General features: G+C 39.1%; 1 protein-coding gene across 1 annotated transcript; it reads right to left on the reverse strand.

Moving 5' to 3' along the window:
- Positions 1-31,032: 31,032 nt before the first annotated feature.
- On the reverse strand, positions 31,033-54,046 carry MCHR2 (melanin concentrating hormone receptor 2). Its single transcript, XM_075089847.1, is given in 6 exon segments — positions 31,033-31,291; positions 31,293-31,355; positions 32,467-32,586; positions 34,498-34,692; positions 45,953-46,159; positions 53,850-54,046. Coding segments are annotated over 6 exon segments (1,026 nt in total). The 5' UTR covers positions 54,032-54,046.
- Positions 54,047-72,089: the final 18,043 nt, after the last annotated feature.

Raw genomic sequence — 72,089 nt, forward strand, 5'->3', positions numbered from 1 at the left:
GACCACATGAAGACTATGAACACAATTAATTCAGCCAGAGATTTTCACTTGTTGGATATAATTTTGGGGAGCTGGTGACAAGCTAGGTTAATTGTTCCTATAGTGGCATTATATTCTTTAGCTTCCTTGCTTCCCATTATTCCTCTCCCGTCATATTACTGTTATACATATGTAGAAGACATTTTGTAACGGCATAGTACATTTTCAAGCACCAGATTTACCATATGCATGCAGACTGCCTGCGATGCATAAGTACCAATACTTCTTTGCTGTGTGTGTGTATAATTAATCCATTATGACTGGGAAACACAGCATGTGCTGTATATGTACAGAATTGTTGTGTCATACTTCCGCGCTGATCTATTGTTTTTGGAAACCACTAGGTCTGCTGAGCAGTCATGGTGCATTTTTTTCTCAGCATGCACAATAAATGTGGTGGTCTTAGGAATAAGAAGACCCACCACTAGCAATCCCATTTTCTGAAAGCCAGTTATCATTTGAGGTACATTTTTGGTTCTCAAAACCCTTGAGGAAATAACTTTGATAACAGCCTGCAGCTTGCCCATTGACTGGTCAACTTTAAGTTAGGATGAGCTGCCCCACAGCACACGGCAGCAGAAGTCCTACAAGATATTCTCTGCATAGGATAGGAAGGTTGAGCAGTTCACCACAAATCCTTGCATATCATAGAAATACCAACAAAAACAATGTTTGACATATTTTGGCAAATCGGTGTTGACAGTGGAAGCAGGTTTACTGAGTTCTGGCTTGTGAATTACATGTCTGAAAGCTCAGATAGCTTGTGTGGACAGAGAAAATCAGTCAATACAAGCTATGGGTCACCATTCAATGATATCTGGGTAAATTTTTATAGTCAGTGATATGTAAGAGTTTAGACAAGAGCATCCAGTTGCTACTTCTGACCTTGAATCTAGCAGTAAATTACTAATTGGTATTCATAAACCTCAATCTGGAGGGCTTTCTCTGGCGGCTGGATGTTTAGAGTTTCTCTCCAGTTGATCATCAGCCTCACTGCTGGCAGGACCAACAAGGGAACTGCTTTGTACCAAATTTCAAAATGATTGTGAGCACCTGGGCAATCACAGAAATAGGGCCAACACCATTAAATATTTTCAACTTTTCAGTAGATTGCAATTTAGCTTCTCTCACTTGTTTTCATCAAGTTTTTTATTTCACAGCAAAACAGCATACTTTTGTTTCTTCTATTACAAACATTTAAAAAACCCTGAAGTTTTCAGCAACATGAAGACTAACTTTACTCTTGGATTCTGTTTTGCCTAAGAACTACAACACTTTGACCTCATGTGGTGTGCAATCTTCTGTCCATTCCTGAGTCTACTGAATACAGATTCAGCATGATATCTTACTGGCAAAAATTTGCTCCCTCTTTCTATTTTGGTGTTTAAGTGCCAAAGTAATAAATATATATAAAAAAAGGTGTAAGTTAAACAGAACAGAAGTGACAAGAGAACTCTGGATTGGTAGCCTTGGGAACCTAACCGTGTCCTTCCAAATTCTGCTATTGATCTAATGCACATACACACGCCCACATATGTATGTATATATATAAACACCACTTGGGGAGATCAGTGTGACACATCGTCTCTCTCTCTCTCTCTCTCACACACACACACACACACAGAGGGACATACACATATACCCTCTATTATCTGTAACGAGCCAGCATGTCTTCCAGTCTTGCCTGAGGGCTCTTGGTGTTTCTCTAACACCAGTGTAATGTAATCAGAGCTATATGAAGAAAGGTTCTCATAAAGGATTTAGGTACTTTGACATTTTGTTTCATTGTGGTTCTGAGAGCTCCTAATGCTCCAGAAGAGCAAGCTGATGAAGGTTGAGCTAGGTACATGCCTGTTTCAACACATAGAGAAACACAGCACAGCTTGTTTTCCTTCACACTTTCTAGTCCACAAGACTTATGGCAAAATAATAAATTCTTGTTCTCAGCAATAGCAGAGCGTATATGCATGCTTACAAAAAGTTATTACTAGTCTAATGGTAGATATGATTGTTCTTATTTTCCATGTAGCTGTCTGCAGAAGAAAATAGATACCTTCATTGCTGTTCACATAATGGTAAAAAAGTGTTTATGTGAAGTTGTTGACAGGATGATTCACATTGAACTGGTGGGCAAAATTACCACTTTCAGCTAAACTCTACTGACTCTGCTAATAAAATGGTCTCTGATCTGTTTGACTTATCATGCAAGGCTGTAAACTCCAGCAGTTCGGAAGAGTGTCAGTAGTTCAGGCAGTTGGAAGGAGATGCACAACAGAATGGACTAAGCTTGCCAGCTATCCCCCACGGATTGGAAAACAAAACTCATTTGTTCTCTCCATCAGTGCTTAAATGATAGGGAACATTTATCTCCATTTAAATAAATCAGATTTAAATATATCAGATAAAATAATTTTTTCTGATTTTTAAAGAAGTTCAAATAGTCTGTAAATGGTAATAGTTTAGTTAAAATGACAGATTTATGCTGAAGCATAGTTATTGGTCTTTCATGGAGCAAGATGTTTTGTAAGGTTTCAGCAGTCAATAGGCACAGGATGAGACTGAGACTATTTAAGCATCAGCGTTCAGGGCATAATGAGAGTTGTCAGGCTGAAATCAGTGGGATTACTTGTGTTTTTTAAGTGAACAGCTAGTGAGGAGTTTGTCTGAGAGTCTATTAAAATTCAGGGTGAGCATTTCATTGATTTTTTAATAAGTCTTTAAGCGCTTTGCTAAACAGGACGGCTCAGTACCTATCACCTGGTCTGCAACTCAGGAATAACTACTTGCTGCTATTAGATTCTTACTTGTCACCATGTTCCACCATTGATAACTCATTGGGAGATCATTATCAACATTCCATACCTATTTTTTCCCCATCTTGTTCATGCTTTGCAAATATTCATCTGAATTGTGATTTTCCTATTGCATCTGCAGTCCAACTCACTTTATTGAGCAGTGAGCCTTGCCAAAAGCTTGTCTGTACATGAAAAATTGCTTCCATAAAGTCTGAAATAATTACCAGCTGTGTCTTCTGAAATTCACACAGGCCACTATTCATCATTATTCAAACTGGACTTTGGATTCTTGTACTTTGTGTTTTTATACCAAACTTACCTATTTTTCTAACTCTTTAAAAGTTTGGCTTCTTTCACAAATAATTCAATTTTATGAAAATGATGAAACTCAAATGATCTTTTTGAAGTGAGTTTAATTTATTTGAGTCTCTTAATCAAAAACTACTGGTCTGGATACATACTTGTGGCATACAAATTTGTTTAAACTTCTTGTATCCTCAAGTTACAGAACACAGGAGGGAACATTCTCCAATTTTCAGCAGAAAACTTCTAATATAACATTATTTTTACATATGTCTTAAAAGCTACGCAGACTGCATATGAAATGAAGCAGCTAGCTTGCTTCATTTATGCATGTCAATGTGTGCACAATGCTAAATATAAACAATGCTTATAGTGTTTACTAGATAATCTTAAATGAATTGGACAAAAATTTCTCAGCCATTCATGTTAGGATAGCTCCTTCAAGTTTCTGAATCATCAGCAGATACTCCCTCCCCAGACAGCACGCACTTCCAACCTTTTAAGAACACATTTGCTCTAAGTCACGGCTCAATGGTTTATAGACATACCTACATATATAAACATACATATATAGATATATAACCTCCCCCAGATAATAAGCAGAAAACAAATGTGGAAATAATCAAAAGCTGTAAGTTATGAAATGCAGAAAATTGATAAGGGGAACTGCAGAGCTCAGGAAACGTATGTAGTCGGCAGGGTTCCTGGGAGTGAAAGGGTGGGGATATGAGTTGAAAGGGCCATGAAAGGTGGAACAAAATTCTGCGGTTCATTAGAGGAGATAAGGCGCACTTGACTACAGGGGGAAAAACTGCTGCTGAGAGTGCTTAAGAGCAGAGATCTTGATTACTGCAGATTCTCTTTAATTTTGTAGAAAACGAAAATCTCTACATTTGCCATTGTCTTTGCAATACGGTTCCTCCTCTTTGTTCTTAATGTTAGGCTTAAAAAGTCTTTAATCAGATCTAGCCCTCTATCCACCACTCCCAGAGGGGAAAGCCACCCATTTCTGACATGACACAGACACCCAGGTATAAAAAGCAGCATCAATCTACAAGTTCTGTAACAGGCTTGAAGGAGGCTCCCAGGGGACCTGAAGACAGGTGAGAGTATACTACATGAAGAAGACACTTCATGTCAAAAAGCTTGAACTATTAATTCAGGGAAGTGCAATTTTGTTTTCCACGAATTCACAGGGACACTGATGGATTAATACAGTTTGTAATCATTATCATCATCATATAATAAAAATGGCAAGTATAGCAAAAGGGACCCGTGGGTAACTCACAATATTAAGGGGATGACACAAATTATATGGGATTTATTTTTCTCCTCTTCAGATACTTTTGTAAAGATAGCAGGAAAGGAACTGCATGAATTGGCTCTGAAGTTTTTTGGAGCTGTATAAGCACAGATACATAAAGTGCATCTCAGTTACTAGCAACAACTGCCTGAAAAACAGAGGGATTATTTTTTCTCGTAACTAGCTTTGGAGTATTGGAAAATAACAGCATATCCAGCTTTGCATCCTTTTGCTTATATGCTGTGTTCTTCACCTCTTTCTGCTTTTTCCTTTAAAATCTTGACTAGAAACCAGTTACCAAATGGAGATTTCTCTACCCCACAGCAGCATTATGACTGCAAGTATATTAAAAATGGGGGAGGTGTTCCAGTGCCCTTGAAGTATAGATATGAGCAAAAACCTAAGATGGAAAGCCTTTAGCATGGATCTGAATATCTGAGATAAGTTTGTCTCGTTAAAAATAACTGAAGACATAATTAAAGAGGGATGCTTGCAGCAGATGTCTGCATTTCAGATGCCACTGGGGACACTATGAAATAGATGGTCAAAACCTTTTTTTTTTGGTTTCAAGCGAAGAGCTGCTAGCTTTTCAGTCAACCTTTTCCAGTTCTCCCCTGGCCCTTTTCTGTTTTCTGTGTATGAAACCAGCTGGGTATTTCTATCTATTCTTTTGAAAGCTGAAAATTATTTAAGATGTTTTTGTTTAAAAATCTTCCTTTCTTCTTCCTGCAGAAAGTGATAATAATAGAGATTTTTTTTGTCTAAAAAGTTACAAAAATTTCCCACAGATGTTTGATGAAGAAAATTTTGTACTGAAAGACATCAAAACAGAAAAGTTTCCACCACTTCTGTATTATAAAATAACAGTAGAACTAATTTGCTTGTATAAGACTAAACCAAGACAAGACCTAAAAAAGTAGCTGTCCAGGGGACACAGATAGCTCTAAAATCTTACACTTGTTTCCTACTGCCAGAGAAAATCCTTACTCATTTGATTTTACCCAGCAGCATGCAGAACTGTAGGAGAGAATCACTACCATAAAATTGGAAAGCTTTTTCTCAGCTGTAGAACAAAGAATACAAGGTGTGTTCCACCTCTAATTCTCAGTCATAGAGATTTTAATCATATGAGGTTTAATTGTTTTGCCTTCCAGAAAAAAAGAGTTTTCAAATCTACTTAGATAAGGCTGCTATGCAGGCTTGTATAATAAATCCTTTTAATTTTCTGCATGGACCCAGGTCAGTGGTTTGCTCTTTGAAGCTGATGATGCCTTCAGTGCAGGTGTTCAAAAGAATTGTTCATATAGAGATGTCTGTTCTAGAGAAAACAGGATGGGCTCTTACTAGGTTTATGCTTTCTTGCAATACAAATTTGTGCAAATGTATGCTACCAATTTTTAAGCACATTGGAGGAGAAGCTGCAGCAGGTCCTGAAATTCCTTTAAGGGGACTCTTTTTCCTCAGCATTTCCTCAACATTAGCCTTTGGTATTTATTTAATCTAGGTCACAGTTTAATTGCTTTTGAAAATTGAAAGGATGCTGTCACATCTCTGTATGACGCACTGTTTTACCAGGTGAATGAGGCTTCCAGACAAACTGTCACAAGCGATTTAAGAAATAATGACCCTCTAGTTTGCTCCCCTTTGCAGTAAGTAGAAGCAGATATGTGCACATGCCTAATGCTCAATAGGTCTCAGCCTGACAGTGATGGGTGTTTAATGAACACTGGGAAGTGTGGCACTTGAGGAGCGAACACAGATCTGGTTTTGTTGATTCTGAAAGGGCTGAGGGAAAAACCTCTGGCAGAGGAGTAGTAGATACCACCTTGGAGTATATTCTTTAGTTACCCTGACTCATCAGGTGGCACTTGAAGTGTTTGAGCGGTTTTAACTGCCAAAGAAAATATCCAAAAATCAGGGTAAATAAAGACTGAAGTATCACAAGCAGAATCTCTCCTTTGGCCTCAGAGGTTTGGCACATGGACTTCCTACAGATTCCATGGAAGTAGAGCTGGTGGCTTCCATGGGAGGAAAAAAGCCCCAAGATGGTTATTGCTGTATGTATTTATGGATTATGTTCTCTCCAGGCAAGGTCACAATCCTGGATAGGAACAATTTTGATCTCTTTTGACTTTTAGAGATTGATTATTTTTTTAATTGTTTCATTGACTTATCAGAAAAGGAAAACAGGTATCACCTTGCTAACTTCCACTGTTTGTCCGGCATGTGATTGTAATAAGTTGTTTATGATATTTATGTTAATATATATCAGTCACATAATAAATTACTGTCTCACAGGGTCTGGTAGTTATTGCATGGATTATCAGCTCAACTTTTGATCTCATATGGATAAGAATCTTCAGACATAACGTTTTCCTCTTGGAAAATGCTGATTCAACCAAACTAATAAAGGATTTTGCAGGAACTTAATGATGGGATAGGTGATATCTCAGAAAAGCTTTTTAGATGTGCTGTTCCTGTTGGACAGAAATTGCAGCTCTCAGATGTTCCATTCCTGAGCAGAGGCCCTGATTTTCCTAAGATTATCTTTATGGCTTTTGGCAATTTACTTTGGCTAATGTTTCAACAAATTCAAGCAACTTTGCCCAATTTCAAATCATTAAATGAATTAGCTGTGGACAGCTAAAGTTTAAAACTGAAGCATGTTGAATCCAAAAAAGAGAGACAACAAGCTAAGTGGACCAGTTTTGAAAGTTAAATCATGAGTCTTTCTGTACATAAAAGTGGAATATGGACTTGGACATTTCAAAGAAATTATATATTTTTGAATGAGTACTGTTTTGTTTGCAAATGTTGTTAACTCAGTATTTTAAAATTATTTAGCTTAGGAGAAAAAGAAGAAAAAGCAATTTGGATTATTTCTTAGATACTGAAGTTTGGTCTTTTTATTGTGCCTCTGTGTGGCATGTATAAAACATTACATTAAAAACTGTGTATTTTAAAGGGAAGACTCTCCATGTTCAGAAGCTAGCTGAAGTCCTACAGGTCCTTCAGTCTTTGTTAGACTTTTAAATTTTTTAAATTAATTTTAAATTAATTTTAAAAATTTTTAAATTTTTAAATTTACTTTTAAATTTTATGTAGTTCTATGCTTTGCACAGCAATGAGTTTTACCACTCACAAGCAGTTTTATAGTAAAAAGAAAGTAATTTTACATTTGAAATCATAATATCTTCATAAATATGTGAATAAACATGGTGTATATTAAAATACAAGTGTAATATTAATTTACACCTAAACTTTGCATTCTTCCATGCAAAGTCAGAAAAACACACTCAGAGAAAATATTTTACCAATTTCTGTCCTCATATTCTTTCAAGAAGGACAGAGAAAGTTGGGATACAATTGTCATTCTGTTAAAGTCATTGGCAAAACCTTTGTTGCCATTATGGGGTTGACTTAAACCCACTTTGGTCTTAAAAACTATTTGTTCTGCTATGCATCCATCTGCCCTCTCATGTTGGTTTTGATCTTTCAGAGATTTTTAGCTATTTAGTACTGTTTTTCATACATAATTGCACTAATCTTCATAAAGGAGCTAAACTGGGCCCTGAAAGAGAAGATTCCTGCCCTTCTCTCTGCTCAATGCTTTAGAACTAGTTCTTACAGAAGATAAGAGTACAGCCCAGACTGGGATGCACCTGGCTGGAGAGCAGTTCTGTGGAAAGGGACCTGGGGGTTCTGGTGGACAGAAAGCTCAACATGAGCGAACAGTGTGCTGCTGCGGCCAAGAAGGCCAACAGGTTGCTGGGTTGCATCAAAAAGGGCATCGCCAGCAGAGGTAAAGAAGTCATTACCCCACTCTACTCAGCACTTGTCAGGCCACCCCTGGAGTACTGTGTGCAGTTCTGGTGCCCGCTGTACAAAAAGGATGTGGACAGGCTGGAAGGGGTCCAGAGAAGAGCCACCAAGATGATCAAAGGCCTGGGGCAGCCTGCCATATGAGGATAGGCTGGGAGAACTGGGCTTGTTCAGCCTTGACAAAAGGAGGCTCAGAGGGGATCTCATCACCATGTACCAGTACTTAAGGGGTAGCTACAAAGAAGATGGAGACTCCCTTTTTACACAGAGTCACATGGAGAGGACAAGGGGGAATGGACACAAGTTGCTCTTGGGGACATTTTGATTGGACACCAGAGGGAAATTTTTCACAGTGAGGACAGTCAACCATTGGAATAATCTCCCCAGAGAAGTGGTTGACTTGCACACTTTCAAGAGTCGTCCGGACAGGGTGCTGGGCCATCTTGTTTAGACTGTGCTCTTCCTAGAAAGGTTGGACTAGATGATCCCTGATGTCCCTTCCAACCTGGGATTCTGTGATTCTGTGAGGAAAAAGACAATGTTCTATTGTTATTTGTCCTTTTATCACCAGAAGTTCAGTATGATCCTTCATTTTATTTTCATTATTTTCAAACAATCTATTAAAACGCTCTAGACATTAAAAAAATATAATTGGGCTTTCAATTTTGACATTTGGGATTCAATTTAGGATATTTTTCTCAGTAATTTTTTTTCCAAAGTAATTTGTTTTTCTTTTTGTTAAACTATATTTTTATTATAATACACAGCAGATAGAATGTATTCTTAAGATAACAGGGTATTAAATGACTCTGCAATTTAACCATTTTTGAAACCCTTGTACACTTCTAAGATGAACATTTTAAACAATAAGAAATGTTTAAGACCAGTTTGCTATGTAAAGTCAGTCACAAGATTCTAGACTGTTTTTCACTTTGAGAAGCTTTTTATTTTAAAAAGTATTCTAAACAAACCTATGAGATTAAAAAATAAAGGATTTCTGAAGGCATTTTTTCCCCGTTTTTGTATAGAATACAGGACACTTGGATTTAAATCCTTCTTTTCTTCTTTCTCAGTCTCAATGAATTATATTGTTCCATCCTTTAGCAACTTTGGGGCAAGCTAAAGAAACTATTTCCCCCCAGATTTTAGCCATTCACTGTATTTTTTCTGGGGGGATGGTGTGGATGAGGGGGCAGGATGACTACAGGATGATAGCCCTTTGTAACTTCTTTTGTATGGTCACAGCTGTATGGTCCATGCTTCTGCTTGGTAGTTCAAGAAGCATTTATCACTAGACAAAAACAGTAGGTGATACCTGACTACACATGCACTTCGACTTATTAGACACCTATATGTGTTACTGTGCACTCATTTTAGAGCAAGTGAAAAAAACCCCACCCTGTTCAGAACAAGACTCATCTCACCCAAATTAGGTGTATGTAAGAATGATTACTGTAAAACTCATGGCTACTTTGGCTTTCCCCTGAAGATGCATCATACCTCAGACTTTCTCCCATTCAATAAATGGTTTATGGCTCTTTAATTGCTTTAAGTATCAAGTACTGATTGTTTCAACACCAGCAATGCCTGTAATCTCCATTTCTCTGAAGGCAATATATTAAAGAATGAGTAAAAGCTTTCATAGCTAGTTTCTGCTTCTTCCTGATACCTTGCAGCGTATAACTCTCTGTATTCATTGATATAGGGCCAAAAGGTATTTTAGGTCATATATTCTAACTTCTGTTATCTCACGTGTCATCCAGCCTCATCTAGTCACTCCTCTGTTGAATGTAGTAACTTGTATTTAATGTAAGGGTAACTCTGAAGAAAATCTTTGGGAAGGAATGTAGTTTTAATGAGGAGATAGACAACCCAGTGCTGCTACTCTCAGACAGTGCTTTTATTTACAGAGCGCGCTGTGCAGAGCAGAGCAGATCCTGTCTGCAGAGAGAAGGTCTCCCTTTTAGTCATTTGAGATAATATATAATCTTCTTACAAAAAAAAAAACCCCAACCTCCTAAAGCATGTTCTCATGAGAACTTCTTGTGCACATTTAAAGGCAAGGCCATGCAGGTGGCATAATTGCCAGTACTCAGTGGGAGCTTCCTGCAGGCTCCTCTGAATGAATGGCTGAGTTTATCCTGCAGCCAAGGACTTCGTGCAGCACAACACAGGCCTGAAAGCCATGCTATATGTGCAGTACAGCACAGGCTTGCGCTTATTCAGGCTAACTGTTATATGGAATGCTAATGCCTAAACATGCAATGGTTTCTTGGTCAGGATCAATACAGTCCCCGAATATTTAAAAACATTTAATGAAAGGATTAGCAGAACAAAGAAAACACTGAGCATTAAATCAGTGTAGCAATCTCAGCTCATCAAGATCAAAGCCAAATAGTTCCCTTCTATTTCCTCCCTGATATGTTCACTAGACAGAAGTTTGGAGAAATTGTCTGAAAAGGGACAAGATCTAATCCAATATAGAGTACTACGCTGATGCTGGATGATCAGCTACCCTGAAAGCATTGTCCTTTTGTTTATAAAATTAAAGCTTTTTTTTTTTTTTTTGGCTATATTACACTTACAGCCTTGATCACTGACTTGGGACACATGGGGTTATAGAGAAATCCAACAAAATACCTGGTTTTCCAATTGTACATCTTGCATAGATGTGGGGATGGAAATGGTGAAAGACTCTTGCTTCATCTCTCTCTACTTGTGGATATGGTGAAAGATCTTATTAATTTAGTAATTAATATCCCAGAAAAAAAGCAGGCTTATTTGTATAATAGTATAAGAAAATAATAATAAGAAAAATGCATCTTCTTCTCAAGGTGCACTCTAAAAAATCAAGATCAAAATACATATTTTCATAAATATACATTTTTTCATAAAAAGCTGACAGACTCTAGATACTGAAAGAATTATAAATTACTGTATTTAAATCCATTGTTCATTTTAACATTATGCACATACACAGCATTATTTAAGAGCTGTAGAAAGCCACTGCACTGAAGATATTAATGACACAAAGCTGTCATGCAAAGGTTAACATGGGTTTTCTGAGGGTGATAAATATCCTATGGCCCTCTCTGACCAGCTTCAGAAATGAGTATTAGAGAAAATGAAGTTTTATATACATGTTTTTCTCACCTTGGCCTATACTTACACAGCCTAAATTCTTCCTATACCCCCACACCTATAATTTCTTTTTGCTGCCTCAGCTCAGCTGGAATATAGACTGGAGCCTGAACTACTTTTTACAGCTCTTCTGCAGACATGATGGACTCTGGCATTTCACATCTAACCTTGCAAATTTTGTTACTTATTCCCTTCATTGCTGCTCACCTTGAACTTATTTAAATTGGACCTGTATGGATTTTACTCTGAGCACAGAACTGATGATTGCCAAATTCCTACTCTTGTTATCCAGACTTTCGGAACCTCTGTTCTCCTCTGGGTGTGCTGTTGGCCAAACATCCTGCAACTGGCATGAGTAACAGCTATAGCACAAGTAATTTATGATTTAACCCCTCCTAGACCTTTGTTAATAACCAGAAGAGTAGGTGCCATTATATGATTTAAGATTCCTTAAGCAAACAGGAGGAGATGAAGTGAGCTTGGGAAAGTGTTTTTGGAAAGGCATAAGAAGAAACGTAATAGCTAAGGCAGGTGAAGAAAAAGCTGAAAGAAGTGGTTTATCAATGCCAAAAAGAAAACTGGAAGGACTCTCAAAGATGACGAGAATAACAAAACTGATTGTGTGAAGACTGAGTGTAAAGTAGCTGAATAATCATGGGAAGATGAAATACAAAATTCTGAGGTTCCTAAGACTCCCAGCAAGCCAACATGTTCCCAAAATCTTGTGATATGGGGTAGTTCTGTATGTGTCCACTAATTTCGCCTGCTGGAACATGACCTCTTTTTATCTCAACTGCTAAGTCCTAACTCCTCATTGCAAAGGTCTATCACTTTGGAAACTGCATTATTTCATACTGGATCCCTGATTTTTCTCAGGGTCTATCCAGTTGTTTCTAGCCTGTATAGATAGAGTTGGGAGGGATGTCTAGAGATCATGTGGTCCATCACCCTCTGCTCAAGCAAGGCCACCTAGAGGATGTTGCCCCAGATCAAGTCCAGATGTTTTCTGAGTATATCCAAGGGTGAAAACTCCATAATCTCTCTAAGTAACCTGTGTCAGATGTTCAGATGGAGCTTCCAGTGTTTCAGTTTGTGCCCATTGTCTCTTGTGTTGTCACTGGGCACCACTGAAAAGAGCCTGGATCTGTCTTCTTTGCACCCTCCCTTCAGGTATTTATATACATTAATTGGATGCCCCCAAGCCTTTCCTTCTCTAGGCTAAACAGTCCAAGATCTTTCAGCCTCTCCAGTCCCTTAATTATCTTCATGATCCTTCACCGTAGCTCCATCTCTCTCTTGTACTGGGGAGCCCAGCTCTGGACACATACTCCAGGTGTGGCCTCAGCAGTGCTGAATAGAGGGGAAAGATTACATTCCTCAACCTGCTGGCAACACTGATAAAAATGACTATAGCAAACATTATTGTTTAAACCACTTGTGTACATAGGAAGAACAATTTAATCCTAATAAGAATCCAAGAGAGAGTATTGCAAGACCCATAATGTAAACTTTAACACAAAGTCAATCTGCCACTCTTGGTGGGAATGGTGACTCTTACAGATTAAAACTGAAACAGTGATGATTTTAAGGATAAGTACAAAAAAACCCTTTGCAGTGCTTCAGCGAACCATGTAATATATATTCACATTCTGAGAAGGTGTTGCTGTCATGAAAGCTCAGTCCTGCTCAGTGACCTGCATATTCCCAAAGTATATGCCAAATCCATGCTCTACTAATATTATGCTTTAAAAAGCAGGTGGGGAGATCTGTACCCCTATTCCTCTTCAAGACGAGGATTCTGGAAAGGACCCACATGAAATCACTTTATGTTGGCACTTGTCCTATGGGACCTTCCTGGTAAAGGTGGCATGTTTTTATCTCTGGAGAAGTATCATACAACTCATCCATAAAGCAGAATCCCTCTCAAATTCTCACTATGGTAAATGGTTCATTCCAGAATACAGTATGTCTCATTTACTAATATAAGCATTTCTCACTAATATGCTTACTAGACAGAAATCTTGGAGAAATTATCCGAAAAGTTACATGATCTTATCCAATAACGGGTATTACTTTGATTCTGGATGATCAGCTACCCATATTCAAGTTGGGGAACAGCTAGCTAGGCAGTAGCTCTTCCACAGTGATTGTGATGTAGGCCAAATAAGCATCAGCAACATATGCTGTAGAAGGCTGACATAATTTTCTTGTGTACAAACAAGAGTACAACTTGCGAGGCATCAGAAACAATTCTTTTGTTGCTCAGCACTGGAGACTGCACTCCAAGAAAAACTCAGAGCCAAATGGAAAGAGTCCTGAGGAAATCAGAACCAACAGAAGCCTAGAAAATGTAATTTTATGGTGTTCAGCCAAAGAAGAAAAGCCCAAGGGAGAACATGAGAGCAGTTTTAAATTATGTAACACTGCTGTAAAGATGTAGGGAATAATCTGTTTTCCATGTCTGAGAGGGAGGTGGCAAGAAATAACGGTTTTAAATTGAAGCAGATTAGATATGAGGAGTATGAACTAGTATATAAAGAAGTTTTGCTTGTAAGAAGGCCTTCCAAAATGGTAGGTGAGGGCTCAGTGTATGGCATGTGTTCCAGCACTGGTGAAGACCTTTGAAACAGAGGCATGATTTAACAGATAATGATTTGCACTTTGAGTGTAATGGCTGTCACCACATAGACCTGACTGAATCAGGTGGGGTAAAAAATGTCTACCCAAACTAGGTACACTGGTCCCAGCTAAAAGACTGGTTCCAACTGATGTAGCTACTAAAGTCCAAGTGGACTGGGAGGAGTTTGGAATAGTGTTGGTGTCAGGAAACTTGTAACCGGATCCAGCAGTGGTGCAACAGTCCTGGTAAAGAAGATAAATGCCATATAATTACATTATGTGCACAATGTGTATAAACCTGAGGTTTTATCTTCCGGAAGAACAAAATCGAAAACTAAAAATGTAAAGTTCCCTGTCCAGTTCTACTCATGTCAGTCTGGAACGTAAAGCTTATGTCACAGTTTGCTTATGGATAAACGCTGGGGCAGAGACACATCTAGCAAAAGCAACAACCTTTGGCTTGTTAAAAGGATAGTCATATCACTGCCATTTGCAGTAGTAATATGCTCATATGCTGTCAGCATGTGGTGGAGACACAACGATGGTTCAGTTCTAGCCATGGAGCAGTTCTGGTACATTTCTCATCATGCTAGTAACATATGCAGAAACAGTTCTGGTTGTGCAGATTCTGTTCCCACATGACTATTGGAGGGTTGGAAAAATTAATCAATGTACTTCTCATAGTGTGCTACTAAAACCAGAGTAACATTTAACCACACAATTGGGTTTTAGAAATGTTTCTTGGCCACAGTGTCAGAGACACAAATCACGGTTCTTTCTTCCAAGTGTTTGTTCCCCACTCCGATTTTTATAACAACTTCTGGAAGCATATAACTACTCTTATCAGTAGAAAAGAGGAATCTACTACCCGCTTCATCTTCCTATTAAGCTGTCGTTAGGAGAAATGGCTACTATTTTTTTTTAAAAGCCATTTTCATTTTCAAAACACATTTCCATATCTAAAATATTATGAGACTCTTAATGTTAACGTTAAGACATTAAACAACATCTTTCTGCCCTGGGGGTAGGACTATGAAGTAAATACACTGTTTTGCTGCTGTTGATTTCAGGGCAGTCATTCTAGGTTATGGCTACTCCGACATGTAGCCTGATCTATCTCTTTCCTCAGGCTGGCAAAAAACTCCTCTGTAACTTTGTCAAACTAAGCCGGAAGCAAACAGCTTAAGTATATATCACATAGCAAGAGTGTGCTTCTTTTGCTTTGTTTTGTTAACATTTTTCATTAAAATAATAATTTCAACTCTTCTAAAAAGGTTGACAAATTCTATTCAGACAGATTTTCAGTGTAAAACTCACACTTGGTAAGGTCTTGATATCAAACCTCCCCCTTTTAATATATTTATAGCCCTTCACAATGTATTTTTCTCACACTTGTCCTTCTGAAATGCTGATCTGCTCTGCAGAACAGTTTTTCAAAAAATTAGTTATTCCAGGAGAATTGATCATGATTAAGAAGTGTTAAGATCTACCACTTGTCACTAATCACAGGCAGCATTGTTTGGTTGAGGCTAAGGGATATTACAAATGTCATAAAACCGGGCTAGGTAATGTAATGCCAAGATTTCTGCATCCCAATTAAACTGTATTTGATCACTATGGGAATCCCTCATCATACATCTATAACCAGACAAGGTGAGATTTTGTTATGACCTTTCTTAAAAAATGGAAGTGCCAGCAAATTCTATTTCTACTGTAGAAGGTATTCTCAGAGGGACTATTTCTTCCCAAAAGATGTCTGCTCCTGTGCCTCTAGGCATAGAACAGGGAGTTGGGAATTGAAGTTTATTACAGAATTCCCTCAAAGGGAATGTCCTAACCATGAATTTGTAGACTGCTTTAGGTGGGCTTGGGTGTGAGGAGGAGAAAATCGAGCTTCAGAAGTAATAACATCAGAGATAAAGAGAAAATGAGCACAGGCACCAAATCTGGTGGCTTCAGAACAGCTTAGGGCTGATGTACTTCTAAATCTGTTTAATATAAAATACACTGAGAGTCCTAGAAACAGATGCAAGAATCTATGGTTCCTTTTCCAATACAGGTCCCTGAACACCTGGCCATACATTTGTTTTTGGCTGAGGGCAGCTTTAAGTGTTCCATGCAAGTGGAAGATCTCCAGTGGGAGTGATGGAGTCAGCCACTTCCTGGTCTCCCTTTTTCACATGGAATTTTACAGGTCTCTCTTCTGTGCATGCCCAGAAGTGCTTGATTCCTAAGCAATCTGAGCAGTGCAAAACTTGCCTGGTGCCCTATCTCCCCAGGGGAGTTCAGGGCACTTTTCCGGAGAGCCTGTGGTGACCCTGTCAATGGAATGTCCTTCAAGGGAAATTCAAAGAAAATTATATTCATCCAGGAGCTAAAGCACAGCCTGGGAAAGGGAAGCTATAGCTTAAGTTCCCTCAGACAGAGAGACCATGTTTTCCACTTCCTAGCAGGTGAGCACCTCGAAGAGTGTGCTATGTAATGAGTAATAGGGTCAGTATTTTAATAGGAGAGAATGTTCACTGATAAATATTATGTGAAAATCTGCAAATGTTTCCAAAATGAGATCCTCAGATATGATGCACAGAAATATGCCTAAAGATACTCATGCTGGTTGGACAAGAGCCAAGCATAAAAAAATTCTGGGCACGTGATTTTAGGAGTGTGGGGACTTCAGTGTAAAAAACAAAGGTGCTTATGCTGATCAGGCATACCCTGGTTCTGATAGCAACTGAGTGTGCATTTTCAAGAGGACACTTTTGAAGGTAAATGCCTGGATTCCCCCTAAATCCTACATTAGATCTCCTTATATCTCATTTTGAGTTGGTACTCTCAGCTCCGTGTTTTCACAAGAATGCTGAAAAAATAAATAAAGATGAGACAGGAAAAAAGCCATAAACCTACCTAAATGATGGAGGACACCTTTTACAGTGAGTGTTAAAAGATCTCTTTCACTGAGGTTATTCAAATAGTGTATGAAGAAGCAACTTGATTAAGTTTGCACATGCCCTCATGGACAGAAAATACCAGTTAGAGGTACTGGTTAGAGGGTTAGAGGGTCTCTGACAGTGTCACAGAAAGGTGACAAAGACCAATTGCCAGAATCTGGAATCAGATACATGCAAATGAAATATTTGGTACATATTTCTGACATGATTGATTGGACAATCTATGGAGGGAGTGTATTTGCATCTCTTGATATCTGCATATGAATGTTATCTACCTTTTGGAAAGCTAAGCTTACATTTTGTCAAACACAAGGTGCAGAAGTAACAGGAAGTCATTTAAAAAATGGTGTAATGGTCCATTCTAGTTTTAAATTTTAAGAATCTAATATCTTCCCTGTGTTTTCCTCATTCTGTGCTGAAAAAGCTCTGAAGCCATGCAAGACAGAGGACTAACAGTAATATAAATTCATTGGCGAAAGGCATGTATAGCAGTTTTGCACACCCATCAAATTGCTCTGAATTAAATCTCTTTCCACTCTGAAAGCATAATATTTAGTGAAGTGATACCCTGTCCCCAGTATCCCACTGACATTGCACTGAGTGTGGCTCCAGGGACTGGGAATTTAGGTTTACCCTCAACACGGCTCAGAGCACTGGGAAAATAAGAAAAAGTTTTTCCTCAGATTCTTAATCATATCTCATATATTTTTTATATATACAGGTTGTGCAGTCGTGAAGATGACACTGCAGTGCAGATTTCAAATTCAGTTTTCCAGTGCTGAACAATGATAACTTTAAATTGAGCAATGACAGCCGAGCAGATCAAATTTATTTGAAGAAGTGGGAGCTGCAATAAACCTTTGAATGCAGAGTAACTATCCTCAATACTAGAGTCTGGACTTGGCTATTATGAGCTAAATCCCGCAACTCTTACTCAAGACATTGATGGAGGTGGTTTGGGCTTTTAGTAGAGCAGCTGGTTTCCAAGACATGTGGGAAGAAACAGCCTCTGGAAAGCTGCTGCATATGCTTCTAGGCTCTTGGCTGTCCACACGTGGCAGGTGAATCCTTTCCTTTCTACTCGCCTGTTGGAAGTCCAGTGCCAGTCTCAGTGCCAATGCCTGGCCAGCTGCCATCCCTGCCCCCACTTCTGCATGCCCTGCTCTCAGAACCACTTTTGCTTGCTTGAACAATCCAAGTCTTCCTAAAACAAGACAGTCAGGTATCTTTGAGACCTCATTTATAAATCCACCCTCTCTTTCTCACCTTAATGATCGTATTTTGACGTATTAGTTGTTCTGGACTGGAGGTGAATCACTTGAACGAGTTAAGACCTGTCTTCCATTCATAATCTCTGTGGCCAGTCCACAGACCACTGGTGTGTCTGTAACAGTGTTGTCTTCATAGGAAGGCTCCTTAATAAGCTTGTGGTTTATACAGAAAACCAGACTTAATTTCCAGTACCTTTAACAGTGACTCCAAGCAGCGTAACCCAGGAGGGCAGAAAGACTTTATTACACCCGTAAATCATGTCCACATGGGGGTTTTGTCAGTTTAGTGGTATCACTAGTCCTGCTAGTCAAGCTGTGCAGTGGTGCCATGGGCAGTCATGTGCAATACTTGGTTCAGGGTGTCAGAAGTATTTACTCTTAAAAAGATGGTGTTAATCTACCCTTGCAGATTGGGGCATGCTTTAAATGTCTTGGCCTTGGGTTTTTACAGCATCCCATGGAATTTTTCTGATGTAAAAACATTTGCCCAGGCTGAATGATCAGGATGCAGGAGCAATTCTCTTGGCTTCAAATTGCAAAAACTTCCTTTGTTCCAGACTTACAGTTTTAGAGAGAAAGGATGCCCTGGCCATTTATCATCAAATGTCAAGTTAAAATACTCAGTTGTAACTGATTATTATGACAATCATGTTCTGTAGGTTTGGCTATAGATTTCACACAACATGATAGCAAATGGACATAATGAAAAATGGATATGGCAGAAAGTGGATATGGCAGACCAGGACAGTTAAAAAGGACAAGTCCAAAGCTGCTGTGCTTTGCCAGGGCATTCTGATAGCAGAAGGTATCCCCAGACCTGACCAGTTGTTTAGCGACTGGTCATTAAGTGGGATGAAATGTAGTAGTGTATGATCAAATGTGCAGTGTTCTTTGCAGCTGTGAGACAGGTGTCCCTGTCTTACAGGTTTATTGTTACAATCTGCTCAAATCTAAATGTTCATTTCATATGTCATTGAAATAATTACCAGCCTTTTCCAATATTTACTTTCCCATATTTTTAGGAACACTGAGGTAAGTCTTCTGATCCTCCACAGTACAGATTAGCTCTTATTCTGACAACACTTGTTCCATCTGTTGCTGAACATAGTTTGCTTTTCATAAGGTCTGAATTATTATTAGGATTTCTTTTCACTTCACCAGCTTACACTTTTCAACTGGTTGCATATATTAGCACAAATTAATTTTGTAAACTGTCTTTCTTTGGCTAATTTGTTTTACCTCGTAAATCTGTAATAGTACACCTCATTTGCCCCATGGTACAAACAGCTCAGCTGTCTTCACAGAAGTCTAAATGCTGTGACTGACCAGCCCCACCTGCTGAAGGAGGGAGCCCTGCAGAACCTGTGGGCTCTGAAGCACATTAAGCAGCTCCACTGAAGTCATATGTGTAACGGTAAGCATATGCTTAAATTACTTCTTGGAATTGTCCCAGAAAGTTCAGTACTTTGGAAGACCAAATCCAGAGCATTTTGGTTTACACCACACAGGTGAACAGGAACAGCTGTGGGGCTGCAGAATGCACAAGCATTTGCAGTGTTGATCTTAGCTCCTGGAGGCACTTACACTTTCTATAGGGAGCCTGGGTGAAAGATAGAAGGAGGGAGGGCAAGCCTTTTCCTTAACCTGGCTTCCAGGAACAGAAAATCAGAGAAACTGCTGTCATTGCCACCACTGCGGTCATAAGAAGGGACCCTAAACTGTGATCTGGCCCTTAAAATTACATCCTCCAGTTGACAGAGCTTCCTCTCCAATCTAGCTAATCAGTAAACTTAATGCTGGATCCCACTAAGTGTGGAAGAGGCCAAGATGTGCATATATTTTCTCTCAAAGAGCTGCAGAAAAGGTAATAGTAGATTTTTTTCCAACCAAATAAATATTTCAGTATTCAATGTAATATTTATAATGCTAACATGTTGTATTAGTCTGTTAACTCAAGACATTTTTATGGGCCAGGCAGAGGGAAGACTATCTCATATTCATTGATGTGATCGTGCAATGGGGAGGAGGCAAAGGCCAGAAGTGTTTGACTTTTGCAGGCTGGTTGTACCTAACATTGGACCTCCAGAAACTGTGGACTGATTTTCAGGTGTGTTATGCTGAAACTACTGCTTTCCATGCAATCTAATATTTTCTCATTAATCATGTATTTCTTAGTCTAGGCATAGCTAGGTTTTTTTCCTTTTTTTTCTTTTTTTTTTTCTTTTGAGTAGGTCCTGACCCACAGCAGAGTCTCTTAGAGATCATAATAAATAATAATAAATACCAGTGTAAATCATCAGCTATTAAAAATCAAGCTATTTTTACTTACCTAACCACTTAAAAAGTGCTTGCTTATTTCTAGGCGTCCAGGTGAAAAGGATTGGCATGTTTCTTCTCCTGTTACACTTCCATGCACCTAAATTCATCCATGCAAATGAAAATATATAAAAAAATATTTTGAATGTACTTCCTAAATTTGCATTTCATGCAATACATTTTGTCAGTTAAAAACAATTATTTTATGCTAGACAGTAGAGTAGTTCATTTGAACCACTGGATTTTTTGTTGAGTAGATTCTTCAAAGCTATTTACTTGATCTTTTTTATGTGCATGCTGAAATGCATTTCACAAAGTGGCACGCAATGTTATAAGATCTGCTTTCCCAAGCTTAATTCCAATCCCAGACTTCAAGGATCAAATGTTTCGAGCAGATAAGAAGTCAGTTTTTGTTTTGTTAACTAGAGTTTTTCAGGACCCAAAAATTTGCTTAAAAAAAGTTAAATCACTGTAGCCATTGTATGATCATGCCTGCATAATTAGTATAAATTCTCTCGCACTGTATTCTGTTCTATTCTGATTTCAGTGCCATCAAGATAGCATCTGAATGCTAATACTGCAGTAAATGGCATAATATTTAGTACATATGGGTAGTCTATACATGTTCTACTTACAAGTAGACATATCAGGCGTGATTCATCTAATTGAATGCTGTGTATGTGATGCATGTGTGTAATCTGAATGGGCCCCTTAGACTTTTATAATCAGTGGAAGAACAGTAACAGGGTATGATTCATCTCATTCTAATACAGATGTCTATAATAAATCATATTAATTGCCCCAGACATAGATTTTCCCCTCCTTAGCTCTAAAGGTCATCAGAAGGATGACAAAACCTTATTGCCCATTTCACCACAAATCTTCTACTGCACTATGTTAAATTATATGTTGGTGAGGCATGAAATAACAAATGGTGTCTTGGTTCAAAGTGCAGTGCTGCTTCTCTAGGAGCAAACAATATTTCCCAGTGTTACTGACTCTGAGTAGTAGTTTGAATAGACCTTTTAATACAAATAGGATCATTCCAGCAATACAGTATGAATTGACTTATGGCCAGGTATTATATCAGGTTACCTATAAAATATTGCTGAGCTGCAGCTGAGAATAAGCTAAACACTTGCATTCATTATTGCTGTTGGTCACCCTTTTATGGGGCACGACAGCCTGGTTCAAGTCTGCTGCGTAATGGTGGTCACAAGCTAAGGATGGCTTTCCCATACCCCTAGGGGAATGTTGGCATTGAATTACAAATTCAGGTCTCGTTGGGGAAAATTAAGTGTTTAAATAGTGTTTAAACATAAAGTAGAAGAGGCAGACTCCCTTCCTAAATCACTTGATCCCATCACAACAGATCTACATACTTGAAGATTGGGACTACACCAAGGTTTTTCAGAGATTACTGAGTGCTCATCACCAGACTGTTCATTAGTGTTGTTTGCAGCTTGCACCCACTGAAAATGTCATTGCAACTTGTTTCTTTTCCAAGAAACAGATGGTATTTTTCAACAGAAAATAATTCTCAACATTTTGGGAAATTCTTCTAGTAAAACAGAACAGTTCTTCAACCTACAGAACATTTTTACTTTATTGGAGTTTTGAACTGGATCCCTGAAAATACTCTAGTTTTTGAAACGTTTTCTTTCATGTTGATTATTGGAGAAAATGGCTGGTAACTTAGATAGGTGGCTGCACCGTGAGCTTTGCCTATGCAAAGGATCCTGCAATGCAGAAGATGAATGCTCAGAAACTTGTAATATCCGTCTCCCTTAAGATGTATAAACTGGGGGCTAAACTCACAAAAAATAGATCTGCAAAGAATTTCTAAAACTGTACTATGCTGCTTTTCTATTTATTTAGACGCAGCTCTGATAGGTGGCTAGTTATCTTATGAAAAGTGAATTAAATGTACTGCCACAGTGTTATATTTAAAAAAGCTCATATTTCAGAATTAAATATTGAAACTTAGAAGAAAGGTTACTAAGACACAGAATCGCAGAATGGTAGGAATGGGAAGGGACATCCAGAGATCACCGTGTCCAACCCCCCTGCTTCAGCAGGTACACCTACAGCAGAGGGCACAGGAACGCATCCAGGCGGGTTTTGAACATCTCCAGGGAAGGAGACTCCACAATCTCTCTGGGCAGCCTGTCCACTGCTCTGTCACCCTCACAGGAAAGAAGTTTTTCCTCATATTCAGGTGGAATTTTGTGTGTTCCAACTTGTGCCCATTGCCCCTTCTCCTGTCCTTTGGGCACCACTGAAGTGTCCGGCCCCATCCTCTTGACACCCACCCTTTAGATATTTACAAGCATTGATAAGATCCCCCCTCAGTCTTCTCTTCTCCAGGCTGAACAAACCCAGGTCTCTCAGCCTTTCCTCATAAGAGAGATGCTCCAGTCCCCTGGTCACCTTTGTAGCTCTCTGATGGACTCTCTCCAATAGTTCCCTGTCCTTAAACTGGGGAGCCCAGAACTGGATGCAGTACTCCAAATGTGGTCTCACTAGGGTGGAGTAGAGGGGCAGGATAACCTCTCTCGACCTGCTGGCCACACTCCTCTTAATGCATCCCAGGACACTGTTGGCCTTCTTGGTCACAAGGGCACATTGCTGGCTCAGGGTCAACCTGCTGTCCACCAGCACTCCCAGGTCCTTCTCAACAGAGCCACTTTCAAGCAGTTCAGCCCCCAGCCTGTACTGGTGCATGGGGTTGTTCCTCCCAGGTGCAGGACCTTGCACTTGCTTTTGTTGAATTTCATGAGGTTCCCCTCGGCCCAGCTCTCCGGCCTGTCCAGGTCTCACTGAATGGCAGCACAGCCTTCTGGTCACTCCTCCCAGTTTTGTACCATCAGCAAACTTGCTGTGGTTACACTCTGTCCCATCATCCAGGTCATTGACGAATATGTTGAACAGGACTGGACCCAGCACAGACCCCTGGGGAACACCACTAGTGACAGGCCTCCAACCAGACTCTGCTCCATTGATCATGACCCTCTGAGTTCTGTTGTTGAGCCAGTTATCAGTCCACCTCACTGTCCTCTCATCTAACCCACACTTCCTTAGCCTGCCTATGACATTTTCATTTGTGCTTTTTGCTGGAGGTAGTTGGGTAAATACACAAAGTTACATTATGCTGTAAAAATATAGTGAAAAGGAGGAGTTTCTGCTAGAACAGAAAAATAATATGAATTTCGCTCAATACGCTGTATCAGAGAGCTGGTTGTTAAAGTAGTGTAGAGACCAAAAAGCATAGTGAAAGTCTCCAATGAGCACAGTCTATGCTGCTACAGCTGGACTAGAGAGGGTACTTGTGTTAGTCCAGTTATACTTGTAACACATGCCAAGGTACAGGCAAACTCTAGTGAACATGGTGCTCACAAGGACGTGTGAGGAAATGCCAAGGAGTGTGTACATTTTTTCAAAACTTTTATTACAATTCAGCAATTAATTTTTTCTCCTCCAAAATCAGATGGAAAAATCGCAAGGTTAAGTGTTTCATTGATGCAATTGTAGATTTATAAGGATTAGGCCTTTAAGTCCAAATCCTTATGGGTTTCTTGTATGCAGAATCCTGAATGAGATGGAGAAAAGTAAACTTATTTTTCTTTCTGCTTGTATAGTTTTACTTCCAAAGCAGCAATATCACTATTTCGGTAGTTAAATTGCTTTTTTTTTTATCCACACAGATCAGAAGGCGTACAAAGCAGTACTGAAAAAACCAGGCCTTCCCCTCCTCTCATTTTCCTTTGTGGCACTAATGCTTACTGAATTTTTAGACTATACATATAAACTTTAGACAAAATGGCTTATGTCCCAGGAATGCAACTGTTAGTTCTCTCTCCAGCTGAAAGCAAGGATTTAATTTATTTTTTCTGGTTTGTGAGACTTAACCCCAATTTATTTAAATAGAGCAGATTATGAGACTATTCAAGTTACTTTTGTTCTCTCTTGCTGCTGGTCTAATGAATGGCAGCAGTTAAAAGCACCACTAATGAAAAAATTGGAAAAAACCCTCCTCAAGTTTAAATGAATACATTTGTTCTTAATTATTTTCTTTCTCTATTTTCCCTCTTCCTTAGTGAAAATGATTTCAAGGAGATGGTGTTCTTATTCTTCAAATACTGAAGAATTGCATCTTCCTCCTTGCTTTGTCTTATCTACTCTCTACTGTCCTCTGCCATGATTTCTGAATCACAGAAAAGGAGAGGGAGATGAATTTTGGGGGCTGAAACTAAGAAGGAGAGAGCTGAACTGGGTGAGAAGGCATTTCTTTACTCCCTTCCCAGACCCCAGGGAAGGGTGCCAGCCCCTGGCTCCTTCCCTGACCAGCCCTGCCAAATCCTGGTGCTTTTGCCCATCTCCAGCGCCCATCTCATATTCCCAGTTCAGAAACCCTTTGCCACTCCTTGATGGCTGGAAGATACACTAGGAAGGACTGTCTACCTGGGGTGTTTAATATTGTTTGTCCTCACTTGTGCTCCTCTCCCTACCCCTCAGTGACATTGCTTTTAACTTCTTGACAATATGGGCCCTATTTCAAAATGATCTTTCTCTGAGGTGTTTGTACATGAAGGAATCAGGAAATCCAGGCTTACAAACATGACTTTTGTTTTGATCCCACATCTTAAGCCAGACAAATGGATTGAAATCTGGTCAGATGCATCTTTGCTCAAATGTCAGCTTCATCTCACTTATTTGCTAAAGTGATGGGTACAGGGTTAAGTGTTCTCATTCCTCCCACTTATCTTGTGGCTCCAGAGCTGGCAAAAGCCCCTCCAAATCTCAAACCACACAGGAGACAAAGCATATCACAAAGGTTTCATATCACAAAGCGAAGATAAAGTTTCATTTTCTTCCAGGAGTGATTTACAAAAAGCGAAGGAAATAATTCTGATATTCTCCTTTCTCTACAGGATACCAGTAGATATGCCTGTCAAAGTATTCAAACATACTCCTAAATCCAGATGAATTAAATAGTCAGAAGCTGGTGTCTAAGTATTCTGCTGAATCAGAGCTGCAACTACAGTATATTTAGAACAGACAATATTTGCAATATTCAGAAATCTATTTTTCTAAAATGGCTGTGTCCACAGGAAGGTAAAGGACATCTCTACACAGTCTGTAACATGATTTATAACCACTGAGAATATCACTGCTCAAGTAAACAAGTGCAGAGACATTGTTATACAAATCCCATGTGGAAAGAATTCTTTAAAATAAATACCTAATTGAACCAAAATATCAGAAATACTTATGAAAGAATGAAGAAACCATTACTTCTGTTTTAAAGACCTTATTAAAAATACTTTTACTAAGGCTTTTAGTAGTTTTTACCTTTCAGTACAAATGGCCTAAACAAAACACAAGTATGATAGTCTTTATAACCCTCCTCTTACTTAGAGTATTGTATGAAAAAAACATATGGATGAAGTTTAAAGCTTAAGCTGAGACAGAATTTGTTGACCTAAACTGTTCATACAATTACGCTGTTACTTTCAGAGGTGCTTCTTTTCAGTTTGTAGGGCAGGACACCCAATTAAGAAAGAGTTATTATCTCATGTCTAACCAAACAGAGAAAAAAAGTTGGTTTTTTATTTAGCGTCAGGAACAGGGTTGGGTCATTGTTAGCAACACGATGAAGGTTCATTATTATGAAGTCAATCTGCATAAGGTCAAAACTAGAGCTTCCTTCAGTATCAGAGGCCTTTCTGGTGTACATCCTACAGGTTTTGGAGACTAATTCCAATTACATCCTTTGAAATGGGAAAGTACAATGGTAAGTAATGGTTCTCTGAACTTCACCTTCCCTAGAGCAATGGAGAAGGTAGCCACCTACAATAGTGTGGCATGGTCCACGTTAGAAGGCATCCTCTATCTGGTGAGGCAGTTCATACCTGGACACAGCCTCTCCTCTTTCACAGTGTGTGAATAGAGAACTTGTGGCACAACAGCGTGTCCAGTGGCAAACAATACGTGAACAAAATGAAGACCGGCTAGTTCCTCCTGCATGGGAAGGCAAGACACCACTGATAATTAGGAAAAAAAAAGGAACAAAACACACCAAAAAATGGTTATTTTATGAAACTCATGGCCTTTTTGGAATGAACAAACAATTCAAGAAAGCTCATGCAGTGTGTTCCTTTCATTTTTCCGGTTTTGCCGGTGATGCCATAGAAACTAATTTCCTCTTCCACACAGTCCTGCAAAAATGCGGGTGAAAGTTTAAAAAGTCTAATTTGAGACATAATGTGGTTGCAACCTAATCAATTTGAATGTTGGGGTCCAGGCATTACACCTGTGGTTACAGATCCTTGGACCTGTGGACTCCCTGAAGGTCATATACAAAGTTCTTTGGCAGTTTACGTATTTCTACTAAAAGTCTAGGAATAGGCTTTCCTTTTTTCTGCTTCTTTCAAGGACTCTGAAGACTCTAAGACAGGTTTTCACAACACCTCATAGGAATGGAGGAGAAACGGGAGTGTGCACTAGCAGAAGCTCCTCTGAAGTAGTGTGATCCCAAGCTCTGTCTCCTAAGAAACCCTCAAGTCTAATGTTTAAAATAATAATAATGTATGTGCAAGACTGGTTAAATGATTGTGGTGATTGTCATTACCCGTGGATCAACACTAGGACACACATAGTTTAACTGAATTACTGAACCGTAAACACACTTTTAGCTTTACATAATACACTTAACTGTGTGGAAATGTTCCCCGCAAATATTCAAATATGCAAATGTGTTGCATGCACAAACAAATGGGAAATCACTGCATTACTGAGGTTGCTGTTGATTTGGATGGTGCTGATTCCCTTTGAAGGGCCACCCAGGTAATGCTGATTTTCTTTCAAGGCAGGAAGGAGCTGACAGACTGCATGAGGGACAGAAGCCACTACTGCTTTACAGCGGCATGGCCACGATAGAGGATCCTGGGGCAAATACATATATGGGTATAAACTCAGCCCTTTGAAATCCAGCTCCAGGAAATATTTCTGAAGGCAAGAATAGTCTTCCTGTTGTATTCCTCAACAAGATGACCTCTCAAGTGCTAATTACGTTGGCGACTATTTCCAAACACTTACCTGCTAGGAACTGCACACGGTCGTCATCTCTTTTCCCTCTGCCTTTAAGTTGAGTATGCCCTGTAAATTCATCTCTAGATGGTAGTGGCATTTGGACAGAAGGTTTGGGCCCCAGTATCACAAATCACATAGTCTCATGCCTATGTTGACTTCTGTGAGACTATCTACATGTTTAAAATGCAATAAGTCTGTTAAGTGCTTTTACTGGATAGGGAATGCTGCATATATCATACCATTACCAGCTCCTAAGCTATCCAATTTCACTTAGGCATCCAGTTTGCTCATGCAGCCAGTGTTTGGGCTGGATGATGGGATTACAGTATTCATCATAATGTATGTAACAGGTGATACATTATTAAATCCCAAAGCTTTGACATTTAATTTTCTGGAAGCAGTTTCAGGTCCACAGTGTTCTGGAGAACAGTAAGGGTTGGCTTCCTGGTGGTTTGGAGTCTCTCAGCTGGAACGCTCTGATTTAATCACTGAATATTCTCCCCCTCAACTTATTAGCATAAGTTCAAATACAATAAAAGCTTAAAATGCTGAACTGGATATTGGTTGCAGCACAATGTTGATAGTCCTGATCAAAAATGTTGCATTTTAAACAAGTGTTACATGCAAAATAAATTAAAAAATTATCTGAAGGTATGAGTGTACCCCGTACCCGTACACAGATACTACTCAGTAGATTCCAAGTATCTCAAAAGAAACTTTTTTAAATTATAGTTTTGTGTAGCTTATACTCATGTGTGATGATGCAGTGGCGAAACTACAGAGAAAATACATATCACCAGCAGGGATATGATAGGCCTCAATGTTCCAGTTTGATTCTGGCAATATTTCACCTTTACATGGCCTTCTATAGTTTTTCCCTAGACCCACAATAGCATTCTTCCTTCAGATCCAGATTTTCTTCACCAGTACTATTTCAACTAAAAGACATACTAAACCAGCTACTTTTCAGCTTTTAGAGTTATTTAAAATCCAATATGATTGTAATATCTTAATTTTTCCCCATATCTATAGGCTTTTTTATTTTCCAATGAACTGCTTATTCTAGAATACATAATCAAGATCAGATGTTCCAAAAATTGGAGAAAAAGAGTTATTTCTATCATATTCCTTTATCGACTTTCATTAACATAGAGGATTTAGTAACTAGTAAATAAAATTTTGAACATTTACGCAAATTTCTTTGAAATAGAATCATAGAATCGTTAAGGTTGGAAAAGACCCTTAAGATCATCGAGTCCAACTGCTAACCTATAATATATCTGTTTTATTTTCAGGTACAGATAGTTAAAGGAATATGGAGAAGGTGAGAAGACCCCTGAACTGTAAACTATTTTATTAGTGTCCTACACATGAGGACATTCACTGTCCTGTCAACCTTGCTGTTAGGATAATTTTGTGAAGTTGTGCTTCTGTGGTTCTGTTTCGCATAGTGATCTGCTTTGATTCAAAAGGCCAGGTAAAGCGAAAAAAAAGGGGGGAAAAGAAGAAAAAGAGCTGAAACCTATAAAGTCACAGTTGTAACTCAGAAGTGACATATGCAGACACAGATTGGAACAGTAAGCTAACAAACTTGCACTTAGCAGGGCCATATTTTGGTAATACTTGATAAGCCACTTTGTGTGCAGACCCTTAATCAATCAATCAATCAATCAATCAATTAATTTTAAATGACAAGGCCTGCAGGTAGAGATAAGACTTTTAATAGACTAATTCATACAGCTGGGAAAAGTTGACAACCTTTTCAGATCTGAACAAACCCTTACATGTTGAAATCTTACCATTTTGCAGCTGTCCCGTGGGGTTTCATGACGATATTTCCTCCACTTGTAAAGATTATCTTATTTCCTTATACTCCTATGGTTACAATAACACCATCACAATTGTGTTATGAAGCATTTTCTTTGTCAAGCTTTGGCTTTACGCTATGAATATTGATTTAAAACCCTTTAAACTCCTTTTTCTATATGTGTGAGGTCCTATGGGACTGGCAGATGTCACGTGACGGCAGGAGAAGACAGGGCAGTATCTCAATCCACAGTTTGGGAATGTGCAGCCCAGCCTTCTCCTGGGAAATATGTTTTCTTCTTTCCTGTGTCATGGGTCCTGTAGTGGGTTGGCAGATCACAGAGCGGGATCACGATGACCTCCATGGTGCTGCAAATAAAAGAATAAAAGGTCCATTTGGGATGGGACAAGATAGGAGCTAACTGCAAGTGTGAGGAGGAGTATCCTAAGTGTTTCAGATTCATCAGGTCTCTGAATAACAAGAATATTCTAGCCGTAAAACCTCTGGTCCTAGTGAAATATTGTCTTTACTCAATAAAACGATAAGTGAACTGCTGAGGTAAGTGAAAGTAGTCTGAGAACAGAACATGATGCAAATAAAGACACAGTGTGGTGAACACCAAAACTGTGAACATCTCTCAAGAGCATCAGATTTTCCAGTAGAATTTTTTTTCACCGATTTTCTGTATTAGCTGGCAAGGTCCTAATAATATCACTTGATTACATCCTACTACTAGAAATCTTGTGGATTAAGTGTTGACAACAAGCTTTCTTCCAGCCCTCTTGAAATAAGTGAGAGTGCATACTGGGCAAACACCAAGTTCCTCTTGGCACTCGTAGTGAAACCAGTACTGAGCTCTTTCAGGACTGAACACCCTTCTTGGGGCTGTCTTGGAAGCAGGGATTTTGAGAAAAGAGAAGCAAAGACATATCCCTGAAACATACAGTTATTTTTAAAACTTAGTTTTAATAATTTCCAGTGACGCACATTGTGAATTAACTTCTTTGTTTGCAGGGACATGTACAAAGTTTAATTCAAAAGTAGTCTTCCTCTGAAAGGGCCTTTTATGTCTCTCCCCTGCCTTTAATAGCTGCAGAAGCAAGTGCCAGATGAGACAGCTGTAGATAGGATAAAAATCAATAGTTAGTCCCTTCTGAGTCATCAGTAACTAAGTCTCTTTTGGTCATTAATTTACAGTTTCCATGTCTTCACACAGTGTCAGATCCCAAATGCCTGCCACAGTCGTTCTATCTTCTTACTATCAGAGGACTACAGTTTTTTAAAATCCACTTTTGTCTCTATACATTTGGTTCATCTATGTACAAATCATGTAAAAAAAAAAAAAGCAATGGCACAGTAACAAAGAATATTTTTGCAGAGAATCCCTCCTCTAGAAGCTCTAACCTTTCACAGAGCAGTGCAGATCCTCTTACATCAGCTTGACACCGGTGCAATTCCAGCAACAAACCCACTTCTGAGTTACACTTTCATGAAGGAAGTGAAATCAGGCCTGTCTACTGCAACTGATAAAATCTACACATAGAAAATGCATTTTTCTTGGAAGAAGACCCTCCTTTCAAAAACTTGACTTGAGGGTGCTTTCAATGATGGTGACATCCTGTTCTGCCATCCTGACTGCCACATATGTGCACCTCTGGAGATGCTTCTGGAAGTTCCCACTAAGTAGGATGTAGAGAACTGGATTAATGCTGCTGCTGGCATAGCTGAGGCATATGGATATGTAGTAGCTAACATAGAAGGTCAGAGTTGGCTGAGAAACCTGAAGATTCATGAGCTGGATCCCTTGGAATGGGGCAGTGCTTACCACAAACACTGACCAGAGCAAGCACCATCTTAGAGAGCCTCATGACTCTTTGCCTGGGGATACTGGTGGTCTAACTACAAAATGAAGAAGGATCCCTGGCACGGAAAGTCGAGTTGGGAAAATGATGTCATGGATTGAGTGCAGTTATTTGAGACCAAATTCACCTGCAGTGCAAGCAAAGGCCAGCTCTCAATGACTTAAAATTTGTTGCTTGCACATTATTTTTTCTTCTGCTTAGGCTGAATTTGATCCTGTGCCACACACATACAGGAGTGACTGAGAACTGTTTATATATGCTTGATGAAATACTGGCAATTATTTTAATTAAAAATGCTTGCTCTTTTTCAAAACAGGAGCTATATAGCTTTCCATACATTTTCATCTATGACTACATTTTTTTTTGCTAAAAACTGGGATAGAAATATCCGGTTAAAACATGACTATTATGAGCTTAAAGGAGACTTGGAGAAAAGAAGAAAATGGTCCTCCTATCTGAGGAATTCAAAACCAAACCAAAATGGAAATAAATTTCCTCATTAATAGAAAATTTGTAGAAGCTGAAATTCAAAGCACATAGTCCTACAACCTACAACCAAAACATGCTCATCAGGAGCTGCTGTCACAGAAACTGGGAAATTGTATTTTGTGTGTTTTATGTGTCAGTTTTCTTGTACTGCCTAGACTTCCCCAGGCTGTAAACAGTGGCTGGGGATCCTTGCGGGGCCTGGAGTCCCCTTTCCACAGGAGGGGCAAAGCACCCTGGAAGGACCTGACCTGCAGCCCCCTGGGCCATGGCGACTGGTACTAGACCTAGCACCCAGACCCTCCCAGGGTTTTCTAATCCTCTAACTGAGAGCTTGGAGCCACAAGATCCTAATGGGCAGGTGTCATCCTGCAGCCAGAAGTGCAGGATTGGGTCAAGCCTTTTTGTTGTCCTCAGATAAGCTGAGGACTTCAGCCATAACTGTCTCCTCAGCGTTTCCATCTAACTGGGTTATCTTGCTCCCTCCCCTGAATCCCATCCCTAATCTGTTTCCTGTGAACTTAATGCAGTGTCTGAAGCACTGAAAGTTACATGGTGCAGTGCCTAAATGCTGTTTTGGGACTAATCCTTTTGGCCTGTTACATATAAAACCTTTGTAGTATGAGCAAAGCATCTGAAATAGGAAGAAGCATGAATAATACCTTCCTGCTTTCTTGTTCTGCTGATACATCTCCCATGTGTAACATAAAATTAAAATATAGCAAATAAATATCAGTGGTAAAGGAAAAAAGAAAGTTGTTATAGTAAGATAAAGTGTGTACCTGTAAAACAAAATGCAAAAAGAACAAACAAGGTGATTACACGAAGACCATCTCATAGATGTAAAAAATAAATTACATTTTTCATAATGTGGTCTCTGATTTGCGATTCTTGATTAGAGATACATGGAGTTTGTTTTAGGTAGCAGCAAGTACCTAGAACTGCAAGACTTTTCAGCATTAAAGTCTGTGCTTAGCTTTCCAAATTCGGTATGGTGTGCTTTTTCCAGCACCTGTATAGTGAAAATTCTTGCAAGCACTTGTGCAGGACCCAGTCTGCTTAGTCCCCTGGTATTTTGGTAGTCTGATAGTAGCACAGTTTTTTCAATCATTCTTGCATTGTTAGTGTAATCTAGTCTACACCATCTTTCCTAGTTGGTTTGTTGGTATTTTGCTATTAATCAAGTTATTTTGTTTCTATTTATTCTTTATCAACTGAAGAACTTCCACCAAAGAAGGAAAGTAGATTGTTTTGTTACAATTTGTTCCTGACAAATAGACACAGAGTCTTTCTTATCCCTTTACAGATTGAGAGCTTAATAATTTGTTAAACTTTCTCATTATTGAAGTTCATTTTTTCTTTACCTACCAGAGTCTCCTTTTACTTGTCTTCATACTTTTCTGTGTTAAAACCTCTAATGTGGAATTAAACAAACATCTGACAATTGGTCATGCCATCTGAAAGAGGATGGACTAGACTGAATTCCCAAAATCCTTTAACCCTGTTTTTCTTCTATTTTCTCTGATTTCTTTCAGGCTATTGGGAGTCTCATGTCCTTCACAAGTCCTTGAAAATAATCAGTCATATTTCATTTTTACTAATACCTTAAGTCTTCAACAATGATTTTCATCAAGCTTTGCTTACATTAAAATATTTAACTTCTGTACAGTTACACATTTTTCCTTTTCTAGTGCTCCGGAGTTAGAATTAATTCCATTAAAAATCTGGTTGCAATCCAGCTGGAGGGAGAGGGAAGGGAGGGTTGAACAAAAAAGGCTTTTAGGTTTTGTCTACACTAACAACTAGTACAAATGAGTAGTGACAATCTGTAAAGTGAAGTACTTGGTGCTTAGGACATGACACATTATACTCATGTTAGGGGGTTTAACTTTGAATTTTCTCTAATTGGATCCTGTGGATTGAGGACTGAGTACACAGCAGTGGTTGGAGTCCATTCATTGAGTTCCTGGAGCACTTTTTCCAGTCTGATTTCACCAAAAGAATACAGATCATGTGCTCTGAGACTGTTGAATAGTGTGAACTCATGTGTGGTAATTAGAGATAATTGGGATACTCACTCTAAAAATACCTTCTTTATACGAATAAACATGCTAATATAAAAACACCTAGTATCAGCCAAATCTGCTCTCTGTTATGTAAGGTTTTAAAAATTTCCTTTTATGTCGCTTGCTAGTCATCACTCAACAAGCTAATCAAATTCAACAAATAGGCAGGAATCTGCTTGGTCATGAGATACTGGAAAACTATGTATGCAATCTGAGGCGTGTTTAACCTCTTCTGTCATCTATATCTTCCAAACATGACAGTCTGCCAGGTCAGAAAGGACATTAAGATCCCATTTGTGAGCAACAGTTACTTAAATGCAGCAAGAAAAGATAAGGAGAAACAGAAATTCTTCAGTTACATTTGTTATTTGGGAGCTATCTTGCTCAACTTGTTCATGCTAGGGCTGCCTCAATATTACCAATAAAATCTGAGAGGTAATGATTGAATGATATGAGGCTCAGCTTCAGCTTTTAATTCTATTCATTACATCCATCCATCCATCCATCCATCCATCCATCCATCCATCCATCCATCCATCCATCCGCCTCTCAGAGATGTCAAAGACAAAATGGGTGGTTTCCTCAGCACCAGCTGAAGAAATGATCACCCGAGCTTTGAAAGCTTACCAGAGAACATCATCAGGTGAGGTTAGATCAAAAGCACAACTTTCCAAACCATCTTTGAACTTTATTACTTCTGAGTAGGCCCACACAGGGAGCATCAGAATAAGTGATGCCACCCATAAACATAAATTGACTCGAATTGTGTTTGATCTTGTTCTCAGGTGGGTTAGGCGAAATGGCTGGACAAAAGAAAGGTACCTGTAAAAGCCAGTAACATAGTAATATAATAGAAAAACAATAAAGTATTTAGGTTAATATTGTTGATCACAAAATAAAAATTCTAATAGCCATCACAAGGGAAGGAAACAGCATTTTTCAAAAGTTGTCTTGTACAACATGCCAGAATGTCTTTTATTCAAGCAAATTCCTTAACGTTCAACAAATGTTGTTATAACTGATCATGCTTTTGGTCACAACATTATTTAATTAATATGACAAGAGTTTTTAATAAATTATAGTAGATTATCATGTAGAAGCTAGAATTTAAAAACTCAGACATACAAGAAGCAAGCAGAGACAAAATCTGAGATGAAGTTAGTTCTGGAAAAGGACTGGAGATAATTTAATACAGGCAAGACTGCTATTTAAGAAAAATAGAACTTTCAGACATATTTTAGCTCTAGGAGTGCTCAAGTCTGTTATAGTTTTAATTTAAATGTTAGTCTCCACAAAACTGAAGATAGAACTGAAAGACTTCACTACCTTAGAAGTAACCTTCAGTTAGCAGCAGCTTATGATACAAAACAAATTCAACTTCTTTTTCATGACCTTCACATTTTGTAAAATGTTGGGGTGAATAATCTGTCAGATCAAAATGGATTAAAGTAGGCAATCTTTGATCTAAAAGCAGAATACTAAACACAAAAATTCACATGTCATAAGAAAGAAGAGGAAGTGAAAGCAGGGTGTATTTTCCTTCTAATTTTTTTCAGGAGTGAGTAGGGTAGGTATGAAGTCCCCTACATTTGGTACACTTTTTCATTTCCAGATGAGATCAGACTACCTACTAACACAACCACTGATTCACAGTTTAACAACTTGTTCGGGAAGAACGGTGTCAGATCACCTTAGAAAAAATTCAACAAAGGTAAAGAAACCTGACAATGAATTTCACCTTTTTTTCTTTCCATCCTTTGCACACACAGAATCTGGCACGCTGGGACGAGCCATAGGCCTGCCCAAAAGGTACCGGGGGCAGACAGTATGCAACGAAGCCTGAAAACTTCCATTGCCCTGGGTCTTGTTACTGCTTTGTGGCTGTTGAACTCACTGCATTCTGCAAAGCTGTTTGGGGGAAGATGCAGCACTGTCCTGTGATAGATTTGAGGTCGTATAACCACATGAGACAAACAGAAACCAGCACCGAGCAACCTCACTTTGGTGCTCCACAGGCAATCTGCTGCAGATACAGCTCTCATCAGTATGGTCTCCTAGTGGAGACCCTCACAGAGGGATGATTCTCATCGCATTGCTGCTAGCCTAAGAGTATGATCAGCTATGATCCCCTCTGATATGTGATGAGAGGTCTACCACTGAGGTCCTAGCTCTGCTAGTGGCATCTGTATCCATTGCCACCCAGGCTGTGGACTTACAGTTCTGTCTTGGACCCACATCCACTAACACACTCCCTGTGACAGGGAAAAGGTCAGGTGGAAGAACCCAAACTCTGCCAGCAGGAGCTGGTGGGTGAGTGAGGAACCATAACACTGAAGAGAAATGGGTGAGATGAAACTTACGGAGAAAACTCAATTCATCCATTTGTCAGTTCATAATTCTTAAATTAATTGCAAGTGATACAGCTAAATGAAAGCTCAAAGTTTTACGTAAAAAAGGAGGGAGGGATCTTTGGCACTTTTGGGTTGTTTTTTTGGTAGAAAACATCTATTTTATGATCAGCCTTTACAAAATAGATCAAAAATTGAATTCTGTCATTTTTAATTAGATCACACATGCCTTTTTTTGTGCATAATGTTGGAAGAGTTTTGGGTAATAGCAGTGAAACACATCTCTCTTGTGAGAGATAGATCGACTCTGTTTTAAAAAGACAGAAAACTGAATCATAATCATAGAAATCTTTTGAAATGGTAATTTTCTGAAATTAACTGAGAATGAGTGATTTACTAGCTGCTATGAGAAGGGCATTATAAAGGAATGTAAACAATACTTGAAAATAATTTTCTTTGTGATTGGCTATTAGCATCTTCTCTACCAAATTCCATCCTGTTGACTTCATGTCAGTATTTAAATATTGTACAAGTTGAAAAATGTTTACATACTGGTAGAATTTTCACTGAATTTTAGTGCTTGTAAAGCAGAAAAGATCACAGAATCCCAGGTTGGAAGGGACATCAGAGATCATCTAGTCCAACCTTTCTAGGAAGAGCACAGTCTAGACAAGATGGCCCAGCACCCTGTCCGGATGACTCTTGAAGGTGTCCAATGTGGCCAAGCCAACCTCTTCCCTGGGGAGATTATTCCAATGGTTGACTGTCCTCACTGTGAAAAATTTCCCTCTTGTGTCCAACCAGAATGTCCCCAAGAGCAACTTGGATCCATTCCCCCTTGTCCTCTCCATGTGACTCCATGTAAAACAGGAGTCTCCATCTTCTTTGTAGCTACCCCTTAAGTACTGGTACACGGTGATGAGATCCCCTCTGAGCCTCCTTTTGTCAAGGCTGAACAAGCCCAGTTCTCCCAGCCTATCCTCATATGGCGGGCTGCTCAGGCCTTTGATCATCTTGGTGGCCCTTCTCTGGACCCCTTCCAGCCTGTCCACATCCTTTTTGTACAGCGGGCACCAGAACTGCACACAGTCCTCCAGGGGTGGCCTGACAAGTGCTGAGTAGAGTGGGGTAATGACTTCTTTACCTCTGCTGGCAATGCCCTTTTTGATGCAACCCAGCATCCTGTTGGCCTTCTTGGCCGCAGCAGCACACTGTTCGCTCATGTTGAGCTTTCTGTCCACCAGGACCCCCAGGTCCCTTTCCACAGAGCTGCTCCCCAGCCAGGTGCATCCCAGTCTGGGCTGCACTCCTGGATTATGTTTTCCCAGGTGCATGACCTTACCCTTCTCTTTGTTGAACTTCATAAGTTTCATGTTGGCCCACTCCTCCAGCCTATCCAGATCTCCCTGCAGAGCAGCTCTCCCTTCTGGAGTGTCTACTTCCCCACTCAATTTGGTGTCATCTGCAAAATTCATCAGGCTACACTTGATCCCGTTATCCAGAACACTTCAGAAGATGTTGAATAACATCGGGCCCAATATCAATCCCTGGGGGACTCTATTTGTGACAAGTTGCCACTTTGAAAAAGAGCTATTTACCACCACCCTTTGGGTGCGGCCGATTCCCCACCCACTGCACAGACCACTTGTCTAGGCCACAATGCATTAATTTCTTCAGGAAAAAAATGACAGCCCAATAAAAGAAGGCAGTGCAAGCTAGCATAATATGAATTTTAAGACAGTTTCTGGCACCACCTAAGACGACATACTTTTTCTAAAGGGTTATAATCTACATGTGGAATGCCACAGCACTTGTACTCAGCTAATTAAGAAATCTGATTTGGAAACGACATCATTCTTCCAGAAGACTTTTTTTTCCCCAGAAAGTAGTAGTTTTGGTGTGTTCTGAACAACGGCCATTAGAGATTAATTCTGTATTGCTCTCAAGCTGTACCTTAGCTAGAAATGAAAAAATATCTCTCAATCAGTGAACTATTTATATTGCTCACAGGTTAAGTGAAAAAATGCAGAAAAAACGTACAATAAAAGCCTGCAAGGAACAGTCTTTTTAATAATGTGATTCTTTCCTAAAATCACTTCATGAAAGAAAAACAGGTACAGACATGTATTAGGTTTATTGAATTATTAGAAATAAAGGAACAGAGCTTGGTGGAGATATTCTAGATTTGCATTATTAAAAACACAAGAAGCCAGACAGGCGTACATAACACCAACTGCAATGTGTGCAAATTGAACATTGCTTTTTGCTTTCAGATACCCTGGTATGCATCTACATTTGCTCTACTAAAACCAGGAATGCTGCTGTGAATTTTCTTCAATGCAGTGTAGAGCAGAAGCTTAGTAAGTGACTGGCTGCTTACGAATGTGTTCACTAGGCCGAAACCTCAAGTTTAATTGGATTTAATAATCCAGTACTGGTACCAGTAAATAACCAGAAATATCATTAACTGGACAGCAGGAAACTTCAATACCTGCCATTCCTTTGCTGCGTTGCTGTATCTGTATTAATATATAGCCATACTTACACATTTTACATGATGTGAATATCTGATACGAATCAGAAGATCCTTGTCTATAGGTGCTGGCAAGACCTTGAAATGTTGTTCAAAGTCCTGGACTTGTTTTTCACAGATCGGGTTTACCAGCCTGTCAGAACAAGGTGCCTGCAGCACCTCAATTGCTTGGTATTATTGCCCTTGGCGCAGTGAAGTTCAGGAACAAGTGCATAAGATCAAGAAAGATTCATATTTCATGTGATAATAAATTATTTTCAGTTTTGCTTGAATATGAGTATGAAAGAGAGTTCTTTCATTATTCAAGCTTTGCGACAACCAAGTTCTTTTCGCTAAATAAGGTTAAAGTAATGACCATTATTGCTAGAATCAGCAAAAGGCTTTTCTGGCATATGATATCTTAAAGAGCTATGTCTAATTTCATGCAGTTATTCTTAATCCTCAAGATGGTGACAGAAAGAACAGAAATCCTCTACATTTGCAATGGTAGAACAGCTTTGTACCATTCTTGGTACAGCTACCTCTCCTATTTCACTGGCTGCCTCATGGAAATAGCTTTTGACACTGGTATTGCTTACAGGGTCACTGTAATTGAGTGTAATTTACAGGCTTCTCAAGTTCTTAAAACTTGCATTTACTCCCACTTTATACAAAATTTAACCACTTAGCACATGTAAGCACAGTATACTATGTATGCTTTGAGGTTGCTTTCATTTTTCAAGTGGTGCAAACAACACCATCTCCATGCAAAGTAAGGGGGCAATACTGCAACTCTTTTTAAAATTGGCAGCGGAGATGTTTCCAAAAAATGATTACTGAAGAAAGTTACAATGGGCTTTACCAAAAAAATCAGGGAATAAACTGTGAATTAAAGGAAATATTTGTGAGAAAATGCAAGCGTGTAAGATGGAAATCAGGGGTGTGGGGGAAGCACAGAAAAGTGACATTAGTAGCTGATACGGAGTAAGAAGTGCACATAACCAGACACCCCTCTTCCTGCAGGCTGCAAGGAAGGTGACATGATATTCCATCCTTTGCTGTGCTTTTCATACACCCCATGAGTCACCTCTTAGACATGCCTACTGCCTGCCATTTATGAGACTGAACTTTTTTTCATGCCTACGGTTGGGTGATACAAAAACGCTTTAATGCTTTCATATGCTTCTGCTTAGCAGGAAGGTTTCAGTGAGATCTCCCTTCTGTTTCAAGCTGCTTAAGCTCACAAGGCACCTAACCACAAAAACATTAGTTATTTCTTATTAGCTCTTTCATTAAGAACCATGTATTGCACAAAGGTTTTTAAGACAGGTTCACATGCACAGAGGTTTTTTTCCAGGGACCGTAGCTGATGGCATATAGTGACTTTGAGGGAAAAATCAAAGTCAAAAGAGAGGGTGTGGAAAGGTACAGCTGTCCTGAGTGGACAGCTGGGAAGAGAAGTAATGGGGGGTCATCTCCAGACAAGCATCCATCTCTGAGTCTCTTCTCTAGTGCCATACATGGTTCCCCCAGTACCGCTTTTCTCTACAGTATCAACATAGTTTTCATCAGGACTAACTTTTTGCCAGTTGCTCCTGCCTATGATGCTGTTGGTGTTGCTGAGAGCACGCTTTCTTGAGGCTGCATGCTGACTTGCTGTTAAGTTGGTCCACTAATGTCAACCAGAATGTTTGACCAAGGGTAGGAAAAGGGAGGGGAAGAAGGGGTGATTCTCACGCTGGTGGCAGTCACTTCCCATGAGAACCCACCATAACAACGCGGTGGGTTTGCAGGTGCAGGGCTGGGAGGATAACAGCACAAGATCCACAGCGTGGGAACAAGGGGAAAGTGCTGCCCCAGAGGCTCTGGGAAAGGCTGCTGTGGCAGCTTGGGTGACCGGGCGCAGAGCTGCCAGCAGAAAGCCAGCTACAGAGCTTCAGAGAGAAGGCTGTTAGCAATGCAAAAGGCTGACGCTTTTAAGGCACCGTGTGACGTGTGGCTTAACAGATGATATTGCATTTGCTTAAAGAACCAGAGCCCAGCGCAGCTCAGGATTTATCAAGAGCGAATGTAACTCATTCTGATAGCAGCTACAGTCTAGTGGTTATCAGACTAACATAGTTTGTAATAAAACTGTGTTAAAGGCCATTGAAAATCATTGCAGGAAGGAATGCCAAGTGCAAAGGAACCCCCTTAGCCTGGGATGGGTACTGAATCCACATCTTCCAGCTCCAGAGGTGCCCACCACTGCCTATGGGCTGGCTGAGCCTGGTTTCTTTTGCTGCGTAGACATTGTCTTCCTGGGTACCCAGCTGAGTTTTCACAGGTTTCTCACAAAAGTAAAGGACAGGTTACTAATGGTGCTGTTGAGGGTACTAAAATCTGGCCTGTACATCTGTGTTTTTCCCTATGTATGTATGTAAAATGTATGTATGTAAAATGACTTTTCACACTCTCTGGATCAATTATTTTGCTGGACATTTTCATATACCGATATGTGACTTTAGAGGATAATTTCCCTGGGTTTCTAGTTCCCATTTTTAATATTCATCTGAGCAAAAGAAAAAAAAGTCATTTAGTGAACTTAAAGATGAAAAGCAAGTCATTAGACTGAATGGAATGAAAACACCACCAGAAATTCAATTCGATGTAAGTGAAAATGATTCTTTTCTTGATAGAACTCAAACTTATTCCAGCCTGACGGTATTCTCACTTACCCTCCCCTAGACAATAAGAAATTAATCTCACCCTAAACACTTAACAAGCAGCTTTGTCTCCTTCCTTTTGCAGTAGTGGGTTCTATTGGTTGTTTCAATTTGCATGTAATTTTCAATCTTGCCTATTGTCTGATGATAAATTTGTGATATGAAATGTTGAGTGGTGCATTCGGGAAAACATGCTGTTTTGAAAATACGGGGTAATTTCCACTTCAGAGAGTGGAACTTAAAGGCAGACATGTGCCCTCATCTGACAAAGTAATTATCAGTAAGAAAAGGGTCTTTTGTTGAGAAAAGTCTGAAGAATACTTACCCGAAACAAACAATAATGGGGGTGTTTGAGCTGTGTCTCTGACACAGAGAGCTGGAGAAGGAGGCAGTGATGGAGCTTCCAGAGTTCTCAAAAAGTACAAAGCACCAGCTATGTGGTGCCTGCTACCCATGCCTATTACTGCATTTCTTTCTGCCTTTCTGCCAAACTTTCTGTTATAATGCTGCCTTGAGGAACATCTATGAGACCAACCATCACCAAAGGTAGGTGGTACAATCATGAAAGCCAAGACAACACTTTGAAAGAGAGAGTATTTCATGGGAGCATGTGCTCCTAGTTAATGTTGTAGCTAACTGCATGTCATCTCCTCTGATTTCTAGCAAAGCCGTAAACATCTGGTCAGTCTTCTGTTATGCATACAAAACAAGTAGAAGGGAAACATGTCTTGGAGCTTGGATTTTTCCACACTTTTTTCTTCCTGCATCTGTACATATCTTAACCTGTCATATTTGACATCCTCCAGTCTAACATTATTACTATGTATTGCATATTGTCACAATATAGTATGCTGGCACTATTATTATTATTATAACTAATTAGCATAAATTATCCAAATAATATTATTTATTAATTTCTTATCTGTATTGGCTTAAAATGTACTACTCTTAGGATTGCTCCAAGAGGCAGCAAAGTGTAATACACTCAACGCCAAATAATGGGCTGCTCAGGAGATTGAGCTTTTAATAGGCTTTTACCTTTTCCTCTGTCTGGGGTGTTTGTGACTGCATGTGAAGTGAAGCAAGGAACAACAGAAAAAGGAGTGTGAAGAATGAGTAAATGGGTTAGTCCATGGCAAATCAGGTGGTTCTGGTTTTAAATAACTAAAAGCCCATAACTTTCATAGAGAAATGGTCTCACCCTACCAGTGACACTGCCTTGGTAAATATTTCTTAGAGCAACATTACATCAATGGGCAAGCCGGGAACTCATTTTCTCGTGCCTGTCAGTCTTGGATCACCTGCCTGTTTCTTCTCAGCCTGGAGTTGTTTACTCCAGATTTATCTTTCCAGCCTCACCTCTCCATTTATGTGCCTGAAACCTTAAGAGGATAAGTTAAATAAATATTTATGCAGCCCTCAAAATTGACTGGTACCCTATGTATCTCAGACTTCAGGACTTTGTTCAGGGAACTTTTCCCATGCACAAACACACTTTGTAAATGGGGTATTCACAAAAAGCAATTATTTATTGGCTATTACAATAGAAAACAGACCACCCCTGTATGGCACCTTTGAGTCTTTGCTGTACAGCTGTCAATGGGAGTGAAGGGGCACCTTCAGAATCCTTGATTCTTGTTAGTATTTTATACCTCTTCATGCCAGTGTTTCTCTTCTTGAACCTTTGAGATGCGAACTGTTTCCACCTCAACTGTCTTATCTATAGCTGCAATCTTACCTTTCTTAGCTCACACAGTTCTACTCTAGGTACTTTCTCACAGCTTAGCATTTAGGAATTTTCTTAGGAAGCTGAGACAAGATGATACAGCTGTACCATACCAAAAGTACGCCTTGGATCACAGACAACTGAATCCTCTCAAGAGGATTACACCTTTCCTTACAACCAAAGTTTGCAGAAGTAGTTGTCAGAAGCAGGTGCACTCTGTAAGAAGGGACCCAAACAGTGGCATTTTCCTATGACATGCTCCAGTGGAGTCATGTTACAGGGAATGAAGTATGCCTCACAGACTCCTGTCACAGAAAGGAAGTCTGGCACAGGTTTTACCAGCTGCATCTTGCATGCCATTAAGGAGTAGGGAGTGATGTGACTTCTGAATCTGCATTAGTTATTTTGAACATGTAAGTCTTGGCTCTTTTCTTAAAAAGTCATAGGCCAAGAAGTTCCTTTGCCATTGCAAACAAGTCACTAACACTGCTAATGTTCATATTCATTGTAAGTCAAGTGACTTATCGTGTAGGACATCATACCAGACCTCCTTTTCATCCATCTCACCATCTCTCCTGTCTCACCACAGACTGCAGCATAAGAGTATATCAGTATTTGGGACCAAGGAAATGTTGTCTTCAGCATACACAGATGTGTTTTCACTTAGGCAAGTGATATTTTCATTGAAGAGTCAAATTTACTTTTGACAAACATGGAGGAAAATTATATTAGGATTGTTGTCTATGTGTGCCTTTGCGCACCCTTGTCCAGAGAACAGGTGGTGTATGTTGCTTCTTAGGAAGCTTTTTTTAACTGATAGGCAAAATTCTGCTACCAAAGTTTAATTCAGGCTTAATTTATGTAATCTTGGCCTGTGGCATAACAAGAATCTGTATTTAAAAAGGTGTCTGATGTCAATTTAGAAAACTTTATCATAAATTTTAATATGCATAGTCAACTTGGATAGGTCTTACGGCTTTCCTTAATGCTTTTATTTCATATTAAAGTGAGTAAAGAAAAGCAAACTTTTACACATCGTACCCCTCAGAAATAGACACCTAAAGCTCCATGGAGAGCACAGTTGGTTTTGCCACTTCTTAAGATCTTAGAAAAAAATATGATTTGCAAAAAGAAATACTGAAGTACTAAAGTTTCTGTTGGACCATTGCGTGACACAGTTCACTCCAATTATGAAGTAGAGGATTTATGGGAAGAAAAACATTATCCAGCAATATGACAAATATTAATTTGCATGTGGTAGTCATTATATTCAGCTAAGACTTCTTCCGAAGTGCCTTCCCACGTCCAACCTGCTCTGTCTTCCTTTTATTTTTGAGAAATGTGAAAGGGAACATGAAGTTGACCAACGCTGCATTAGCCGTATCATTTACTAAGGTGTTATTATGTTTCTTGCTTGTATTGTGAATTTGGGATGATTTTACAGTCAAAGAAAATCTTACAAACTCTACTGATTTTTTTTTTTTGCAAAATAGCTGATTTAATCTTTCCAATTAATGAAAGCTGCTGGGTGGATTCAGAGGTGTTTTTCTGAAACTATCAAGCACTAGACAGATTGGGAGCTTGTTCTGTGAAAAACCTTTGTCTCTCTTGGATAAAGTGTCATAATTGGTATTAACAGTAATAAAACAAATCGGAGAGAAATAATCTGAAGAGCTTGCCATAGGCAAGTGTATCTGAAATGGAAAAACTTGCCTCAAAATAGAAAAGAAAGCACAGGCTTACCCTCAGTACTTTGGAAAAAACTCCAAATATCTATTTTAAGACACGTTTTACTTGGAATATAAACTATTTTTTATACCAGGTTTTGATATTCTGTCTTTCCTCATTGGGATGTCATGTCTTTTTCCTGCCTTAATACTTACTGTGTTTTGCATTAAAAAAAAATCTGTAAGCAGCAAGATTAAAGAAACTGCTATGTGTAAATTCTTTAGGAATATAGGAAAAGACTGTCATTTGTCACATTACTCACATGCAAATATATGACCAGAGCTTTCAAAATTGAACTTCAAAGGAATTGACAATTATTTCTTGGCTCTTTTTTAACTGCATGTCATCAAAATAAGACTTATAATACTATGCATCAGTGTAGCCTCTTTATGATAACTGTACTTTATCAATATCAAAATTATTGATAACTTTCAATTTTCTGCTTTCTGTTTTCTGATAATTTTTCTCTCCCTATCTTTAGTGACTACATTCCACCTCCATGGAAGGATGCTGTCTTGTATGCCACAACTTCAATAGCAACCATCCTTCCCATTGGCTCTGTTTATTTATCAGAGATCATAAGTTCAAAGCTGCCTCTTGAATGTCTTCTTAACGATTGACTAGTACCTTGTACTATGCAGGAAAAATTGTATCTTTCTTTTCCTCCATGCTCTCTCTGACATGTGAAGGAAGACATCTTCGGTGCAAAGACAACTTTTCTTTCCTAAATTTGGTCCAATTTTTTATCTTAAACAAGAATTGTTAAAACAAATCTAGTTTTAGTGACATTAAGCTTTTACTAGAAGCTGCACCTCTAAAGATAAGCCCCAGAATGGTAATGTTGATGGTTACTATGATCCCTTAAGACCTTGTTCACAGCATGATGTTATAGCAACACTTAAAATACTTCTGCCATCTCCACAAATATCAGAAACTGTTGTTTTCAAAATATCATTAATCATAACTCATGGCATTTCTCATTCTTGAATTACTACAGCTTTGCATAAACACAATCTGGTATTATTTGTCCTTGGGTACAGAAAGAAAATCTGAAAGCACATACCTGTCCAAACTCATTGTGGTCATAATGGCACTGCATGTAAACTGGTTGCATGTGTCCAGGGAGGTAATGGTGCAAAGACAACTGCCAAAAACCCACTCGCCTCCACGTGCCCATTGGTGAATGAGAAAGGGCATGCCAATGATATGAACCAAATCTGCTATAGCCAGATTGCAGATGTAGATATCTGGGATAGTTTTCTCCTGAGTTCTGAAAAGAATTGGAACACATGGAGACTATTACTCGACATAGTTATTGTACTGTTTTCCAAGTATACTGTTGACAGAGCAGACCTCAAAACGGAACCACACACAAATAAGTACACCATCAAAATCACTATTTTAGAGTTTAGCTACTTCAAACTAAACATTTTAGTCTCGACAAAAATATATTGTTCTTAATTTTGCTTTCCAGTGAGGCTGAATGTACCATTTAACTTATTAACATCAGCACAATTATCCATATCCTTTGAAAATTATAAAGTGTTCAAAGTAAACACAGGTCTGATGGACATAGGAACTCTAGAAATATCAGCCTAGCAGAAATAGGAGGAGAGATCAGAGCTTTCCTGTAATGCAGCTGTCCCAGGGCTGAATCTTGCTTAACAATGCAGACAGGTGGTTCTCAAGTGCTCAAGGTAAAAAGGGAACTGGTGAAAGATGAATGATCCTCTGGGGAAAAAAACCAAACAACAGTATGTAATCAAGTATTTAAAGATAGTCTAATCAAGTTTGTACATATATAGGGAACACAACTAAGTTAAAACTCTATGCACAGTTGTCATTTAAGTACTGAGAGTTTGGATTTGCCAGTTTCATAATGCCTATATCGCGTAGCTTTTGTGTGATATATATACTTTCCTAGCTTCGTTGACCAAAATGTACATATTTTAGTACAACCCCCAGTTTAGGCTTGGAGGAATGTTATACATGCAGTTGAAAGAATTCCTGACTTTAAATTGACTTATTCTGTACAAATCAAAGAAAGAAGCACAAAGCATCTTTGCAAAGCACTGATATTTATAAAATATTTTAAATTACATGACTTTATTAAAAAAGTCCTTATCCACAGCCTCCGCATAGAAATCACCTTACCTAAATTTACTTAGGAATTAGATGTCTAGTCTAAGCCATTTGTTTAGGTTCCCTCTCAGTATTTCTAACCAATTATTTTTCTAGTCTACTGCAAAGTATCAGTTTATTTCTCATTCTTACTGGAAGAGACAGAAGAACCTGCAGCTGGGGGAACTCCACCTGACTGCCCACAAACCGCATTTAGAAGCCCAAATCTATGACCATGTTTTCCTAAATTGACCTGTGTGAGAAAAGGTCCTAATTACATATTTTTCATGTTGCCTTCACTGCATGCTACAAGCTATGAAATAACTATGTTTCTAAAGAAACAAATTTAAGCTAGAGGGAATGAGCCAGGCAAAAGTTTTTTTTTTTCAAACATTTTTAATAAACTATGAAGTATGATTCACTGTCATCTGGTTATGATGCTGAAACCAAAGCCAGACATCTATAAAGTATATCTGCTGGCACTAATGACTGGAGCTTGTGGAGAGAATGACGCATATGTGATCTTTTTCCTCCAGTGCCTTTAGCTTTGTGAACTTTGAAAGATGCAAAAACGTCCAGGAAAAGAAAAGCACCAAACTGTGTTTCCTGCAAGGCGTCAAATGGTACCATTATGCTCAAATACACAGGTTTCAAAGCATCTGAAAACTGCCTGTACATGTCATTTCATTAAAAAGTTAAAATGGTAGTTTTCTTCTTTATTTCATTCACATTAACAGGATAAATCATACTAAATTAGAAATTACTTTTGGACTCAGAATGAGAATCTCAAATTCTAAACTTGCGTACTTTATGTTAAATTTAATTGACAAAGAGTAGACATTGAACAGCTGTCCCATGGTTGATGTAAAGGGAAGTGTTGTAATATCCACTGTCTCATGCTTTACACTGAGGTTCAGAAAACGATGCCTTTTTAGATCAGTGTCCAGAGGCCAGGGCATGTATTTTCATCCAGATTTTCATAGTTTCTTGTGATGGCTCAGAGGCACAATATTTAAATGGTAACTTATGCAGTAAACTTTATAATCTCAAATAATTTTGGCCACATTTTACAGTTTATAACTTTCTTATATTTTATTAAGACAGTGGTGCTTGCCTTCTGCTAAAACTATCACTTTACCACCCCCCCCCCCCCCCAAAAACAAATACAAACAAACATCAAAACTCAGGAAAATAATAGTCATAGCCTCAATTTCAAACTTCTTTCTTTCCATCCTTTCAATGTTTTCTACCTTCTTGCCACCAACCTGAAAGCTTCTCAGCAGTTTCTGAAGCCACACATATTAGCTAGTCAATTCATCCTTCCAGCCATGCCAATTCCCATCTCTGAAACACCATATGAAAAATGTACGAAAGCACAATTGCTGTTGTGCAAAATCTGTGAATATGTCAAATCTGCGATTAGACCTACCTTCTCTTCAATTCTACTTCTACAGATTAAACTCATTAAAAATGGATTTGAATGATACCAATTCATTAAAAAAAGAAGTGTTGAGCAGGCACGACAATGTGATAATCCATGTATTGGCTGTCACTCCAGTAACAACTTTGAGGAATACGGCAAGTGCATTATGTGTTGTCATCAGTCATTATTTATCCCCTCTGACTACATTATTTACTGTCATCAGTATTTATTCATACCCTCCTGGACAGAAAGACTTCATTAACTAGAAGCTTAAGTGTTAATTTGGAAGTGATCTTTCAGGTCAAAGACAAGATGATTTATAAGTATCACACATTTAAGAACACAAGCACATACCCTTTCTTCAAAGAGGAAAGGTGAAAATGGCATCCCTTTTGGGCTAGGTCTGCAACGGCAAGTAGCACCAGCTTTAAGGCCACCCTCCCACCTAGGCCTGTCCTTCTCTATAGAATCTAACTGTCCCAGCAAACCAAATTGACTTGGAGGAAGCTTTTTTAAATTTCCAGCTCTGATATTAACCATAGCCCACTTCCCTTCTGCTCTCATACTTGGAGTTTACCTAGATCCTCTATCCCTGAGAAGAGCAGGTCCAACAGCAGCAGTCCTATACCTACTTAACACTATCTTGTAGGCCTTTTGTGCTCGTAAGCATGTACTCTGCTCCCTCTTGGAACATTTCTGTCTATGTTATTTTCCCCTAGTGGTTAAAAAAACATCTCAATAATTTATCAGGAAAGACTTGTACTATCTTTTCTCCTTGTAATTGAAGGTTGAATTATTCTTAGCTAAATTTACCAATTTGAGATTTAGTCCTCTAAAGTCTCCAAGCAATCTTGACTCCTATAATCACTGCAGAGCAACAGAACAGGTGCTGGAGCGTGTCCAGAGAAGGGCAATGATGCTGCTGAAGGGTCTGGAGAGCAGGTCTTATGAGGAGAGGTTGAGGGAGCTGGGGTTTTTTAGTCTGGAAAAGAGGAGGCTGAGGGGAGACCTTATCGTTCTCTACAACTACCTGAAAGGAGGTTGTAGTGAGATGGGTGTTGGTCTCTTCTCCCAAGTTACTAGTGATAGGATGAGAGGAAATGGCCTCAAACAGCATCAGGGGAGGTTTAGATTGGATATTAGGAAAAATTTATTTACTGAAAGAGTGGTCAGGCACTGGAATAGTCTGCCCAGAGATGTGGTGGAGTCACTGTCCCTGGAGGTGTTTTAATAAGTATGTAGACGCGGCAGTTCAGGGCATGGTTTGAGGAGATATGGTAGCATTGGGTTGACAGTTGGACTTGATGATCCTAGAGGTCTTTTCCAACCTTAATGATTCTATGACTCAATGAACTCTGGGGGAAATTTATCCTGTCTTAGCTCCACATTAACCCATTTCTCCTGAAAATCTTTTCAGGAAACTTGTGTCTTATCAACATCGCATAGTACCATCCACAATTAAATAAATAAATAAATAAATAAATTTCCATGTGATCATGGGAAGTCCCACATTTCGAATGTGAACTGGTTTTTTATTTCTGAAACAAATCTGAAACAGAATCATAGAAATTAGAGTAAATTGACAGCATACTGTCTCAGTGCAGAGACACTTAACTTTCCCATCTCAGTGAGGAATAAAGAGAACAGCTGAGATATGTTGTAGGGCACTGGGTATGTTGTTTAACATCTTGGGGTTTTTTTGCTAGATTTAGGAAAAGCAGGAACCTAAGACTGGAAGAGACAACCCTTGTCACAGACCTGAGTCATCGGTTGTCACAGGCAACAAGATAAGCAAAGACCTCCTCGTAACAGAGTAATTTCATCTCAGAAATAATGATTTTACTTCCAGTACTCCTACTGAAGGCTATTGCAGGACACCACTGTTCTAAAAGGTAAAAATCACCTTCCAGTTATCAGCCTTTAACAGCTCCTGACTACAGTCTACCCAATTGCTCTTGTACCAGTATTGGCCTTTAGTTTAAATAGTCCTTTACCCTTTCTGCTGTATTTGATCCTGATTCATAGAGAGCAAGCATACAACTCTGAGCCTTTTTTTAAAACAAACAAACAAACAAACAAACAAACAAACAAACAAACAAACAAACAAACAAACAAACAAACAAAACCCACAACAAATTTAGATGAATTTTCTTAGTTCTCCATTCTTCTGGTAATTTTTCTTTTCGGTTCTGATTCCAGTCTGAATATCTTACCTTTCGGGAAACAGCTGGTGAGAGTATTATTTCAGGCCTTGTATGAGCCTGGAGAATGGCATTAGCATTTCCTTCTTTCTTCCAGAAAGGCAGAGCCTTACACATATTACAGCTGTGTGCGCTTCTCACACAGCTTTAGCCTATTGACAGCCCACAGATTTTTTCCTCTGTTGTTTTCTAACCGACAGCAGTGCTTCCTATTTATAAAAAAAATAATAAGAAAAAAATTCTATGGCTGTGTGATTTGTTCTAGTAAAAGTTACTGCATGATTTCTATTGCCCTAGTACCTCCTCTATTCTTTATCTGGTTCTTTCTCTACGACAGTCTTCTACTCCTTCACATCAGCCACATCTCCCCAGCATACATCATTAGGAATACCATTGACATACTCTTATGCTTTGCCTCAGCTATGTGAGGGAAAAGATGAAATCTGCCTGGCCCTGTGATCAGTCCCTGAAAGTTCCACATTAACCCGTTTCTCCTGTAAATCTTTTCAGGAAATGTTTCTTATCAACATCGCATAGTACCCACCACACTTTAATGAATGAATGAATGAATTAAATAAATAAAATGGGGGAAAAATTCTTATGCTATAATACTTGAACTCAATACATTGTTCTTTAGCTGGGTTAATAACTTCCAACATGATAACATATAAAATCTGATAACATAAAATCTCTGATCTGGATAGTTTAGCTGTACATAGCGGTTTCAAAAATTTTCTACTGGTGACTACATTCAGTTGCAAATACACCTTCTCCAGCTGAAGACTCAGAATGCAAGTAATAAACATTGTGACACTTATTTGCAATCTCTATTTTAGAAAACACTATTTTACCACTTTCTATTAGCAATCTTATTAAAAATCAAGTTACTCTGAAAAGCTGTACTCATAGATAATTGAAATTGTATTTGATTCCCTTTTCTTTTCTGTAACATACTCTTCCTTAAAAATACAAAGCCAGACTAATGCAGCTAATTGGAGTTGTCTGGATCATATTTTCCCTCTCCACACAAAGACATAGCCATTCTCCCACCAGCTGGTCCAACAAAGTCAGTAGGTTTGCATAAAATGTTTGCTAGCAGAACTGCAGTTTTGGGGACCAGTTTTTCAAGGTTGCTGGGATGAGGATTATTAGGTTCTTCTGGCTGAAACTGAACTCTCGCAGCATTTCTCCACCATTTTCTTTTTAATTAAATAGCAACGTGTCTCAACTCCCTCCATTTTTCCCTAGGGATAAAATTCATTCACAAGAGGAGAGCCAGCCAAAAGTAATTGAGTTACTAGTTTTTAAATTAAATCTCAGTGCATAGACATATATAACATGTAACTTTCATTACCACTTCTAGCTATTTTCTCCCAGTAAACTGCAGACAATATAAGTTTAGATCACACGTAAAAATGTTTATCCCTATCTGGCAAACCTGTAAACAAAATTGGGGAGCCAAAATTCCAAGGTTCTTTCTTTACTGTGTTCTACCATCAATAAAGCATTTGCTACTGGAAAGTAAATAACTTTCTAGCTAATTAGAGACATAATCTAGCTTCTTTCTCTCTTAAAAGAATTGACTATAGAATGCTAAAAAAATTTAAATGTTTGCATGAGAAAATGTGTTCAATAAAGAGCAAAGACACAACTTGGAAGCAGAGCCTTTGAGTAGAATCCGATCTGTTTAGTGAAAGGTGAGATTTTGACATGGTTATTTTTCATAATGTAGCTACATTTTAAATGTGCATGCATCTGCAGAGTCTGAGGTTTGCAGCTGCCTTTTTTAGTGTTGGTAACTACCACATTAATATTTTAATGCACTATTTTCAATTTCCTTTCTTGTGTATAAATGTTGGTGCCCATAAATTTGAACTCAAATACGGTTTAAATTATATTCTTTTTTTCCAAGTCATTGTCTGTGTCTGTTCCCTCTGTCTCTCATATTTTTATTTAAGCTAGACAAAGGCTTTTCACCAGGGACAAAAAAATATTTGTTCCTTCTCAGTTTCCTTCCATTCTATTATTTTAGAGACTCTATAATTAATTTTTAGAAACTCAGTGATTTCTTTTTTCCTTTCTATTCATTCATACATTTAAAAAGTCGTATTACCATTATGTTCACTTATGTTCACGGACATAGTGTTTACACATTTCCTCTCTTCTGCATTCAGATTATGAGCTACAATGTTCTTGAGTGTAGCAGGCATTGGATTTCTGGTAGTTTCAAAAGGAAGTTTGGTAAAGCTCAGGGGCTGATGGGCACTTAGTCCTAGGTTGGACTTTGGAAATCTTTCCTTTAAAAGCACAGTATGTAGGGGTGGAGTCCTTCTATTAATCCTTGTAGAGTGTGCCATATATTAGCCTCATGCTGTCATAAATCTTTATGTTAAATTTGCACTGAAGAGAAAAACCACTTTTTCAAGATACATGCTTATGGATTTAGTTTGTGGTAGTTTCAGCCTTTTGACATAAAATTCTTTTTCTATAGAAAAAGAAATCTTGTTAAAATTAAGAGACTAGAAGATATTTTCTTGCATGAAGGATGGCTGGCTCAGATTTTATGACCCAAAAAACTTCAGCGACTTCAGCAATTTTACCTTCTCAGAATACAACAAAAATATATTGAGGTATTAATTCCTGTGATGTGAGAATCCTTGACTGGCACTAAGGCCCTTGTTTCTAGAAGTAAGGTGATACCGGAAAAAATCGGTGAGTTCTAGGAAGCTGCTGTAAATGGACAAAAGTTAGATAAAGCTCTGTTATTAAAATAATCTGAGGTAAAAGTGCAGTTTTTAAAGGAGAAAAAAGGTTTATTTCAGCTGATGTTAAAAAGAACTTTGTAAAACACTATAGTGCCTGGCTAGTATCATAACTAAAGTTTAAAGTTCAGTCTAGCTTTTACGTATGCTAGTGGGAAGATAGCTGCCAATTATAATGGAGCCAGGGAAGAAGGCATGTATTTTTGTTTCCTTGAATATGAAGTCAGTCATGCACTTAAGTGCTTTCTCACAGCAGAAAAGGCTAAACAGGCATACATTACCACTATCTGTAGTCATGATTTAATTTTACTTTTAATGCGAAGTAAATGTCAATGACTAAACGAAACATGAAAAACTTGCTATCCTTGTCTTTGCTGGGTAATTCACTTCCTTAGTGTAGTCATCGTTTATTTTTTCAGCAATAAATCTTGGAAAATGTGTTAAATTCCATACCTTATTATTTTCAACACAATGAGACTATTTCCAACTAAGCCTGTCAAAGAGATAATCCCAATCAGACAAGGAAGGAGGATTGTCTCTGCAGCACCAATCACTTGATAATGGTGCCATCCACTCCAAGATCTGTTAAAGAAGCCTGGTGTACTCTTCTTACAGGGAGGGTGAAATTCATTCATTCTTCAGTGACTTTACGACTCAGTTCTGTAGTAGCAAGAGAAAATAAATCACTTGTGGACTAATAATTTGAATATCATATGTAAACTCTGGTAGCTAAATGTACATTACTGTTTAATGATCATCTGCATTTAATAAAAACCTTTCACCAAAAGATTTATTAAATTCAGGATCGGACATAAAAGAACTTTTCCAGCTCCGCATGATCTACCACATGCACAAGAAGCTGAGAGTGGACACAGCTGGGACAGCTGACCCAAACTGACCAAAGGGATATTCCATATAATATGACGTCATGCTCAGCATATAAAGCTGGGGGAAAAAGAAGGAAGGAGGGGATGTTCAGAGTGATGGCATTTGTCTTCCCAAGTATCCGCTACGCGTGATGGAGCCCTGCTTTCCTGGAGATGGCTGAACACCTGCCTGCCCATGGGAAGTAGCGAATGAATGCCTTGTTTTGCTTTGCTTCCATGTGCAGCTTTTGCTTTACCTATTAAACTGTCTTTATCTCAACCCATGAGTTGCCTCACTTTTGCTCTTCTGGTTTTATTCCCCATCCCACTGGGGTGGGAGTGAGCGAGTGGCTGCGCGGTGCTTAGTTGCTGACTGGGGCTAAACTATGACAATCTTGTGTCTGAATTTCCTCTGACAAGCTGTTACCATACAAAAATAGAAGGTTGAGTGAGTAAGGAAAGCATCTTCGCTAACCTAAGTTCAGCTATAAAAGTGAAACCGCTATAGTCAGCATTGTGAAGATAAACACAGGGGTGTCTTCTCATGGGCCCTAGTGATCAAGTAGCATAATTCTTTCTTGTACCTCTCTTCCTGTAAACTCCGGCAAGGAAATAAACTCTTGCAAACGTAGCAAGAGCTATGGTGGCTCTGTAAGTCAGGGTAATATGCTAAATGATAAAATCATAGAATCATTTAGGTGGAAAAGTCCTTTAAGATCATCAAGTCCAACTGTTAACCTAGCACTGCCAAGTCCACCACTAAACCATGTCCCTGGTAGGTGGTACTTACCAAGTACCAGTGTAAGCATGGCACCGATGCTTACAACCCAACCTGTTGTTCCCCTATGACATAGCAAGCCACCATCTGCAGCAAAATCAACAGAACTCCCTTACAGGAAGAATGAGAATTATGGGGGAAATTCAAACCAGTAATTTTTCATCACTTATGGTCACAGAAACTAGCTGCAGACAAATTTGCCATGACAGTGACACAAATTCAGAAACCTCAAAAGCTGAGAAAAGAGGAAGCTGGCTCCTTGGTTGCTTAAGAATGCAAGAATACATATTTAGGACATGGAGTAGGGCTTCTTCTTGAGGTCTGGATCAAACTGGCTAATGAAACTGAATAAAGATTTTCATAGAATAGTTGCAGCTTAATGAGCGTCTAAGATTTCTCCTGTATATACTTTTGTATATTTTGTATGTTTTGAGTCAGAAACTTATCTTGTTTAATTAGGGAAAGTCATCTTTTGTCTCATGTATTTTGATCCTTTGTCTTCCCCTTTTCTCCATTGCCTTTATTCTAGGAAAACTAGAAGATGTGGCTTTAATTCTTGCTTCTGCCACTGATTCAATGCACGACCTCAGGCATGTTTGTTACATTTTTTGCGGCCCAGCTAGTCCATCTGTAAAATGTGGACAATTATGAAGTTTTTCTTAAACCTCAGTAAAATGAAAAAAGATCCAGAGCCAGAAAATATTCTTTATACTGGTATTCTATTTACATCTTACAAATACAGTATAGTCTCAATTACAATGTTACCTAGTCATAAGGGCTCTAATAAAGAGTGGGAAAACCAGAGAGTAATGGGTATAACCTGTGCTTGTATAAGACAACTGTAAACTGACCCGGGCTACTGTCAGTCGGAGTTCTTACATTGCCTTTAGCAGCCTTTAGGCACCATTTGCAGAGTCATATACTGCAAGTTCTTAAGTAGTTCTTTGATTTTTATTCCTTATAAAAATAAATAAATACTTACATGACTATTTATACTATTCTGCTTGATCAAATAGCACATACAGCTTTGGGTATATTTATAATTCACATTAGGAATTCGTTGATTCTTCTTCACACTGTAATTTTAACTTTCTCTTAACTCTGAGACAATTAGAATATTTATTACTTATTGGACATTCCTGACTATACAGTACTTAAAAGAAGTGTAAGGTTAAGTTCCAGCCAGCGTCTAAGGCATTTGACTGAATGTCTCCTTATTGCACATGCAACAGTACCTCAGTGGTCTTGAAAATGAGACATCTGTGCTTGAACACACTTAAGATTAAAAAGAAGACAAAAGAAGAAACTGGTGATTCCTACAGCTTGATTGAGACTGTTTCTGGCACAAAAACTCTCTACACCTGTTGTAGACAGTTGTAGTTCTTTCTACAACTACCTGAAAGGAGGTTGTAGTGAGATGAGTGTTGGTCTCTTCTCCCAAGTTACTAGTGGTAGAATGAGAGGAAATGGCTTCAAGCTGCATCAGGGGAGGTTTAGATTGGATATTAGGAAAAATTTCTTCACTGAGAGAGTGGTCAGACACTGGAATAGTCTGCCCAGAGATGTGGTAGAGTCACTGTCCCTGGAGGTGTTAGAAAAGTATGTAGACGTGGCAGTTCAGGGCATGGTTTGAGGAGATATGGTAGCATTGGGTTGACGGTTGGACTTGATGATCCTAGAGGTCTTTTCCAACCTGAATGATTCTATGATTCAATGATTATATAAAAGAGGCTATGTCCAGGAAAAGACAGAGGTAACCTTTCCAGAGAACATGTTAGATTTGCACCAGATGTGAGTATGGTATAAGTAGCTTGTTTTAGATAATTTCTCTTATGTGGCAGATTATCTCCTCTCTTGTACATTGTATCTCTCTAGAATAACTACTTCAAATTTGAATTCACCCTCTTTAACCAATATATGACTACATTTGAAAGTATTCCCATCAGAGTGTAGAGAAGAAAATAGCAACCTCTGGACTGGAAGAGGACAGCCAACGATTAGATAAAAATATATTTGGGATGTTTGGAATAAGGGCAAACTTCTTGACATTCAGTATCTTGGACAAAAATCTTGCAAGAATCTATTTAAAACTAGGTACTGATCCTGGATGAGCTCTTAGATTTGTTTTGTTTGTTCTACTATAAAAGACTTGTAAGAGCTAACACGTCGATGTTTATTGGAAAATATGCTTATTGCTTTTAGAGTGACCTCAGGTAATTAATTTTTCTCAGCTGGGAATTACTGTCAGTCATTTAGTAACTTGTGTGAAGTAGGCATATTTCAGGCAGTGCAGGATGCTGAGTATAAGCAGGTAGAGAATGATACTCAGAATCTTTTGGGAAGATGGAAGTGGAACATAGTTATTCTGGTTTTGAAGCTCATGGTCAAAGCTTGGGGAAAAATCATCTGTGAAATCACTCCTTTTCTAAAATTACTTCTCCAGTGTTGAACTGTGTTTTGAATCTCAATCAGTAAAGGCATGAATTCTGCAAATGCCTGGTACCTTTTAATCCTTTTTTGTGGTTGTGGAAAGAAATTACTTTACACAGTACAAAAGAAAACAAAACCGAAAGAGAATAAATTAGGAAAAGAGGAGAAAAGAAAGGTTTGGGAAAGGAAAAGAGCCCTGAGCTTGCAAGTCTGAAGACCATAACTTAAGAGCAGAAATCTGAAACTTACGGAAACTTTTTTGAATCAGTTACATAAGAATGTGGGGCATCCAGAAAACCCCTAGATTTCTGAATCTATTCAGAAACCTGCCCAATAGAGCAAGTGAGAATGCTGATGACTTTTTTTATATCCATTTCAAGATGAGATCACTGAACTCTGACTTTACAAAGGCTAAGAATTATCTTTCCCTTTTTCTTGGCATGGAAATAAAGGTGGAAAAAAGTTAACTGGTTATTTGTCTAAGGTCAACTGGTTATTGTTGTCCAAGGAAATGACTGTTATTTGTGCTGAAATATGCTATTCGTTCTACTTTTTATTAACCTTTTTCATTATCTACTTCCAAAATATTGAAACACATTCATTTCTTGCCTTCTTATGCTTCCTTTAGCATTTTGCTAAGATCTCACTGCTAGAGGTTCTTAAAAAAATCCTGCCTACAAATTGTTTAAAATAAGTATTTACATCTTGGAATAGACATACCTAATTTCAAAGAGACTAGCTACAACCCTGAAGCTGGTAAGGAACCAAGTGGAGGTGCACAAAGATGGGTTTTTACTCCAAATTTTACAAAATCCTACAGGTAAACTTTAGTAAAGTTATGGATGAAACCCATCTCTGAAGTTGAAGGCCTTGAAGCAGCACATATATTTAAACAGTTTACACGGCTTTCTCTAAGAGTGGTTACAGGATACTTCCCTGACATAGTACTAAGTTTCAGAATGAGCAATGAACTGGACATCAAGTCAAATGAGAATGCAGAAACAATCTGTGGCCTGCTTAGGGTCTGTCCCCTTGGGATGTTATCACAGAACTGGGAGAACTGCGACTTGTGCTTCTTCTATATTCCTGTTTCACCATACATGCAGTTCCATTGTATCTTTGCCCCCACATAAGCAATCTGATGGATGAAAATTCAGGACCAAGTCATAGCTAAAGTGGTATCACATTTCCTTGTCAAGTATAATCTTCCTTGGTCTTTGTGTGTGGTGCAGTGCCTACCACTAGGAGAGGAAAGAAACTTTCTGAATGTTCCTCCTTTACTCACAACAGACTCTTTGCCTTTCCTTGGCTACCCATGCAGTCTACTGCCTATTGGGTTGTATCAGAGATAACTGCAGATAACCTGGGTTTATGCTGTTCACAAATACTCACCTAGGAGAACAACTGTAACTTTCCAAACCAATATTAAAATTTTCATGTTGTTAATAAGACTTCCTATCCAAAATAATAACCCTGTATTAACAAACCACTGTAGCGCAGACAAACAACTATAACATCTATGCCTTTGATAGATAGTTTGGGTTGGTTTTTTGGGTTTGGTGGTTTTTTTTGTTTGGATTTTTTTTTTTTTTTGGGGGGGAGAGGAATGTAGCAACAGAACCCTCGAAATTACTGAAAATATTTCTTGGTATGTGACATTTTCATTGAGTCATAGAATTTTAATGGTATCATTGCAGAAGCTCTGCTTGGAAATTTCTATGTAAGACCAATATAAATTCAATAAAAGAACTGCTTCCACAGAATTTTTCCATAAATCCCTAACTACTCCTTAGCTGGTATTACAGAGCAGATGTTTATTAAATCTGAGTTAAACTATTAAAGGAAGATATTTTTCCTCACATGGTATGACTTGACTTCACATGAGCCTGGTATCAAAATTCAAGAAAGTAAAGCAAAGTGACAGGTGAAAGTGTATTTAAACACAACAATCCCATTTGATTTTTAACCCTGATTTTAAGGCTTGATGGTTATGCTGCACAATAGCTTTAAAAAAAACCCTATACTTCTTTTTTTTTTTTACTCAATTTCTGCTGCAAATTAAAGATATTTGGTTCTTCTTCAATAAATGTGAGGCAATGAATGACCATCAGAAAAAGTCGCCTGTCTCATTCCAATGAGTAGGAAAGACTGGAAAATTATAATTATTTTAAAAAGTGGAATTTCTGACTTAAAACATAGGTGTCATATCACACAAACCTTTTGTTAGCCTTCATATTTTCTGTTTTATAAAACCACCATCTGAAGCACTTCGCCTTCAATAATGGCACAGCATCCTTCTCTCCAAGACAGGCTTGGAGGGATGCCGACTCTCATCGTTCTCCCAGGCAATTAACCTTCTTCAACATTTACTGAAGGCATATGCATACCTTTCCACTAAAGAAAACCATCCATCCAAAAGTGGAAGTTTTTCTTTTGTTGTTGCTGTTGGGTTCTTTTATTTTTTTTTTTTTTTTTTTTTCCCCCCCCCCCCCCCCATTGAAAAATCAGAAGGAAAAAGAAAGAAATCCCTCACGGCTGATGTAGCACACAGAGTACAAAAGTTTACAAAATTGCAGCATGCAAAAGTGCACAAAAGTGCCACTGTTGGCCCCGCACAGCCCTCTATGGGAGAGTGCCTTCCCTCTCCCCCCGACCCACCCACCCCCGGGGCACCCCGGCACCCCGCTCTCCCGGCAACCCAGCACCCCAACACCCGGCTCCCCCAGGGCACCCTGCCGCCCCACTCCCCTGGCACCCTGCTCCCCCGGCATCCCACCACCCTGCTCTCCCGGGGCACCCCAACACCCCGCTCCTCCGGCATCCTAGCACCCCAGCGCCCAGCTCCTCACCACCCCGCTCCCCCGGGGCACCCACCACCCCGCTACCTCGGCATCCCACCACCCCGCTCCCCCGGGGCACCCCAACACCCCGCTCCTCCGGCATCCTAGCACCCCAACGGCCGGCTCCCCACCACCCCGCTCCCCCGGCACCACAGCATCCCGCTCTCCCGCACCCCACCACCCCGCTCCCCCGGGGCACCCAGCCTCCCCGCTCCCCCGGCCCCCCGCTGCCCGGAGCCCCCGCGCAGGTGTCCCGCTGCCCCGGCTCCCCGCCGCCCGAAAGCTGCCCCCCTTCCCGGAGGGAGCAGCCGGCCGGAGCGCGGCGGGGGGTGAGCGGTGCCTCCCCCGGGCCCCGCACAAGCGCTCACCTGTAGCCGCGCTCTGCGCCCGCCCGCTCCGGAGCCCGGGGCTGCCCCTTTGGCCAGCAGCCTTCGGCCGGACGCGGGGGACCGGCGCGTTGCACCCGCCACGCAGCCCGCGGCTGTGCCCGTCTCCTAGCGCTTACACAAATGTGAAATATAGAAAAAAATATAGAAAAAAACCCATCACGATGTAACCCTGGGGAAAACGAACAAACCCCCACTCTGTGAAAGAAGTTTAAAGATCATAGGAAAACAAGATACCTCTTTTACAGCCTACTCCAAGTTCCAGAGTACTTACATCTTCACAGTTTTAAACCTCCCTGACATTTCAGGGAATCCTTACGAAACAGGAAAAAGGAACAGAGAGAAATGGCCATATCTGCATAACGTCACCATAACTGTCAAAAACCCTGGCAGTTGCTGAACTATACTAAAGCAGAGGTGGCCGGACAGCTCTGGTCCAGACTTTTCAGATTACAACATCTGGTTCTTGTTTTGATATGCAAAGGTAGTGACTTAATTTTTTTTTTTTTTTAATTCCCCCTCTCATACAAGTGCGCGAATGCATGCTTTGTTTTAACTGTAGAGTTAGTCCATTTTTTTTTCTAGTAAATTTTCATGGGGTATATGCGATAAATACCTGAATGGAAGACTCTTGAAGCCAAGACAAAACAGTACTGTAGTAGTCAGAAGTGTCTACTTCTGTAGTGGACAGAAGTAGTGACAGAAGTTTATTGTCAGAACTGCCTTTCACACTTAATTATGGCAAAAGAATATTTCAAATTTGATGGAAATCTATTTTTGCTGAAACATTCCTGATTTCTCTCATTTCAAAGACACATCTCAGTTGACTAGATTCAGAATCATCATTACCATTTCAGCTCCTGTAGAAAAAAAAAAATCTTACCCAAAAGTTCCAAATTATCTTCAAAAACCAGACACTCCCCCTACACCCTCTCAGAGAACTGGCGCTCACATAAGAGTATAAGAAACATGAACAGATTCAGTAGCATGGACACACGACAAAGGCTGCCAGAAAAACTATAATCAATTTAGGAAACACCACTAAATGTAAGTTTTACACTCAAAAGGAAAAGAAAGCCTCAGTGGTGTATTCCTCAGCAATATGCCCCTTTCCAGCCCTGTGCTCTGGAAGTGAGTTTCTCAGACTCCTGCCAGCTACCTTGTCCTGCCCATGACTGAGTCAGCCCAGTTGCCTTTAGCTGTCCTTGATACTCCTACCAGAGGTTTCTGCCTCCTCAGACGTGCCAACATAACTGCAGGTTTCATCCCTCCATTCCCTGGTTCCTGTCAAAAGATCAGGGTTAGAGAAGTTTGCTATTAAAATGAATCCTGTGAAACCTACAGAACCAGGTGAGAGGGGTAATTACATACCTAACACTTGCAGATCTGTGAGAAAAGTAACCTCTGGCAAAACAATAACAAAACAAAACAAAACAAAACTCCAAACAAGCAAACAAAAAAAACCCCAAAACAACCCCAGCATTGATCAGAGGCCTCTGTGAAGAAAAGTCCAAGTAGGCCTGGGTAAATGTAGAGTCAGGCAGCCAAAAACAAGGACCGTAGTTCATATTTAGGGAGTGGAAGTGTCTGTTGCAGGATGTAGTATCTTTGGAAGGGATTATAGGGGGAGAGATGAATGTAGGTCATTCTGGAAAATCAAACAAACACAGGCTCTCGGGTGAGACAGTGCAGGTAAGTGGCTAATACAGTCCCTAGATATATAAACATTAATAGCAATAGGAGGGAGAGGAGGAGAGATACTCTTTATTTGGTATGGGGTACTGTGCCCTGTTCATGTTTTTACAGCATAGCAGAAGTCACAGAAGATCTAAAAGCAAGATGAGAATTTTAAGAATGGAAAACAGGCGTGTAGAGAAAGACGAAGGGGGGATACACATGACTGAATCTCTTTTCTTTAGAAAAAAAAAGATTAGAAGCTTTTAAGTTCATCAGGTTATGAATATCAACATAAGAAAAGTTTTAGAAGAAAAAGCTCTCCGTCCAGCAGATGGTAATACAATTAAACTGAGAGTCTGAAAAGTGAATTAGAGAAAAACCACAGTGGAAATAAAACATCAATTTATAGCTAAGACCTGGTGGTTAGTAGCCATTTGAACAACTCACCAAGTTGAAAGGTAGGCTCTGCAGCACTGAAGCAATTATTAAAGCAGTTCAGATGTTTTTTCTGAAATCTGCATTCTTGCTCAAATGGGGATTAATTGCAAATAGCATGATTTGCAATATTTTACAGAAGGGCAGATGACCGCTCACAGTTTCTTTACCAGCTTTCTAATCCGAGAGAAAGCTGACGCAGTAGTTAGGTGTGGTACTTACCCCTTTGGATGCAGCTTTGAATGTAGATTCACATGCTTTGACTTTGTAGATATGGTGGCAGAATGGAAATCTTTGCACTTATGATAGTTTGCGATGCTGAGTACCTTAAAGCAAATAAGACTACAAATATGAGAATACCTACTGAGAGGTGAATTGAGGCCAGGCTACCAGAGAGTTTCCATGTCTTATTGAAAGCAATTACTGCTTTACCCTTTTCTCCAGGCATGGTGTAACTAAAGCAATTCTAAAAAAGTTTTTCCTTTCAAAAGGGAAACTTAAACCTCTAGAAAATTACTCCAAGGTGAAATTATGATGTCAGTTTGTAAATGTAGTAAACTAATCGCATACTGCGATAAAGCTCGAAACCTGGCAGCTGTGAAAGCTTTTATTTGCTTTTTATTTTATTTGCTTCTCTTAACCATTATGTGCCCATACATTGCTTAATATCTTTCTATTTTTAATCTGCAGTAGGAACAACTGACAGTTGTGTTTGATTCATACAGCTTTGACTCATATCTGTGACATGCTACAAGTTAACAAATCCTTAACTGATCTGAACTCCACACAAAACATTGTATCTGCTTTGGGACAAGTAATGGAAGAAAAACATGGGCTTGCAGGTGATCTGGGGGCTGTTTACCAGGAACAGAGCACTAAGAGGAGTAAGTGTTTTGAATTAAGATTTAACTGGAGCAGGGACTGGTACTCTGGACACTTTGGTTACTCATTCTTTCTCTTGCTCTCCTTTTGGTACAGTGGTTTCTAATTATTTCATGAGAACTGGAACAGCATGGGGACGAGATGGCAGACTAGCCAGCTCAGAGTGCCCACGTGGTTAAGCCATGCTCATCACAAACTCCCTTGGGCAGCAGAGATTAATTTATTCCAAGTCTACCAAATCCAGGAGAGTTATCCAGCATCTCTATGATCATAGAATTAATGTCATGATCATCACCTCTGCTTTCTAAGACAGGTAATTAAGCCATAAATTATTGTGGAGGTGGCGTGGAGGGAGAAGAATGGATGGCACTAGGGATACGCTTCATGGGTGGAGGGTGCTGCCTCTCTCCCATGGGTGTTGGGAACCTCATTCCCCCAGAGGAGCAGGTGACAAGCCCTTCTCTTTGGCATGTCTGGCTTCTGTAGTTTCTGGGTTTTGGCACAGAGGTTTCCTCATGCGGCACATGGAAATTTTGTGTGGTAGTCTATGATGGAAGTTGTGACCTTTTTGTGCATATGTTAGCCTGAGAAATGGCTAAGAAGAAAGTTAATTTAAAAAGAAAAAGAAAAAAGAGTTTGACTTAGAATTTTTCCCCTGGCTGGAGTTCAGCTGAAGGCTTCCACTTTCTCTAAGGCTATCTATCAGTATATTGACAGAACAGCCTCATTGTAATTTGGATTTATTGTTATAAGCTCTTCCCTCCCACCCCCCAAGTAGTTTCACTTGAAACAACTTTTCTTTGAAGGAAGAACAAGTTTCTGTGGATAATCTTTGGTTTTGGTCCTAGTCTCTAGTTCTCTCTCACTGGTATTTTAGAACTGAAGAGCAAATGTCATGTATAATTCACAGGAGTTTAGCTTGCTTATTTTTTGTCTCCCAAGGTGCTGAAACACTCCAGATTTTACTTCTCTGAAAACATCACACCTTTCTTGACCAGGTTTTCTTATCAGGTTAGAGAAGAGGGCTTAAACATCTGCTTTTTCTAGGTAACGACATGTGTGACACCCTGTTTCTTTGCAGACACATTTCTACACAGAAGGAGGGTCTGTTGTTTCATAGGACTATTCAGTGCAAACCCTCAAATACCTACAGTCTGTTTTCCCATTTCCCCATGAAAAAAGACTGTTAAAAGCAGTAATACAGTTGCTCACTGTTTCCATCTACTGCTCTGAATACAACTCCCTTCTCACCTATGCAACGCAGGCAGGATGCTCCACAGGGCTACATCCAATAACTATAAGAAGTCAATACCACCAGGTGGTGCTGCTTAACATAGTTTCCCACATCTTTTTTATCCCCGAGTGAAGTAGTCTAAAGAAGTTCTACCCAATAGCTAATCTGAGCTTGCTCAGTTTTATAAAGAAGCCGTTCCCTTTGCAGAGGAGAGAGTAGGAGAGCATTTTCTCTGCCTAGGTACCTGAGAAGAATCAATACCTGAGCCAAATTGCCTGATACGTGAGCATTTTTGAAAGATGGAAAGTACACGTGCATTATAACCACCACTATCCCAGACAAAGTAAATACATTTCACTACTACTTCTGCCAAGCCAAGCCAAGCCACCATGCAGTGTCCAGCCATTACCTTCTCTTGGAGAGAGAGTGATGGATAACAAAGAGTTTGAATACTGAGTTTGGAGAAAAGGATAATAAAATAAAATATTTGTTAATAAGTTTTCCCTATCCAGATAACAGTGTTCCAGGTACATATGATTTAAAGGGAAAACTGGAGGAATTGGAATAAAGGGAATAGTTGCCACCTCTAGGGAAAGCACAGATTGTACTTTCATGACTCTGCATTCTTGCGTGATTCCTTTAGCTATTCCTACTGCTCCAATGTGCCTGAGAGTGAAAAAGCAATATAATCCTGGTGTTTTTTATTGACCATGTATAATCATATATGTGTTCCTTTTCTGGGTTAAGTATAGGTGGCCCATCCACCTTGGTAAAGACCACTGATAATTGTCTTTTTGGCAGGAATGGTGACACATCATGATACCAAGTCCCAATTCGTCCCTACTTACTCTCGCTCTCATTACCCAAGCTTTTGTCGCCCTCAGCAGCTCCCACCTTATATAGATAGAGAGGAAAGGTCAGTTTATTTTTAAATCATCATATAACACATTTACAATCAAACATTAAGATCTGAGAATGGTTCTTTACTAGCAAACATACGTGTAATGTCCACTGAAGAGAATAGTGCTCAATTTGATAACTGGTGAGCTAACATTTCCTTCCCGGAACTAGAGAGTCTGAGTTCTTGCAATTATTTGTAGTTGCCCTGATACCATTTTCCACCTATGCCTAGCAGAAATCCCATAAATTTAATTATATTATCATTAGTCACTTCCTGCACTTGATCTTTTAGGTGTTGGTATTTCTTAACCTTTCAACTGCTGCATCTGCCAAAGATGTTAATTCACTTTCATACCTAACTGTGATGTCGACAACCAGGGATTTGTCTTCTTTAGCAAATACTGAGTCAGGTTTATAAAGTTCGTTCTGTTCATCTCTCAGCAGTGGCTCTTGGAATACTACCCAGTCCTTTTTCGCACCCTCAGCCAACAATTCATAGAAGTGATTGTGCCTTTTAATCCTGGCATCCCATACTGCTGGGAAATATCCAACAATATGTGCACAGGACTCATTCTCCACTTGACAATGTTGACAAGATTTAATTTGACTTTCTTGTCTATCCCTTGCTAGAAGTTCTCTCATCGGGTAGATGTTGGCTCTCAACTGTAATGCGGTGATGAGCTTTCTGTGGGGAATGCCCCTATAAAACTCTAACCAGTCATTACTGATCTTATCCTCTTGAAGCTGGAAATGCCACAGACCTGGGAAACCACCTTGGTCCAGATTTCAAAGTCATGTTTCCTCCAGTTACAAGGCCTTGGAAAGATGGCTGTTGCAGCAGGTATCTGCCATTCTGAGAATGGTTCCTCACTGCTGGGCTCCTCAGATATCACCATTACTGTTCTCAGGTCCCACATAGGTGGACCTTTTCCCTTATCCCCTCCTGCTGCAACCCATAGTTTTTCAAATTCTTTCTCAAGTCCCTTTTCTTGAGCCACCACTCATACTATCTCGTCTGAAGACTGTGCAACTCTGTGTAGCCTTTGGACCTTTGCAATGGGAATCATCCATAATAAATCTCAGGTTTACTCCCCAAGCACTTTTTATCTGAAAAATATCTAATTGGAGGGAGCTATTATTAATTCTGAAGTGTGCACTAGTATCATGAGATGAGAAATATTTATTGAAAATACAGTACCAAAAGTTAATTAATTCCTCTGTGCTCTTACCTTTTTTTTTTATTTAATGAATTGGTACTTCAAAATGTCTCATTTGTACATTTCTTGAGTTAATGTTTTCACAGCAAACAATTGTTTATTGCTTGAATCTGTATTTTCTATATTACCATTAGCCAGAAGCAAGGGCACATTATGTAAAAAAATAAATCTGTTTCTAGTGATCTTTTCTGAGAGCAAAGGTTTCAGAGACATTAAGAGAGATATGTTAATACCATCCTTAATATTTTGAGAGAAATATGAAAGGTCATTCAGGTATTCATTACCCTGTTTGGTTTTTTTTTCTCCTTCAGGATGACTTTTATTATTTATGCCTCAGATCATTTATGATTTTATAGTCAAAGAACCTGAAAGAATGTGCATGAAAAGTCATGATTTGAGACTTGATGAGGCTACTTTCTTTGCTGACGTGGAGTCAAAGATATACCCTCAGCATTTATTTACATACTTTCCTGCACAGCAGCAGTCATATATAACATAACTTCAGAGCCAAGCCCTCTGGTGCTGTGCCTAAGAAACACCTCCTCCCCTTTACCACTTGTCTTTTTGGAGTCATAAGTTTTTTTCATTATGTCTCTATCTGGCAGTTTCACAGAAATTCCTTCCCAGAAGTTCTTTATTGATTTATATTTTTTCTTTTTAATGTTGATTTTTATTTAAATTGGCAGCATGCTACTACTTCATGTTAGGCAAATCAGAGCATACCTGGAAAATAAACAAGGCTTATGGAGAACAAGTCTGCAGCCTCTAAGAGAACCCCGTAGAGTCAGAACCCACTTTATTTAACCATCTGTTCACCTGCTCACACAGTTTATGATCTTGGCTTTGGGGTATAACCTCTGGCCAGCTGGGATAAGCTGTGTCAGCAAGCTACCACCTTCAGGTCAGCACACCCAAAATAACGCTCAAGCATATTCTACCTGCTCACAAGCTTAATGAGACCCCACCTGCAGTCATGACAATATTGTCCTGGTGGTGAGAAGGTCCAATGAACAGTGCCAGTGTCAGTACCAATGAGCAAATTCTTTATGACCAAATTTATGATCTGCCCTCTTAATTTTAACCTTTTGCAACATCAGGACATCTGTGGAACAGGTTTCAGATGCTCTCTTCTGTCAGCCCTTGCCAATGGAAACCAGCGTGACAACTGTTCTGTGCACGTGAACGAGGTCAAATATGTATTTTTATGGGGGCTGTTACTTGGCTAGGCAAAATACACACATAGTTAGGTGTTTTTAGTAAAAATAAAATAAAGTATTTCCCTTCAAAACCCTTAGATGTGTCCCTGGCAACATTATAAAGGAACTATGTTTTCAGTCACACCAAGGTCTTGACTATGCTGCAGGTAAGTTCTTGTCAGTTCCCGTGACTGATATAACAATCACCGGCACAGCAGAACTAGTACAGGCTATAAATTGGAAATGGGAAAGCTTTCACTTTGAACCAGTAAAGAGGCTAGAAATCTATGTCAATTCAATCTTTCTTCAGCTGCATTTGTCTGGCTTAAACAGTAAATTCCAGTTACACATAGGTCCTCCTTCTGGTGTGTGCACCTGATGTCTTTAGATGTGTGTTACTAAACACTAGTTCCTGTATACAAATGTATCCTTCTAACCGTGCTGCACTTAGTTTTATGAATCTTTCTCCTTCTCCACATTTATCTGTCTTAATTATTTTCTTGATGTTGAGAGATCTGAGGGATGTCAATTTTCTGCCTTGATAAGAGGTCTACACATTTCCACTTCTGCCAGCAGCGGTGCCTGTGTGGCTGAGACCTAATAACTCTCTGCAGCTCTGGTTTGTGACAGCCAACTCGTCTTAAGCAAAGGAATAAAATAAGAATCAGAGTTCCTCAGGAAGGCCAGTAGGACAAGGATAAAAGGCTAACTCAAAATGAGGTGAAAATGTGTCACTCAGAAGGCAAGAGTCCACAACAAAGTGGACTGCTTTATACTGCAGTAGGAAAAGCAGTTGTATACATAGAATGATGTATATACAAATATGTATAGAGTTTGAATTAGCTAGGCACTTTGTGATATACTTTTTTCTGCACTGAAAATGTAGGGAGATTGTTTCTCTTAATAGTTTTTTATTTCTAGACCATTGCTGTTCTTCAAAATACCAAGCTACCACTCCTACTTTAATCAAGCTACCACTCCTTACCCTGTTCTAATGAAAGAGAATTGTGTTTGCCTATAATGAATGATAATATGAAACACTCATACGACCTTATTAGTTAGAAGAGATGATCAAAAACTTTAGGCACCAGTAGTTATTTTTAAGCACCTAACAATGGGATCTTCAATCCTAAGGAAAAATTTTGAAAGCATCTCCTGAATAATGAGAACAGGAAAAGTACTTCTTAATTAGAAAAGTTCAGTACTTGTAGCTGCTGGCAACTACCATCGAAGAGAAAATGCAATCATAATCATAATTGTATTTCAAACTTCATCTTGATGTGAGATCTGTAAGTCTTAGCAGTTAATAAGTTTTTAGATTTTTGTCTGCAGGAAACTGGAAGGTATTTCGAGTTCAGTGGATTTCTACAAGCCCATGGTGAAAATTTATTTTAAGAACAGTGAAACAATTTCTAACAGGTAGCACATGCTTGGATAGCTCTGCAGTCATTTAACTTTGCTGATGGATATTAACTTCCTTGATAAGAAATTCAGATTATATATAAATCTGGTAATGGTAATTCATATCGCTTCTAGGAGAAGGCAATTTATTTCAGTTCAGGAAAAAAAATTTTCTTTAGACTACTTAAAATAAAAATCTTTAGAAATCAGAACTATTTTGAAGAAATTACATTGTAACTAAATATTCAGAATAAATAGCTCTCACAGCTTTTCAGACTCTTCCTAGAAGGTTTAAAGTTTAAAGAAACATCCCCATTTCTTTATAGCACCTCAAATAAAATCTAACATGTTTTTAATACTCTAATGTTAAAATATAAAGTCATAATTAAAATATCTCAAGTTATTTTCAATTATATTGGTAGCTTAGATTGTAATGTTTACTTAGGTGAAACATTGCAATTACTAATGAGTAGTTTTAGTTCTTCAGCACAACCAAATATATTCCTATAACTATCACTGTATTAAAATGGAACAGAATAAAACAGAAGAATCAAATATAGAGAACAAATATGGTCATACAATTATGCAGCTATTTTAGAACATGACAAATGTGCCTTTTCAGGCTTAAAGGTACAGAGAACATTTGTACATATATTTAAAAACTTACTGAAAAGCAAACAAATTACTTCAGTAGCTTCCTCTGTCTTCTGCAGCTGCGTGTTTTCCTTGTACACCATAATACGTGCCTCTTGGAGGAAACAAATCTACTGAGAAACCTTTCACATAACTGAAGATCTGTGTCAAGAATACTCTCTTTCATTGGCTGAGAAAATCTAATTCTTTCACTGAACCTTGTTGGCCATGTTTTCCAAACTTCTGTCACTCTTGCTGTTCAATGAATTGCCCCCAGTGTGTGCTATCCCCTTACTGGCATAGAAAATGGAAGAGAAGGGGCTACTACTGAGAACAGGAAAAAAATACACTGTGCAAAACACACTATTTGCAACAATTCTAGAGAGGATGCATTTCACCTCTAAAACAATTCATGGTGTTACCAGTTCAACACATTTTACTTGCAAAATAATTAAAAATAAACCAAGTGCTTTATTCTAAAATTTAATGCTCCTGTGCTGGCAAACGAGGTGTAACTGTTCTGCTCTAATACAAAGGAATTTTTTATTTCCAAAGTGAATTATACTAAACTGAAGGTCCACTTACACCACAATAAAGACAGTCTATACACAATTATTAGAAACAATCAATTACAGTTTCTTATTTGGGCAAACCAAAGTCTTTTTTTTTTATTGTGATGCATGATGCCAAATAATTGAGTGGCCTCTGATTGTCAGGAAAGAATGTAAGAAACCAAGGACTGCTAGCTTACAGACAATCCCTGGACATTTCCCTTTGGACTTTCACACAAGTTCCTTTGGTAACTGGTGTGACTGGGTAGGACACCAGCATTAGAGTGAGGGTTGCTTCATACTGGAGGGGTTGTCCTCTGACCAGTGTATTTTCATCTGGTGGAAATGTAGCGATAATAACCTAATTATTCCACCAGCCCAAAGACATCCTGCCCTCAGGGGGATCTAGTATGTGTTCCAGAAATTTGTTTGCTTGTTTACAGTTGAAAAGGACAGTCTGTAATACCAGTATCCCTGCAAACATAAGCAATTTACAGTTAAGCTTGCACTTGTGCTCTCCTTCAAGTCCAAGGGAAGTTTCAGTTCTCACCCACAATACAGTTAATGGTGAAACTTTCCCCCTTTCTTCCTCTCCTGTCCCTCACATGACAAAGCAGTCACCAGCAAAGGGTTTAAATGCTGTCATAGATACACCAGCAATGCACCCTTGTCCCCACAGAGATGTCTTCTGCATTGTGTGTCTGACTTCCACAGCCTGTGGTTTCATTTCTGGTTCTGATTTAAAAGAAACAAAAGATTATTGGCATATTTTGTGGGGGTTTTGAGCCTGTCAGTGTATTAAACATCCATCCTCAGTGAATAATTACAAAAGGAGGCGTACCCAGAAACTTAGTCAGAGGATTAGCTAGCTTTTTGGAGCCTGAGCCATGGTTGAGCTTTGCCATGAGTTCTTAGACATGTCTAAACTGCGTATCTTTTGAGTATATTCAGAGTCACAAAGCAAAAGCTTTCAGAAGTTCAGGTGTCACCAAATTTCAAAAACATTGATGAGGGAGGTTTTTCAGGACTCTGGTATTAGCTTCAGTAGTCTGCATTCTAGCAGTACTCTGAATTTAATTCACTGGACCTGACCCTTACATGTATGTTTCAGAAACGTAAAAAGAACCATAAGAATAAAAGAGTATTAAGAGTATCAGTATTTGCTAATTTAATCTAGTGTCCTGACTTCAGCAATGGCTTAGAACAAAATGACATTTTGAAAGCTCTAGAACACATCCTCTGTAAAGATGTAATAATTTGTTTGGTG

This window comes from Phalacrocorax aristotelis, chromosome 3 (genome assembly GCF_949628215.1).
Source record: "Phalacrocorax aristotelis chromosome 3, bGulAri2.1, whole genome shotgun sequence".
Lineage (NCBI taxonomy): Eukaryota > Metazoa > Chordata > Aves > Suliformes > Phalacrocoracidae > Phalacrocorax > Phalacrocorax aristotelis.